This window comes from Erythrolamprus reginae, chromosome 3 (assembly GCF_031021105.1).
Source record: "Erythrolamprus reginae isolate rEryReg1 chromosome 3, rEryReg1.hap1, whole genome shotgun sequence".
Classification (NCBI taxonomy): domain Eukaryota; kingdom Metazoa; phylum Chordata; class Lepidosauria; order Squamata; family Dipsadidae; genus Erythrolamprus; species Erythrolamprus reginae.
In genome coordinates this window covers 58,616,927-58,689,015 of record NC_091952.1, presented here as the reverse complement: position 1 = coordinate 58,689,015, position 72,089 = coordinate 58,616,927, and the positions used below count along the sequence as shown (strand labels likewise).

General features: G+C 38.9%; 1 protein-coding gene across 2 annotated transcripts; it reads left to right on the top strand.

The window, feature by feature from the left end:
- The first annotated feature begins 23,744 nt into the window (after positions 1-23,744).
- On the top strand, positions 23,745-63,022 carry BLACAT1 (BLACAT1 overlapping LEMD1 locus). Of its 2 annotated transcripts, none has more exons than XM_070748899.1 (3): positions 23,745-23,771; positions 60,026-60,239; positions 62,157-63,022. In XM_070748899.1, the coding sequence occupies exon 2, from the start codon at positions 60,066-60,068 to the stop codon at positions 60,165-60,167; it is 102 nt and encodes a 33-aa protein (XP_070605000.1). In that variant the 5' UTR covers positions 23,745-23,771; positions 60,026-60,065; the 3' UTR covers positions 60,168-60,239; positions 62,157-63,022. The 2 variants fall into 2 exon arrangements, with proteins under 2 accessions (XP_070605000.1, XP_070604999.1); XM_070748898.1 differs by lacking the exon at positions 23,745-23,771 and adding an exon at positions 58,725-58,777.
- The last annotated feature ends 9,067 nt before the right edge of the window (positions 63,023-72,089 follow it).

The following is a 72,089-nucleotide window of genomic DNA, read 5'->3' as shown; positions in this document are numbered from 1 at the left end:
CTATTTTCTGTTGAGCAATCATTTCAGATCCTTTGGGATTCACTTCCCATAATTCCCTAGCTAATTACAAAAGTTGAGAGTTAAGTCCAATTCATCTGCAGCACACCAGATTAAGAAAGGCTGGTTTGGAACAAAGAAGTTTCTTGGCCATCAGCCAGCAACACCAAATGAGTCTAGAATTAGCATGTTCAAAATATTTCCTGTTTTTATAATGAAGAAATATAATATGTTTAAAGCAGTTTCTGTATCATATTATAATAATCTTTCTTATAATCTGGTACTAAGGTATAGATGGAGTCTCTGAACATGTTCTATGTAAGGGCAAATTAGCCTGACTCATCCAGACAGCTTTGAGCTGAGATGTATGGGTATATTTTTCTACCAGCAGCATGAATTGAAGTCGTCTACTGAAGTAAATAAGCAGTGGCAGAGTTGCCTGCAGCAATTTTACTGAAGACAGTGTATTAGAGAAGTGGAATCCCCCACTCTGTAATGGAAGGTCTTTGATTTTAGGGGCTTTATTATAAAACTGAGTCCTGTAGAGAAAGAAGAAAGAGTATTAGAAAATTTCAATCGTTTCAGCAAATGTGATTATTTTCCTTTAGGACTTGTGAAAGTTTAACACAGCATACAACCTTATTAAAAGCAATCCAGTGGATATTTTTTGTAACACACACACACACACACACACACACACACACACACACACTCTTTTAGTGTGACACGGAGGATAGCATCTCTTTTTATCTAATGTAGTCCAGTACAATTGTCATCAACCCCTGGAACATAAGGCAATTAAGCTATGAGATTCAGAAAGGCAAAAGATAGATTTGATTTTCCCACTCAGTCCACTCTTCAGTGAAACAAGTGCCCGCTTGTTACCATTCTGTTGCATACAGTCCAGAGATGTTCTCTTAGCTGCCACCTTCTGTACTTGCAATATTGATTGCATTCTATTTTCTATATCAGGACACACAGTGATTGTCTTAAATGGATAGTTTGTTATTGTGATTGTCATGTGCAATGCCTCATAGCCATCAATCTATTCTTGTCTAAAAGGTGAATCTGCCCCAGTTCGTCACACTGACCCAATCTACCCTTTCATATTTGAGATAAGCGAAGCTCCTTTACTATGTGATCCTACAACATTGTAGACTGCAGACACAATGTTTATTGTGGGTCACACAAAAAAAACAACCTCTGAGAAGCAATAAGAAGAATGGCCATGTATATTTTATAGGTAGCAACACTGTATTTGAAAGCACCCATTTGAGAGCTGGCTTAAATAATAAAGACTCCTGAGAAAGGGTGGGAGGGTTAATTATCAACAGCTAGTAGGTAACAGCTGGTTGAATAAAAACACAAGTTGCACTAGATCATAATTTTCTCCTCAGTGCATATACAGTATTTATATAAAACTGCATCAATAGATAGAAATTAAGATAAGTAAATATTAGCAAATATTAACATACATTAGCCGTTATTTTTAGCTTGGCATAGGAATTTAAAACAGGGACAGGAATTGCCTAAAGATAGAAGAACCCGACTACTGATCACATACTAATCAACTTGTTTTGAGATTAGCATAATCTATGAGCCAGAGATTTTTATTTGTAAACCATTGTTTTGCATGTACCCTGAGAGTTTCTGCACTGGAGACAATGCCTTGTGTGTCTAATCACACTTGGATAAATAAAAGTCAAGTCAAGTCTGGTCTAGTCTGGTCTAGTCTGGTCTGGTCTGGTCTGGTCTAGTCTAGTCTTTAATGTGATTTGGAAACCTAGTTGCATAATCATCTCCTGGAGCAAACTAAATTAATACCTGAACTTTTTGAACTCATGTGCCATTCATGTAGCACTTTAGATCAAACAAGTGATATGTTAGGACACCCCTTTACCTACAGACTAGTTTCTTCTGCATTTTTGAGGTTCTTTATTAGATATAAAAATGGTAAAAGACTATTCATGTTGATCTGGAACCTCTGCTGATTACATAGGCATGGTCCTGGGTTTTTTGGGTGGAAAGATTACAGAAGAGATTTGTCACTGTTTTCCCCTCTCTCTATTTTTTCAGTTTTCCAGGAAAAATGTCCTGGTTTTATTTTGATGATTTTCTATCCAAATATTAATGAAGAGTTAGCTTTTGGAAAATCAGCCAAGGATGGTCATTTGCAGGAAAAGAAAAGGGGAGCAATGTGAAGATGCAATTAACACCAGTTGAAGAATCCTCATCACTTGTGTTATGATGCCATGATAAATACAACCTCCTTGTGCCTTTTTATGGATGTCCGTGAAGCCAAAGTCCCTGTTACCACTGGAGTTGAGCAGCTTTTAGATACATTCTCAGTTTATATTCTCAATCTACTATCTTGATGGTGTGACTTGTTCTCTAATTTATCTCTTATATCTTTCTGAGCACTTCATGAAGTAGTAGATTAAAAATGGTATAGAGTGAGACCAGGGGTGGGTTCCTCCCAGTTCAGACCAGATCGCCTGAACTGCTAGTGACCCACTGGTGATGTGACGATGCGTCACAGATCTGGTTTGGTCAGCCACCAATTTTTTCAGAATTGTTGGCTAATGTTTTACTGTTTTGAAGGTTTTTCCTGTTCTGTTGCTTGTAAAAGGGCTCTCCCGCCTGCCCACCCTGGCTTTAAACTGACCTTTATTCATTCGCCCAAAGCAGAGCTGATCAGCTCCTCAGCTATGTTTTGGGTTGATTCCAGCTACCGAACATTTGTGGAAGCCAAATTGCACGAGGGAATATGTGTATGCGAATGGAACATGCACACGCATGCAAAAATGTCATGATGCGAACCGGAGGCAAAGGTAAGTGGAACTCATCCCTGGAGTAGACATGTCAAACATGCATTCCATGGGCTGAATCTGGCCCATGATAGGCCACGGAGTTGGCCCTGAGAGATTGAGGGACCAGCCCCTGCTGCCCACCCAGTCAGCTGTGATGCCCAGGCCATGCTCACCCTGGCCTCCAAGGGCTAACAAATGCCTGATGAGGCCAGTGATGGGATCGACTTTGACACCCTTGGTATAGACCAACAATATCTAATTATACTGCTGCAAAGGTTCAGGTTAGAAACTTTTTCTCATTCAGATTTATTTATTTATTTATTATTATTTATTATTTATTAATTAATTTTTTATTATTATTTATTTATTTGTTTATTTATTCATTCATTCATTCATTCATTCATTCATTCATTCATTCATTCATTCATTCATTCATTCATTCATTTATTTATTTATTTATTTATTTATTGGATTTGTATGCCGCCCCTCTCTGCAGACTCGGGGCGGCTAACAACAGCAATAAAACAATATATAACAAAATCCAATATTTTACTAAAACCAGTTAAGATTTAGTTGTTATAACAATTGCACTTTGCATTTCCCGTTGGTTACAACCATGAGAGACTTTTGGAACATACGTGATGGTCTTTTCCTCTTCCTCAGAAAATCACACAAATGTCCCCCTGCACAAGTATTATAGAGGTTGAACTATATTGAGTTTTCTGGTACTAAAAATAAAAACAATTTAAAATGTTTTTTAAAAAATGTTCAAGTTCTATTATTTAAAACTATTACGTAAACTGTAGAAGCAAATCATATTTTAAGGTTTACAATATACAGGACCTAAATCAAGGACCAAACAGAACAATATGTTCTAAGAAGTTAGTTTCTGTTTAAAACAGCACCCAAACTATGAAACTCCTCTCCAGTAGAAATTAATATGTCTCCATAGTATAAGCATTTTGTTATACTAGTAAAACTATTGTTTCATTGAAGATTTTGAACATATTTGATATAATCAGGTGTTTATGTTTTGTATTCCGGTGGAGTGAGCAGATGAAACCTATTAGAGTAGGTCAGCGGCTCGTAAGTTCTTGCGGGACCAGTGCGATTTTGCTGATGCACCTGTGGAGGTGGAGCAAAATCGTGCACGGAGCTGCAGGTAAAACCTCACCGAACCACAGCTGCAATTCTGCTACTTCCACAGGTGCAGCAGCAAAATCACGCTGGTCCCGCAAGAACTTACGAACATAAGAACATAAGAGCCATGCGGAATCAGGCCAAAGCCCATCGAGTCCAGCATTCTGTGTCACACAGTGGCGCACCAATTGTCCATGGGGATCTTGAGCAGAAAGAGAAGGCAAGACCCTCCCTTTCCCCTGACCCCCAACAAATGATACTCAAGGGAATCCTGCCTGCCTCAACCAACATGGATATCTGTTTCAATAACCACCGATACACTTGGCATCCATGAATCTGTCTAATCCTGCCTTGAAGCTATCAAGGCTGACAGCTGTCACGACCTCTTCTGGAAGTGAATTCCATAAACCAATGACCCTCTGGGTGAAGAAATATTTCCCTTGATTTGTCCTCACTTTCTTACCTATGAGCTTTAGGGAGTGCCCCCTTGTCCTAGTATTGTGTGATAGAGAAAATAATTTTTCTCTATCTGCCTTTTCTATCCCATGCATGATTTTATACACTTCGATCAAGTCACCCTTTAAACGCCGTCTTTCAAGGCTGAAGAGACCAAGGCATTGCAACCTGGTTTCATAAGGGAGATGCTCCATTCCCTTGATCATACATGTTGCCCTTTTTTGCACCTTTTCCAGTTCCATTATATCCTTCTTGAGGTGCAGTGACCAGAACTGTACACAGTACTCCAAGTGTGGTCTCACCATCATTACGAGCCACAGCAGTGAGCGAAATTTAGTGTTCCAGCTCGTAGCCCACCGCTGGAATAGGTCAACGGTCATGAAGGTGGTCTCTGCAAGCGATGTGGTATTCTAAGAGCATGGCAAGACACAAAAGATTATCTGATCAACCACTAGGAGAAGAGAAATTCTGACTGCAAACCTTCTCCTATCCATAATTGGAAAAGGTTTCAGGAGTAAACCTTGAGGAAAAATATGGAGCCGGAGTCCCAGAAGCAGTTTGTGACTATGTCACATTTTGATAACTCCTGCAACGTAGCTAAAATCAATTGTACTAGCCTTTGCCATTCCATTGGATTATTTCAGAGATGTGGAGCTGAGGGATCTGCTGCTTGGGTAACAGTCTATCCTCCATACTAACCTACCCAGGTTTCATGCTGTGGGGAGCCCAGAACATGATATCATGGTCTTTCGAGACCGAAGGATGCCGATACAATGCAATGCTTTGTAGTATTTTTTGAGAGTTCATATAATACTAAAACTGTAGATTTTGCATGCAGTTATTTGAGAAAAAACCTTAGTGACTCTGCTGGAATTTAATAGACAGTTGCAGGATTGCATTGTAGGGCTTCCAAAAGAGGATGGAGAAGCATGTGGTCATCTAGATTCTTTGTACTGTAACATCTATTAGCTGCAATGATCAGAGCCAACTTTCAAGGATGATGGAAACTGACAAAACCTGGAGGGTTGTAGATGCAGGATTCCTCTACCTTGGCTGCAAAATTTTGTTGTAGGACTTTAAAGCAAACCAAGATGGAATTTGAGGTCTTTACTCCAGAATAAAATATACCTAGGCTTCTGCTACCTATGGCTTTTAGCCTTTTTTTTCATGGCTACTATCTCTATAATTATTTCTCATCTATTGAGGCGATAGGGATTGATGGTAGGTAAAAGTTTCTCTTTTTTTCCTCTGCCACCAGGCACACATAGCATCTCTGCTTCTTAGGGGAATTGCTACAGGAGTATTTTAAACAGCAGTAATTGAAAAGGACAGGGAAGCTAAAGAGCACAGCAAATGTTGAAGTCAAGTGAAATGGAGCCAAATGGAACCAATCTAGTGTCATTTGGGTCCTGCATTCCAGCAGCTGCCTTGAGTAATTATTCTCTAACTAGTGTCAACGAAATGCCAGCAAGCAGATGGAATACTCTGGGAATTTCGTAGGAGATTCTACTATCCGCCCTCCCCTTTCTTGCCTTTAATTTTTTTCCCTTCTTCTTAAAAATTCATTTTAAAAGATTAACAATCTTGATGCAAAGAACATTTATTGATATGGATATGATGGTGATGGAAGTAGAATCCTCGAAGAGGGGTGGCATGGAAGTCCAAACAAACAAACAAACAAACAAACAAACAATCAATCAATCAATCAATCAATCAATCCCTGTTTAGATAAGCTTTGGCTTAGAGCTAGGAGGATTTTCCTTTGACTTAATCAATATGATTTTGAAATAATTCTAGCTGGACCAATATCTTCTTACATTCATTGTCTATCTACTGTTAGCATCTTAAGCCAAGCCAAATCAAAACATTCTAGAAAGTTTCTAGAAGCTTGGCATTCAGATGAATCAGTGATCAATAAATACATAAAGATAAATCCTATTTACACACCATTCAAAAGATATGATAAAAAGCTAAGAAAGAAACAAGAAGACAAGAACACATCCTCTTCAGCAACCAGCAACCAGATTAGCCAGGATTAACACTAGAAGAACTATCAAGCAATAAATAATATTCTAATCAAGAAACTACCAAGAAGAAAACCAAACCCCCACCCAAACTGCAAGAGTAAACCCCAGCCTCATTCTGATGATGTTACCGATAATAGTTGGGTAATGAATTACTGGCAAGCAAATACCAAAGTCAGAAAACACCACAAATTTCACAGTTCAATCCTGGGTTATATATATTTTTTCTTCTATTGGAACTATCTACTTAAATTGATTAAATTCTCATGCAAGATCTTTGCAAGAAACAGTTTACCTTTCCAACATGCAGTATGAGCTAATTGAAGCACCTCAAAGACATCTGCAACAGTTGGTCTTCATGATTGACATTAAGAATTCAAGTGTGGTACACATACAACAATGTAGCAGTGTTTCCATTTTTGGTACTTAATAGATATTAAATTAATGGTAAGCATTGTTTCAATCAGTTATTTTGTTACAGATATAAAATAGTAGTGCAATTGCTGCCCCCTTTTACATTTCTGACATGTATAACTTTTTTTGTTAGACTCTGGAGGAATCTTCTCTTCTTTCTTTTGCATGATCTGGATTAGCCCACAACAATTGTGGTTATTCATGAAATCAGTCATGAAATCACTCCTTGAAATTGTAGGTGGCTCTTCTGGCAGGCCTGGAATTGTTGAGTGAATGAAATTTTAGATTTGCTAGGAATGTGAGTGAGAGCATATATGTTGCCTGGGTTTTTATCAATGTTTTTATGCTGTTTTTATGTATCGTTTTTATTCATTGGAAGCCCCCAGAGTCCTTTGGGAGTTGGGCAGCATACAAGAATAATCTATCTATCTATCTATCTATCTATCTATCTATCTATCTATCTATCTATCTATCTATCTATCTATCTTCCCCAATGTCAAGCTGATGTAAACTCCTTAAAACCCACCTATGTCATCAGGCTTGGGGGAACTGAGACATCCCCCCCTTGCCTATGTAATTTTGTGCATGATATGACTGTGTGTATGTATTTTATCTATTGGGTTTTTTTTTCTTTTTAGACTTTTTAATGTAAAACTGTTATTTTAGATTTTAATTATTAGATTTGTTACCATGTATTGTTTTTATCACTGTTGTGAGCCGCCCCGAGTCTATGGAGAGGGGTGGCATACAAATCTAATTAATAATAATAATAATAATAATAATAATAATAATAATAAGTAGCACAAGACCACTTTGGGCCCTTGGGGCTGTTTTTCATACATATGCCAAGGTCTTCTGCAGACATGTGAAATAGGAGCGTCCCCCCCCCCCCAAAAAAATAAGTCCTACATCAAGGTAGGATGGAATGGCAGCTTTTCCTTGGAGGTGGTGGTGTCATCATGAATTGAACCTAACCAAATGGCAATTAACCAACTTTCTTACCCTGTATGACAGGCATGGCTTTTTTTTTCAGACAACAATTTCATCTTTAGTACAATTGTGTGAGTCAGTTTAGGCTGACTTAGTCAAAGTTTATCCAGAATTGTTCTATACTGAAAAATCAGGACTCTGATAGCACCAGTGGTGAAATCCATTTTTTTTTTTACTACCCGTTCTGTGGGTGTGGCATGGTGGGCATGGCAGTGGAAGGATATTGCAAAATCTCCATTCACACCCCACTCTGGGGTCAGCCAGAGGTGGTATTTGCTGGTTTTTTCTGAACTACTCAAAACTTCTACTTCTGGTTCTTCAGAACCTGTCAGAAACTGCTGGATTTCACCTCTGGATAGCAACTTTTCAGACTTATAAATTTTATTAAATGCGTAAGCTTTCATTAGCTTGGACTTCCTCAGTCATAGTTGATTAATCAAGGGCTCTTATGAAGTGGATATGCAGTTCTTTGCTAGAAATGGAATATATCTGGAGCATTTGTGGGATAGATTGACAATGGAATTTCTGCAGATCAAGTGAACTAATTTGTTTCAATACCTTCCTGCTTTTCCTGTCTTTTCAGTCTATGCCTTATTTCTTAATATATTCCCATATTAACAGTCATAATATAATACCAGTTCTAATGTGTTATAATTTGATTTGCCTGAATTGGAGGCTGTCACATTTCTGGAAAAGCTCTCACCTAACAATTTGTCTAGATAATTAGATTCCAAAATATTGTCTACGTAGACACATTTGAATATATTTTAGAAAAATCTCCCTATAGTCAGGAAATTGGGCTGTGTAGAAACTGCTACTGCTCACAGCAGAAAGGACTAGGAATACCAAGATATTCTTCATCTTTACATGAAGATATGAATTTGAGGGACCTGGTAAGAGTGTATTGACATGAGTATAAGATTAACCCCAGTTACTTCCGCTTCTTATTTTTGCATTCAATGAATTAAAAGCTATTTTGTTTGAAAAAGAGCTTCAATTTCTTATATCCCTTCCTTATTTGTAGGCAACCTAGTGGGTTGAGAAAGAATACAGTGTACATCCTTAGAGAACATGAATAAGAAATCTAGAAAAATTCTGTTAGTGCAAATTTTGGATCCAGTGTTTTGATGCAAGGCTTAGTATCCCCCCCCCTGCATTTACCCATGTGACCCCCTCACCAAAAATCACTAGAGATTGCTTGAAAATTATCCTTTGTTTCTCTTATCAGACATTCTGGAGTTTACAAAAATTATTTCCCAATGTGATGTAAGAATGAAGGCCGATTGACTTCCCCACCACAAGTGAAATAAAAAAATTCCCAAGGTCTGAAATAATGTATTGTCTTGGTATCTTTCTAAGATCCTGCTTAGATATAAAAAAGTGGTCTCAGATATTTTTTTAAAATGTTTCTTAATGATAAGTGTATGTGTTTGTGAATTTCTATACACAAGGAAAATTTAGAAATACTCACATTAATCCTTGTGAGTTAGAGATAAAAACACCCTCAAGTCAGTCTCACTTCTTGATATGTGACAGATGTGCTACTGTTTCCTTTTATTTTTTCCACACTTAAGTGCACTTAAGTTATGTGCAGTATACCAAACAATGTCGTTTGGCGGGCCCCAGGGGAAGAGCCTTTTCTGTGGCGGCCCCAGCCCTCTGGAATCAATTCCCCCCAGAGATTAGAACGGCCCCCAACCTCCTTGTCTTTCACAAATTACTCAAGACCTACCTTTATCGCCAGGCATGGGGGAACTGAGACATCCTTCCCCAGGCTTTTATATTTTATGTTTGGTATGTATGTGTTTTTATGGTTTTAAATGCTGGGGTTTTATATATGTTTTATTTTTAATATTAGATTTTTTTCACTGTTATGTTGTTTCTATTATTGTTGTGAGCCGCCTCGAGTCTTTGGAGAGGGGCGGCATACAAATCTAATTAATAGTAATAATAATAATAATAATAATAATAATAATAATAATAATAATAACAGCTGTAAGGAGGCAGGTTGGTATAGTTGCTGAGATAGAATAGAATAGTGTAGAATAGAATAGAGTAGAATAGAATAGAATGGAATTCTTTATCAGCCAAGTGTGATTGGATTTAGTCATTGGTGCATATGCTCTCAGTATACATAAAAGAAAAAGATACATTTGTTAAGAATCATGTGGTACACTTAATGATTGTTATTTTATTGCGTTTATTGTTTGTTTAGAGATGCTTTGACAGTTTCTCTAGTGAGCTCTTATCCCGCTACCCACATACTGAACTTCAACAGAATGAGATAATATGGTCCTTTCTTTCTTTCTTTCTTTCTTTCTTTCTTTCTTTCTTTCTTTCCTTCTTTCTTTCTTTGTATGCCGCCCCTCTCCAACCTTGGCAACTTTAAGACTTGTGGAGTTCTGGCTAGTTGAAGTCCACAAGTCTTAAAGTTGCCAAGATTGGAAACCCCTGCAAGTTTATCTCATCTACCAGATGTGTCAAACTAGCAGCCCACAGGCTGGATGCATCACATGCAGGCCACACCTACCTCAGCTCCGTGAATGGGAAAACATCACAAAAGATCATGTGACGGCAATGTGATGCCGCAAGTTTGATACCTGTGATCTACCTTAATTTCATGTGTCAATCTTTCTGACTGGGAATCTGGAGAACTGTAGTCCTAGAAGACCAGATTGGCTGATTTAAATGAAAGCCCAAAATCTGGACTCTTGCTTTAAATTCACATCCTAATCTCAGTGGTCTCAAAAAAAATCAATCCAAACCTATTCTTGAAGATAAAACAAGTTGACAGGCTTTAAAAGTTAATGTATTGATGCTTCACGGTTTGCAATAGCAACCCTGCCCCTGAGAGAAGAAAATAGGCATAGGGAGCCTTTAATCTTGGAGGCAAACAGCATGGTGTTAGGAGTGAAGTGTCAATCCTTGTAGATTACTAAATCACAGAATCTACTAAATAAATTAATATAGCCAGCCTGAGAAAGTTCATATTTCCACACCAAAAGGTTGAATTATCCTGGACCAGCTTTAATCTAATCCATTTATCACTATTCATAAGGATAAAGACTGAGACTAAAGATAAAGAGGCTGCCCGGAACCTTTAGAAAAAAGTGAGAGATAACAGTTCTGCAAAATAAATAGCCTTTCTCTCCTCAGATGCAACTTTGTGACTAATGTGGGTAACTACCTCCTTTTTCCCCAGTTCTTCTCAAATAGGTATTCTGTTGCAAGCCACCCCTGATAATGTATATTGTACATCATGTACATTGTTTGTGTAAATTGCACAGCCAGTATTTCCATTTGGTGACAATTGCCCTACTCTGTTGTGTAAATCATCTGCTCTTAGATGACCCACTAGTTGATTGCAGAGAGCACTTATCAAAAGGGGGATGCTTTGTTTTGAACAAATACTCTATGAAGCAGCCTTCTGACATCCTACTCTTCTCTACTTTGGAGGAGCTCAAAATCTTTAATAGCTCACTGTTGTCATTCTGGGCATTTGAACCCATTACTCATCAGGGCTCTTTTGTGCCATTCCTGCAGATCTAGGTGAATTCCCCAAAGGTATTGCATTTCCTAACTCGCAGCCTAGATTTAATTACAGCCAGTGCTGCAGGAGATGAAATGTCCAAGAGACAAAGCAGTGCTAAAAGATACAGGCACACCCTGATAGGCTGGGTCTGTTCCTTCTCTTTCTGCTTTCAGACAGCAAGAAACAGGACAGTTCACTTTGTGTTTTGAAGCCAAAGATGGCATAGATTGAGCAAAATAAACTGGCTGTAGTGCCAGTTTGGGGGAGATGTGGATTGGTAACAATAAATTATTATTATTATTATTATTATTATTATTATTATTATTATTAATTAGATTTGTATGCTGCCCCTCTCCATAGACTCGGGGCGGATCACAACAGTGATAAAAACAATACATGGTAACAAATCTAATAATTAAAATCTAAAATAACAATTTTACATTAAAAAGTCTAAAAAGAAAAAAAACCCCAATAGATAAAATACATACACACAGTCATATCATGCACAAAACTACATAGGCAAGGGGGGAATGTCTCAGTTCCCCCAAGCCTGATGACAAAGGTGGGTTTTAAGGAGTTTACGAAAGGCAAGGAGTGTGGGGGCAGTTCTAATCTCTGGGGGGGAGTTGATTCCAGAGGGTCGGAGCCACCACAGAGAAGGCTCTTCCCCTGGGTCCCGCCAGACGACATTGTTTAGTCGACGAGACCCGGAGAAGACCAACTCTGTGGGAACTAACCGGCCGCTGGGATTCGTGTGGTAGAAGGCGGTCTTGCAGATATCCTGGTCCGGGGCCATGAAGGGCTTTATAGGTCATAACCAACACTTTGAATTGTGCTAATAATGTTCATATCTCTATTAATCCCTCACAAAATGAAGATAAAGCAAACAATAAACACACAAGCAAGCCAGGAAGTCTTTCGTTGCTGCTTATTGGACTAAATGGGTAGGAATACACATCTAAGCCATGCTAAGCAGAGAAAAAAATGGCGTTTGAATACTTTTAAAAGGAGAAAAAAAACACTGGGTAAAGTTATGGAGTGGGGATTGGGAATCTCTGGCATTTGCATTTAGGGAAGAAGAACCAAAGGTCTTTGAATAGGTTCCTATTTTCTGAAGCATAATTTATTGTCAATTTATCTTCCTATACTTCAATTAAACCCCAAGGACCTGTGAGTGCATGTGAGGGTCAAAAAGGTGAAGATGATTGCCACAATGATGCAATTGACCTTCTGCCTCTTAGGTGAAGCTATCATAGTTTTGACTGTACCATAGGGCCACCATTTTGAATTTTGGAGTTACCATTTATAGACACCCCCATCAAAGTGCATCATAATGGACTTCATGGCCTTTTGGGCTTTTTCAGATCAAAATGATACTTTAGCCAGGGAGGATTCAGGTATCAGGACAGCTGTACCATGAAAACTCTCACATCTATGCCACTTCAAATAGTGATGGAAGTTGAAAGATAGCACCCAAAGAAGCGAAATGCAAATATCTAAAGCTCACTGTGCATGAGATAAAAAGCAGAAGAGAAAAGGTTTGAAGAAATTGGAATATAGTTGTTGGCATAAGATTGGTGTGTATAGATGAGAAAAGGAACAGAGGATTGTAAACACTGACATTAGAGTCCGAGAACTGAAATGTGAACTAGAGATGAGTTTCATACAAACATAGCTCATAACCATATTACATACTGGGACAAAACAGAAATGAGACATTATATTTGAATCAATGCTTTATACTGGAGATAAGCGAGATCCATATCTCAATATATGCTTAGTGTTTCAAGGCATCCTAATCTTCTTTATATTTATTCCATCAACATTTCACTTCATCTTTGTAGCTTTACCCCTGGTCTGCTCAGCCAGGTTCTTCTGGGCTAAAATAGAAGTGATGTGATGATCCCTCCTCTGCCCCCCACTATTATTCTTTGTTGAGATAGTCTTAATAAGGTTGTTTTTTCATTATCACTGATGGCATCATGTCCTACTGTTTTGTTTATAAATCTTAAAATAGAGGTTTTTTGGGGGGACCCTGCTTCGCCCACATTTGTAACACAGCTCCATTTATTTGATTGTCTCCACTTTCCAAGGATGTATTAACTGTGATCATTAATGTTGAATTGTCACGACAGAAGCACAGCTTCATTGCAAGATTTCTATGCTGGAGGGTTTTTTCCCTTCTGTGTTTCATACAGATGGGATGCTGAGGCTTTGTTTGGCCATTTGCCTGAACCTGCCTTGTAGCAAATAGTTAAACACTGTGGGGCAAACACATGTCCCCCATCCTTTATCAAAGGGTGTGATATTGTGGTCCCAAAGCGCTGAAATAGTAACACCTTCAGCGAGCATTCCAAGTTTAGAAACACATCTTTGAGGCATGCCTAATTAAAATTAGAATAAATTAACACAGAGTGGCCCAGGTCCCCAGATGCAATACATTAGGTAGGTGAGATGCATCTAATTAACACTGGGTTGTTTGTGCCCGGTTTAAGATGGATTGGATTCCCTTCTTTTCTGAGACCATGAATTATAATTTCACACTGGTTATCAAGATTCACATGAACTTGGTCAACAAATCCCAGGTGATTTGGAATGTGTTATTTTGTCAGTTGTTTGTACAAGGCTTTTGAAGAGCCAGAAGATTTGGGAGGGAAAGTCTCATGGCAAGAGATAAGAAGAGTCCATCTACTCGATCAAAGACCGAGTCCAGCATTCTGTCCCTGGAGGCGCTGAAGGCAGACTTGAGAACAACAGCCCTGTCCTATTTGTATTCTCCAGCAGCTGGCAGGGATAGACTTACTGCCTCTGTACTTGGGGTAATCCATAGCCATCCTAACATTGGATATCCTTACCAGCATTGCATCATGATATTTCTATAACCTTCAGTGAAGAAGACTGCACATTTGGTGTTATAATAATAATAAAGAAAATATGGATAATTGATCTGGCAATCCCAGGAGGTAGAGTATAAGACAAAGGATTGGAGATCATAAAATGTCAAGATCTGAAAATCAAAATTGGAAGAGTATGCCTTAAACTGGCTGCGGTGCTCCTTGTGGTTATTGGCACACTGGGTACAATACCAACAAATCTTAGAAAATCTGCACATTGACAAAATGTATATCTGTCTGCTTGCATATGCACATAAATTATGACATCCTAGGATCTTGGGATGCACTTGATGCTATGAAAACCAACACCCACCAAAGAATTCACAGTTATTTCTAATTTTTGTGTTCGTAGAAGAAGATTGAGGGCAGAAAAAGATCTCATGATCCATCTAGTCTGCCCTTATACTATTTCCTGTATTTTTATCTTAGGATGGATATATGTTTATCCCAAGCATGTTTAAATTCAGTTACTGTGGATTTACCAACCACGTCTGCTGGAAGTTTGTTCCAAGGATCTACTACTCTTTCAGTAAAATAATATTTTCTCATGTTGCTTTTGAGCTTTCCCCCAACTTAATAATAATACAAACAATGTATTAAATGTACCTGAAATATAGATATAATTCTTTATGAACTTTTGTCATAATACCAGTGGTGAAATCCTGCTGGTTCTGTCCGGATCGCGTGTGCCAGCGGTGCATGGTTTGACAAACCAGTAGCAACAGCCGTGCAAGGCCCCGCCCAAAAGCCCACCCACCCAGACATCCTTACTTCCTGGTTTTAACTTTCTGTAGCTGCAGCAGCGTGAGGCTCCACCCACCCACCTAGATATTGTTACTTCCTGGTTTTAACTTTGCCGAAGAGACGGAGTAACGACACGGACACAAGAGCTGGATTTAAACTTGGCCCATTTTTATTAATTAATAATTTGCATAATTTATTTAATTAAATTAGCATAAATTAGCATAAATTAGCATAAATCAACATGCTTAACTAATGACCCAAACAGTGGACCTGCAGGGTCAAACAAATACTTCCGGGGCGGAAATGACGTAGCAACTCAACATTCCTGGGCAACTATGGGCGTAGCTCGATGCTAGTCCAGGTGAGGGACCTCTCCCTCACCTGAGACCCTGCCATGCACTCGCATGAGGGGGGTCCCGCCGGCGCACCCCTACCCGGGGACTTCAATGTGCGGGACCCAAAGACAGGTTCCCCCCAACTGCTCAGGTAGCACCCCACCATGAGCTTGGAGAGAACCTGTCAATCATCCCCAAAGATGCCCAAGGGAGAACGCGCAGTTGCTAACCACCACCCAGATTTCCGCCCCTAACCTGCCTACCCAAATGACCAAAGGTAAGCCAATCAACCTATTCAATGCAAGCACCCCCTAACCACACATCCATCTCCCCAGTGTGGAATGGGCGAAAAAACGGCCATGCCTAATGGGCAAAGCCGCAAAAAATTCCCATTCGGCCCCCCTAGGGGCGACCCAATAGTAGCACACTGCAAGATAGTGGAGGGCGGGCGGGTGTCTGCTCCAGCTGCCGGTCCCAGCGAAAAGGCTTGGCCCAGGGCCTGCAGGCCCTTAAATAGGGCCAGCAAGCCCCGCCCCTGACCGGCAGCAACGTCAGGCCTCGTAGGCCTGATTTTCGGCCGAAATCTCATCTCGCGAGATTTCGGCCGAAAACAAGATGGCGGCCGCCATGAGGGAGTCCGGTGTCTGCCCGGTCCCTCCGGCAAAGGCTGCCAGCCGGTAAGTCGACCGGCGCTATTTTGTAGCTGCAGCAACGTGAGGCTCTGCCCACCCAGCTGGATATTGTTACTTCCTGGTTAACTCGCTGCGCATGCGCAAAGCCTTCTGCTCATGCACAAAGGGTAAAAAATCAGCTGTGAGCACGGCACGGGCATGGCACATATACTTCCGAACTGGTAAGGAAGGTAAATAGATTTCACTCCTGTATAACACAAGTATTCATTTTTTTGGTGCACATCACTTTGAACTTTGAATCTAAGCCTTGCATTGGTAAAACCGTGGAATCAAATACGCCTGTGACAAAATGTGGAAACAGAATGCGATAGATTTATTAATGCAAAATGAATACAGAATGAAAACAAACAATTATGGAAATGTATGTTTGAGCAGGAAGTCCTTGGATAAAGGTGGCTCTGTAGGGACATGGCTCAGATTTAGTTTAACCCTTTAGTCAGTTGAACACCAATTCTCATTCTCCATGCATTATCTCCCCTCAGTTGTTGCAAGAATAAAACAATAAATTGCATTTTTGTTAAACTTGATATATTTGTTTTATAACAGCAGCCACTTTGTTTTATTGTTGCTATCATTAATATGTCACCTTTCTAGGTGACTATTTTAGATATCATAGCATGAATATTCTACAGAAATACCTAACACTTGTTTATTCTCTATTTTCTATCTTGTCTGTCTATATTTTGGGGGAATTTTAGGAATTAAATGATTATATAAATTGGAGCCAGTTTAGTGGTTAAATCATCTGACTAAAAGCAGAGGGACTATGAGTTTTAGTCAGCGAAGGGCTACCAAAATTTTTACTACCACGCTGTTGGCGTGGCCCTGCATTTTCTTTCAGCATCTTTCAGTGTAAATTGGGTGCTCTGGACTGGAGCTCCATTTTCACTACCCCACTGTGTGTCGTCCCCCACCCGTACAAGCAGTAGCCCACCCCTGGTTTCAGTCCTGCCTTAAGCCTAAAGCCAACAGGAAGACCTTGAGCCAGTCATTCTCTTTCAGCCCTGGGAAGGAGGCAATAGAAACTCATTCTTGAAATCTTGCCAAGAAAATGGCAGGGACTTGTCCAAGCACTCTCCAGGAGTCATTACGGATTCAAAGATACACATATGTCAATGAATTAGACTGTGATTCTGATAATGATGAGAGACTTTAATGCCTAATTAGTGTCTAATTTCTGAGATACCTGGACCAGAACCCTATCAGAAGCTATATCCTTCAATGCAGCACCGTCTCTCCCTACCAGCAGAAAATGGGCTGCTTGCATGGAAGAATTTTTTAAAGGAGAGTGTTGTGATTCAGCTTGAGGCTGCTCAGGGACCAGCTGTGTCTCTGCTGGCTTCATGGCCGGAGGAGGATGACAGCGCAGAGGAGGGGGCTGACCAGTCAGACGGGGGAGAGGAAAATCAGGAATGGGATGAAGGAGAACAGCATGAGAGCCCCGGGGTGGGGGGGGCTCTCCCCAGCCAGTAGCTTGGAGTCATTAGGTGATGATGCACAAGCTGTCATTGACATGAGACAGTGACGTTCAGAGCAACGAAAGGAGCGGTTAAAGAGATATTTTCACCATTGAAGTAGAAACAGCTGGGTTTGGCTGTGGTCCTCATCAGCAGGGTTTAAAAGGCAGGCAAGCCCTTTAAGCCATGTGGAGTGTTATCAGCTTGGCGTGGCGTTATCCTGTCTTGTTTCTCGGCATCTCTGTTCCTGGCTTGTGGCTCAGCAGCTTTGGAAGATCCGTGGGAGGTATAGGTCTGCTATCTACAGCTTTGGTTTGGCAGCTAGAATTCTGTATTGCTGCATGGACTTTTGGCCTTCGTGAATATATCTGAAGATACAGCGTTTTCCTGTTTGTAAGGACATTTTCTGTTACCTGTGTTTTTCTTGGATTTTATAAAACTGCCTTTGCCTTTTACCATTGTGTCTGGCTTTTCTTTTTGGGTTGGTATTGGCTTCTGGAGTGACCCAGACAGAACAGAGAGGAATGTGGAGAGCAATTAGCTTTGGTACTTTCAGGCACTGGAAAACAAGTCACGCGGCTAAACACTAGTATCAAAATGTTCTTCTGTTGGAATACCAGAAAGATGGTGGTGGGAATAAGAGAGGGAGCCTCTGAGTATGGTATGAACCCAACATAGTTTCACGTTGGCCATATTGCCAAGAGTTACCTTCCCTCATCCGTGATGTTCCACACCCCCACCCACCCCATGGAAACTGTAACAAGCATCTCATCAGAAAGTCAAGAATGTGTGTAGTCATGGGAAACAATGAGCTCTCAGAGGGGACAAAGCTAAGCAAAGAATAGCCCGTCTGTCCCATCGGAGGGCCTGCTCTCCCATCTCTCAGCTCCTTGGAGACCAGACATAACTGTGGTATGAGAGCACCTGAGAGGGGCAGTTAATGACAGAAAAGCTGAGCTGGGAGAGGAGAGCGGCAGCTGTGGACTGAATTAACTGACACCTAACAAATATTTGGGGTGTCCAAGATGTTATCTTCTCTTCCCAGCTCTTGATTTTTAGAAAGTGGAAGTCCACAGCTCCAGCTGTTACCGAGAAGAATTGCTGGACGATCTGTGCATTTATGGCATGTCTTTGAGATGAAAGGCATTTTGAAACCTAAAATAATCTACAAATGTGCCATTCCAGTTTCAAAGCTTCGTTCATCATTTCTATCCTTTCTCATTTCTATCTATTAAGGGAGGAGGGGAAAATATTAGCTGGTAGATATCATTACAAAACAATGTAAAAGCTCCAAAATATCCTGATAATGTTTTTCAAATATTATTTGTTCCAGGATTTCTATATTGAAATCCCACAAGAACGTCTGATAATTTTAAAAATCTGCATATAAACTGCAAACCATTTATTTAAAATTAATAAACATCTACCAGCACAAACCCTGGCATCAATATTAGAGTAACTATATAAAATGCTCATTACAATTTATTGAAATTATTTAAAAGCTCGGTAGGAAAGCTTTACTTTGACAGCTTTCCTAAATAATATCTGAGAAAGACCTTGTAGATCTTTGGGAGTAAATATTTTTAAAGCAGAAACACTTTAATCTTATAAATGTAAGATCCAAAAAGTTTGCAATGTTTGCAACAAGATAAATGGTATGCTACATACTTTTCTAAAAGCAAAAATAATTTGAAAGTGTGGAAATCTCATAAGAGGTGACATATTTGATTCATCCTGATAGCAAAGTACAATCCCAGAATCGAAACAATCAAAATAGTACATTATATTAAATTATAATAGCAAATTGTAAAACTGCAGAGTTGTCAGTTGTCTCATATTTTTATGTTACTTTTACATTATTGAAACAATTTTACCGAGAGTTGTCAAGCAAAAATTGATCTAACATAATCATAATCTCCTGTGGGGACCCAGTAAGACTTTTGAGTATATTTTGAGATGGATGTTCAGAACATTTATTTATTTATTTGTTTGTTTATTTGTTTGTTTGCATGCATGCATGCATGTATGTATGTATGCCACCCCTCTCTGTAGACTCGGGGCGGCTCACAACAGCAATAGAACAATTCATAACAAATCTAATAATTTAAAAACATTTAAAAAACCCCATTATTAATCAGACATACATACAAACAAACAAACATACCATACATAAATTGTATAGGCCCGGGGGAGATTTCAGAGATTTCGGAGAAGGCCAATTCTGTGGGACCTAATCGGTCGCTGGGATTTGTGCGGCAGAAGGTGGTCCTGGAGATATTCTGGTCCGATGCCATGAAGGGCTTTATAGGTCATAACCAACATTCATATTATGTTGTGGGATTTTTTTTTTTTTTGTGGTCCATTCAAATTTTTTTACTACCAGTTCTGTGGGTTTGGCTTGGTTGGCTTGGCTTGGTGGGCATGGTAGGGGAAGAATACTGTCAAATATCCATTCCCACCCACTCCAGAAGAAGGCTACTGCAAAATCCCCATTTCCTCCCGATCAGCTGGGACTTGGGAGGCAGAGAATAGATGGGGGCGGGACCAGTCAGAGGTGGTATTTACCGGTTCTCTGAACTACTCCAAAGTTCCACCATCAGTTCTCCAGAACCTGCAGATCCCCATCTCTGATTCACAAGGACTTTTCTGCTCCTTTTATTTCATACACATACTTATTGGGAGGAAAGAATGGAAATCACCTTTTAAAAAAGAAAGTGCCAAGGCTGAAATTGTTTTGGGTTTAAAAAAAAAAAAATTGGACAGCAAACATTTTCCATCAGGTCCAATGCCATTCATTTTATTTTCTGCCAAATAGTTCTGCTTGAGTTTTTGTGCTGATATTTTGATTAGGGATATACAGACTCTCTGATTCATCTTGAAAATGAATCCAGATGAAATGCTCCAGATGAATGCTAGCAGAAAAGCCTTGAAGTGTTTTTAAGCATTCAGCTAAAACGCACATCAAAAGCCTAATTTCTCCAGCCTACTTTAGTTAAAGGGAAATAGTAATAACTATTTTTTTTTCAACATAAAAGTCCACAAGGGTGGTCCTCAGTTATTAATGACATTTACTGACCAAAGGATCATAGGGTTTGGAGTAGAACAATAGTGATGAGAGGCTTCAGTCAGTTATTACCAGCTATTCCATCCCTAAAGTATATTTTTCTTCCTGGATACATGTGGCAGAAATGGCAGAAAAAAGATATAAAAGTTTAGACTGAATTCTATGGAAGCTACACTATGGGATAGGATCAGATAGAACAGAATTTTATTGGCCAAGTGAGATTGGACACACAAGGTATTTGACTTTATTTATTATTAGAGTTGAAAGGGATCTTACAGGTCATCAAATTCAACCCCCTGCCTGAGCAGGAAATCCTACAGCACCCCAGACAAATGGCAGTCCAATGTCCCCTTTAAAATGTCCAAAGTTGGGGAGTCCACAACCTCCGCTGGCAGGCCGTTCCACTGGTTGATTGCTCTCACTGTCAGGAAATTCTTTCTTATCTCCAGGTTGAATCTTTCCTTGGTCAGTTTCCAACCGTTGTTCCTCGTCCGGCCCTCTGGTGCCCTGGAAAACAGTGTGTCCCCCTCCTCTCTGTGGCAACCCCTTAAGTATCTGTATACAGCTATCATGTCCCCCCTAGCCCTTCTTTTTATTAGACTATCCATGCCCAGTTCCAGCAACCTTTTCTCGTATGACCTGGTCTCTAGTCCCCTTATCAGTTTAGTTGCTCTTTTCTGGACCCTCTCTAGAGTCTCTATATCTTTTTTGAAGTGTGGTGACCAGAACTGGATGCAATACTCCAGGTGCGGTCTGACCAGGGCCTTATAGAGTGGTATTATTACCTCTCTGGTCTTGGAGTGTATCCCCCTGTTCATGCAGCTTAGGATTTGGTGTACATGCTCTCAGTGTATATAAAAGAAAATATAAGTTCATCAAGAATCATAAGGTACAACACTTAATGATAGTCTGGATATAAATTAGCAATCCAATCATATTAGGAACCAGTCAATATAAATTCTATGGATACAAGCAACAAAATTACAGTGGGAGGAGATGGGTGATGGGAATGATGAAAAGATCAATAGTAGGCAGACTTAATAAATATTTGAAAGTTTTGAGGGAATTATTTGTTTAGCAGAGTGATGAGAAAAAACAGTTATTGTGTCTAGTTCTGGTGTGTAGTGTCCAGGATGTGAGGGGTCTGTAAATATTTTCACAGCCCCCTTTTGGATATGATAACTCAAGAAGATGGAATTCCTTCTTGAGTTATCATGTTCTGAAGTTCTGGTCTTCTTTCAGTTTTATTTCCTTTTATGGCTGAGTGCTATGAGTTACTTTTGTGGAAAGAATCATATGAGAGGAAAGAAAGGAGAAGTAGTTAAATATCTTGGTTAAATATCTCATTGTACAGATCCCCTAAGTATGTTCCATATGTTAGCGTCTTCTGCAGTTTTGCAACTTTTCCAAATATGAAATAATTATTAGAAGTATTCATTTTTTAGGGCTGTCACCAGAGATGTCTATATCTGATACCCTGTAATAGTCATTTGCTGCTGGGCAAGAATGAATCAGGTCCAGTCCATTAACAAAAGCTAATCCCACTCATGTTCCATGGCCATTGCCTATTAGCCAGTCCACTTGTAGTTATGCATTAGCTATCATTCCCAGTGATGGGAATATAGCCTTTAAAAATTGCAAACAGCATGTTAACACTTGACTGGTTTTATTACCCACTTTCTCTTTTTTCAAACAACCTCAGTATTTTCTTCCCTCTGAGCGGCAACACTGGGGAAGCCCCAAAAAAAAGATTTTAAAAAAAACTTTCAATTTTAACAGACTTCCTTTGATTCGTAGTACAGGTGGATGGAAAGATTGGTCAATGACACTATTTTAAGACAAATAAATGAACATCATAGGTTGATAGGCAGATATGCTGAATTTGACCCTTGTTCTTCCATAGCATGTTTGGCATAGAAAAAATGATTTCTTTTTAATGCCTATGGGAGGAAATAGGGAGATGGAATTTTATACAAATGCCAACAATTTAGATGACCTTTCTTCTTTTTCTCGTTTTGAAAAAAAGAGCTGAAATTATTTTTTTGCATCTTTAAAAAGTAGTGCTGTGATTCAAGGATGTTTTTTTTAAAGCAATTAATATGAAGAAATCAAAATTGCAGCGATAGAAAGTGCCCAGGCAACCATAGTGCTTGGGTGGAAAGATGATAATAAATGGACCACAAAAAATTGGTGCAGGTATATGGTGGACCACATTCACTATGAAATTATGGAAATTAGATTACACAACTATAATGAAGAGAAATTAGCAGCAACAATGAGGCGGTGGGAGAAGGTTAAGAACTATATATTAACAATATCAGCAAGCGATGCAAATGTAAAAAATAAAATTCAATCACTTTATAAAGAATGAACAATGTAATCCAGAGATAAAGCAAATGAACGATACAGAATTGAATCTTCCCTGGTGAAGGGGATTTTTATTTTCTTGTTTGGTGATGGTACACTTCTATGTTTTATGTTTTTGCTTTTTGTAAAATTTTAAAAAATCAATAAAAATTATATTTTTAAAAATAAAATAAAATTAATCTAACATCTAAAACAAATGGTTCATTGGTTTCTTGTAAATCCAGGCAAGGCTGGAGAAAATGGCAGGCCAGAAAATTCCTTGAGTAGGTTTCATTGTAAGGCCTTTGCAGTTAAATATCCCGGTTATTGCTACTTTGAGGTTTCTGTATTAATTAAAACCAGGGGATTCTGGGTGCAACTTGGGAGCATGCTTCACTGACCTGAATAGGGCTTGCTTCTGAGAAAGTATCTGGGGGTTGGTTACACTACATGTAGTGTTAGCATTGCTGTCCTGGAGGTCCTGCATTTCACATTTAATTAAGGCTGTATTTTACCCTGCTGAACCATGAAGCAGTACCCATGCAAGCAGGCAGTGGAATGGTGAAAGCTAACTTTGATCTATGATCTTCATGGAAAACAGTTTGATCTATTCACAGAATTTGGCATTAATGATGCAACCCAGATACATGCCCTGCATTTTTAAAAACAGCAGTGCTTTAAAATGAGGTTAGATTTATTAATGCTACACATTGCAGCAGCTGTTCTTGACCTCATCAGATAACCTACTTCCTGTCTCCTGTTATTACTCTTCTTCTACTCTACTGTATTCTACAAAAGAAGGCTTGAGCACAATCATTGTATCCATTAGGATATAGTAGTACATTACAGAGAAATTCTGCATACGATTACTTTGAAGTAAGTCACTAATGAGTGAGTTTTATTTGTTTGTTTGTTTTGTCAAGTACGTATTTGTAATATACTGTACATAGATATAACATTGTTTGTATAGATAAGATCAGGGGTGGTCTGCTGCCCGGACCGGAGGGGGGATGCAGTGAGGTAGCGAAAATGGAGCTCCACCCCAGAGCACCCAATTTGCACTGAAAGATGTTGAAAAACAATGCATAAGCCACGCCCACAGTGTGGTAGTAAAAATTTTGGTAACCCTTCACTGCATAAGATGGGTACTAATAAGAGGGAACAATTGGACAGGGACGGTAAGCACGCTGCTGCACTTATGCATGCTCCTTACTGATCTCTTAGGAATCGGGTGAGGTCAATAGTGGACAGTCTAAGGGTAAAGTTTTGGGGGTTTGATGACAAAACCACAGAGTCAGGTAGTGAGTTCCAGGCATTAAATATGGTTTACTTTGAATTTGTATCTGTTGTGTGCTCATGTATTGTTGTAGTTGAAGCTGAAATAGTTGTTGACAATAAGGATATTGTAGCAGATAATTTTATGAGCAATGGTTAGGTCGTGTCAAAGGTGACGTAGTTCTAAACTTTCTAATCCCAGGATTCCAAGTCTGGTTGCATAAGGTATCCTGTTGCAAGTAGAGTAGTGGAGGGCTCTTCTAGTAAAGTATCTCTGGATACTTTCTAATGTATTTATGTCCAATATGTTGTGTGGGTTCCAGGCAGATGAGCCGTATTCAAGGATTGGTCTGGAGAATGTTTTGAATGCTCTGGTTAGCAGTATGATATTACTGGAGAAGAAGCTACATAAGATTAGGTTAACAACTCTTGAAGCCTTTTTGGCAGTGTTGTTGCAGTGGACTTTGGCACTTAGGTCATTTGATATGAGTATTCCAAGTTTTTTGACAGAGTGAGGGTCATTTGCAAAGTCTTGTTTATTCAGCTTGTATTTGGTGTTCTGGTTCTTTTTTTGCCAATGTGCAAGGCAATTGTTGGTTTTGATTTGGAGTTGCCAGATATTTGACCATTCTGACACAGAGTCAAGGTCTTTTTGGAGGGTAGCAGTGTTGTCGGTGGTATTGAAGAATTTTACTGTGAAGAGAATGCAGTCATTTGTAATGTGATCGCAAAGGTCATTTATATAGAGTATACAGAGCGCACTGCCTTGGGGTACATCACTGTAAACAAGACTGGGATTAGATAGGGTGCTCCCTATTTTGACTACTTGTTGTCTATTGTCTGTTTATATCCATGTAAGTCTCCATAGAATTGGAATATTGGTCCCTTATCACAGAAGTAGAGAAATTATAGTCATGCACATTCTTTGGAATTATACCTTTGACCATTTTGATAATAAATTCTACTGATAAATTATAACTAAGGAAATCCATAGTTTTTATTTTACAAGTAATTTATTAATTATGTCTATTTTGAAAGTGCCCTAATTCATTTTAATACAACTGTTTTATTTTTCGTAAGGTGGTGAGCTTTGAAATATTATTACTTTTTAACACAATTCGGTTGGAATAGGAATCACATTTGTGCAAATATTATCTTATTAATATATCTTATATGAATATCAGATCTATTGAGGTCAGCATTGGTTACTGCAAGAGTGAACAGATTTTTAGAGGCAAAGTTGCAAAGCCTGATGTCCATATGTTCTGAACTATAACTGCTCCCATTGCAACAAATGTTTTACTCTTGTATGTTTTAATATGAATGTTTATATATTTCTGAATTTGAATGATATTTCAAATCATTTATTTTACTTCTGATGTTTAAACCTTTTATCCTATTAGATAGGAAGATACAGTAACCATAAAAATAGCTAAAATATCATAGCCGCCTTCCTATTAGTTAGGAAGTGAGGATGTTGTGGGACTAATTATTGGTGTATATAAAGTGGATTCTGGAAACCATTGACTGACTTCAGAATGGGAGAATTATTATTATTATTATTATTTTGAAAAACACACTGTATCATTATTTATTTATTTAGTCAAACATATATAAAACCAGAGACAGAAATTCACATTTTTACCATTCGTATTTTAATATATCATCTTGAGTAAGTGGATTTGTCTTTTATTTTAGGAATTCTCATTTAAATAAAGTTTAGAGAAATTTGCAGGTTGCCAAATGATGACTGGAAGGAACCACGGTGAAAATACAAGAACGTGATTTCTATATATCAAGGGAATTTACATATTGAAAAAAATAGGTGTGTCTTATTGTGTATATCATATATTTTTAGAGAGGAAGAGAAGCTAGACTATATTCAAACATAATTCAATTCCAGACTACACACAGATAACCGGAAAGTTATCTTCTGGTGATCTAGTTAAGTCCATCTTCTCTTTTCCCCATACTTTTTGGGAGTTACAGTCTTTGCAATTTCAAGACATTTGGTGGGCATCAGATATTATGAAGGCTAAATTTTAAAAATCAGTAAGGCTAATCCTAGAACATCAAGCTCTGCCAGCAGTGATGGGGATTGGGGAGATAGAGGCTTAGCAGTTATTAGACATCCCAAAGATGCGAGTATTTCATTTGACCATTGAGTTCAAAGTTGTCAAATAGGAAACACAGTCTTGAGAATGTAGATGAGGAAATGAAGGGAAACTTAGTAGCTATTAGACATACCAAAGATGCAACTATTTCATTTGACCTTTGAGTTCATGGTAGTCAAATAGGAAACACAGTCTTGAGAATGTAGTTCTCAATTTTTAAAAGCTATAGATTCTGAGATTTCATAGCTACTTTATTCTAACTCTCAGTTCTTGTTTTGCATCCTCCAAAGGGCGATACGAAAAGATAAATATCCTTAAAATTATGATCCACCAATAGAAAATACACATGTATTTTAGATAAGAGATGAACTTACTTTGGTCACCCTGCAGATCAAAGCTCCTATGATATTTATTACTAGAAATTTCTGATGGCTTTAGTAGTGACTTCTCCATTTGCAATGTGGGCTCTAGGACTCTTCATAAGCCTGTTGTCCAGAGAGCTCATCTACACGGCACATAATATGCCCCTCCTAGCTTCTTGAGATAAAGGAAACCATCGTAGAGGAGCTGCAGAAGGCAGGAGTTAAAAAGCACATTCAGTACCAGAAGATCTAGGCATCCAGTCAAATATTTCTTTTGTTTGCCCCTTGTCCAGCTGCCAGTAAAGCCCTTTTGGAGAGAAAGAAAAGCATCTACTGACTTCAATGTTCTCAGGATGCTAAGCCTGGACTGAATGGATTTTGTAAGGTGCTTAGTCACAGCAAGAGAGGGGAAAAGCTCATAATAGAAGAAGGCTCTAAGGCATAGCAGAATATTGATGCTGTCACTTCAATGGTTGGGCGACTGATAAAAGGCAGGGATAAGTGTCTGAATCTCATCCCTGAAAATATCAAGGCTGAGAAGGTGCTGGGTTTGGGGCAAGGGGGAGCTAAGTGCAATCAGAGGCTCAAATGCAGAGAAGGAAGCAGCTGTGACAAGACAGGGATGGGTGAGTCCTTTCTACTATGTCTTAGCTTAGGGAAAACTTTCCAAAAAAGAGGGGGGAAGATTTCTCCCCAGGTTCTTGGCTTCAAGAGCGTAGCAGGAGGGACATGACTAATACACATCCCACTGGGGGAGTTAGATCAAAGGTACTGAAGTAGATACAAGGGGTTTCTGCTTCACAGGATCTGGTTAAATACAGCCTTTGTTACTAAGGCCCTCCAGAGGCAGGAATGGAGAAATACCTGATCTCTTCCTGTTTCTTTCTCTTCCCACTATACTGCTCTAATCAAGGGCTTTGATGCAGAATCAGCTCAAGTATGAAACACAACAGTAGCTGCTTGGCTACTTCTGGAAGGGAGGGGCAGGGGGATGGCAGCAAAGGGAGGGGTCAGGGGCTTCAAAAATGAGCCAAGTTGGGTTAGATACTACTCACATTTCTAAAGCTAGGAGTGGTAGAGTGGGAAGCAGCATCATACACAGGGCTTGCCACCAGCTGGATTCCTTTGGTGTTTACCAGGCAAGCAAAAGAATCATTACTCTTTGATAGAAGCCGGTGTGCACAGCTGCAGTGGTGCTTGCAGCTGTGCTCTTAAGGCCTGCATTCAAGCCACTCATCCTGGCATACAATTGTCTCTGAGGCCAGGAAGTTTACCTGTTGAAGGTGAGGTCACGTCTTGGATGGATTGATGTAGAGTTTTAGTGTTAAACCTAGCTTCCATCTGTTTGCAGCTCTTATTAAGAATATTGTACAGTATGCTAAGAATGAAGTAGCAATAATAGCAAGCACAGAAGAGGTTCTTGGAGGGAGCATGTTTGAGATAACTCAGGATAATTGGACTTCGATTTAATGAAGCCACACTTACTTGTGTTTCAAATTGCTTTGTAATGTTTTTGTGTGTCTTGCTATATTCTTGCTGCATGTGGTGCACAAAAAGCTAATTGTAGTTATTTTGTGCTAATTCACTTGGAATAAAATATTATAGCATTCCATAAAATCATTTTAAGAAATACTTTTTTTAAAAAAATGAACTTATATTGTAGCTTAAAATTGAGAGTAAGACGTTCTGAACTTGGTGAAACTTGTATTTTGGTAAACTCTACACAAGATTGTACTGGATGTATTATTCTAATGTGCTAATGATAAGAAAGACAAAGATTCAATATATGCTCTAAGCCAATGTGGCATTTTTGTTTGAGTCAGAGATGTAGGAAATAGAAAAACTTCTAAGCCTTGCAGATAACTAAGTAGCAAAACTAAAAACTACGGAGAGGGGTGGCATACAAATCTAATAAAATAAATAAATAAAATAAATATGTACATATTTCACTTTGGAATTCTTTGGTTAGTATTTAATGTTAAATACTAACTAAAGAATTCCAAAGTGAGATATGTACATATTTACTTTGCTACTTAGTTATTTAAAAGTCTAGATCAGTGATTCTCAAACTGTGATCCACTAACCATTGAGGTTGACTAGAACTGACCTTGTGTGCATTGCCGGTCAGTTGGGCAATGTTAACCACGGCTTGCTCATCATCCTATCCATGGTCACTGTCGCTCAGCTGGTTTGCAAAGAAGGATTGGTAGTGAAAAATTGAAGTGTATAAGAAGGAGATAATACAAGTAATAGCAGAAGTACCAAAATTCAGGAGATTGACAATAATGAACAGGAATGTCCACAAATTATATCCCAAGTAAAATCATGATCTTGCCCAGCTACTCCAAAAATGAAAAACTGAATAGGAAATATGATAATGGATTTATAAAAAATGGATTTCAGTCAGCTGGAATGTCACTTGCATGTAATCATGTAATATGGAGAGGTTTATTTTGGACCATATTTTGAGTATTTTTATTTATTTAATTAAACTTCTATGCTGCTCATCTTGCCAAGGTAACTCTAGGTGGCTTACAATCATGTAATAAAAATACCATATAAAACACTAAACAATTCACAATGACTACAAATTTAAAATGTGGTTAGAATTCAATTGATCGTGATGTAGAAGAAAGAAGCAAAGTGTGTCCAGGCAGATGGGAAAGTTTGTCTAAACAGCAATTTTGTATGAAGAATGATGGGGGATAGAAAATAATTCAGGTGGTAAATGTTAATGTTGGAATTCATTTTTAATAATTTGTAATATTAAAAGGTCTTTTACAATGGAAAAAAGAAGGCATATATAGATGCAACTATAGTCATATTAATTGCAAAAAAACCCGAAAAAACTCCCACGCTCTCAAAAACAAGTCTACAGAGAAGAAATACTTGATCAATTGGAGTAGGTTATGACATTTTCTGAATGTTTGTCCAGAATGTTTGAGGAACGCAATTCTAGATTTTTGCTATGCAGAAATACAACTTGCATATTTCAGAATAGGATTCCTTAAGGAGCAGCTGGACATGAAATGCTGTCAAATATCACCAAAAATAAAGTTTTTATCACTGGAGAGGCATGGCAACTTTTTTGATTTGTGTTGTACAGTTCTTGATACAGGTCCTAGATTTTTGTGACCTATCATTTCCTTTTCCCCTTCTTTTTGTCCAGATATAATTCAGAATCCTATCATCTTAGAATGAACAGACCATTAGGGAAAAAAGAGAAAACAACTTTTATTCTTTATAACTTTATAGTTGTAAAGTTCTTCCATGTATACAGTAGTGAAACTCTTGAGGAAAGAAGTTTGAGCTAGAATTCTTGGCCCCTGCTCAAAACAAATGGAGAAAGAAGTCTCAAAAGTAGTATAGATATATTATTTATTCATTGCAGTACTTCAATATGCAAAGCATATAGCAAACCATCTCAAAGACATTATTCTGGACAGCTTATAACTGCTAAAAACCAAACTAACCGAAACCAAACCTAAAAGAATGCAAGATAAAAATATGTTAAATCATATTAAAAATTGATACACCTCATTCAGAAATAAAAGAAGTAATGTATTTTCCAAAGTCTTCAGCTACAAAACTGCATTACTAACAAGAAAATTCATGTTGAAGAAAGTCTTCTTATATTAAGCATATGTGACTCCTTAAAAAAAGATAGAAAAGGTTCAGCAAGTAATATTAGTAAAAAAAGATAAACTTGCATATTGCAATTTAGATAGCGGTCAAATTTAGAAATAGTCCTATTACATAAAACATGGTATATCTCATTATCATATAACCTATTTTCGAGCAATTTCAAGATCTCCAGTGTTCCTCCTTTTAAATTAGACAGCCTTCCAAAACAAAGAGGCCTTCAGATATTTTTCTTGGACAGTCTTTTAAATGAAGGACTTCTGTTTTCTGTAAAATCAAATACATTTTATAAGCATATCCTTGTATCCTACATAGCACATATAAATTTGTTTATGTCACCTAAATAAAGCATAGCTCATTTTTTTAGCAATATGGAAATAGCCATCTTAATATGAAATGTTTTGCTTATTTAATGAATTGATATCCTGTTTTTTTTTCTTGGAAAGTTTAAGATGGAGTACAGCAGAAACTCCCTAATTTCAATAAAAATCCTGAAATTGAAAGACAGGCACTTCCCCAAATTCCTTCAGTGAGGTTTGTGACCACCTGAAAATTTGTAGCTGGCTCTTCCTGTTCAATACTTTAAGCTCGACTCTGCAAATATTACAGCAACATAGCTGTAATGCATACTTTTTACTGTACTTGCACAACAAACATATTTTTTAATCATTGTAAATACAGACAATAATAGCAACAAAAATGAAGTAAGTATATAATAAAGTTGGGCAAATGATTGTAATCCCATTTATGGCTGAATCCTTGGCTTGGAAAATAGCTTTCCCTGTTATTATGTTGCTTTGTGGGATTGTAGCATGTCGAAACTTTTTCAATATTAGAGCACAATTTATGCTAATGGGAGCTCTACTTTTCTATAATCTAGTGCAGGAACATTCAAAATATGTAACACACAACAAGTTGTGGTTATTTTTCAAAATACCTTTGAATTAAGCTTGATTTCTGGTGATATATAAAAGTGTTCACGTTGTTTCTTGGCAGCAGAATGGAAGAAAATTGCTATTGATTACTTTCAGAACATTTTCTGACTTATCAAAGTAGCTTACAACTTTTTTTTATTTGGCTGACAATTAGACAACTATGTAGGGATGAAATCCTTTCAAGTTCATAGAAACCAGTGCAACGATCTTCATCTTTATACTCCTTCACAATCTTGAATTTAATGGCCACAAATGTTTTATTTTGTGAATAAAACTTACAATAAAATGAGGGTATTGTAATGAGATGAAGCATGCTTTACATTTATAGACATCAATCTGGAGTGGGTTTTAGTTCACACGAACCTTTGACTGTAGAAACTGCTTACTCAGTTCTAATAACCGAGGGAAACACTGCTCAGAAGGTCAAAAGGCAAGAGAAAATAGACCATACACATAACAATGGTTTTAATTATTTACACGGCTCAAAATAGAAACTCACAATAAGTAATGAATTATTTGCAGGAGGGATAAATGAATAAGGAAAGAAGCCTAAAGTAAAAAAACACATGCAAACCCTATTATATTTAAACAAAAGATTAGGAAGTAAAGAGAAAGAAAGAAACAGAATCAGAAAGAAGAAAAGAACGTTAGATAAACTAAACTGAAGAAGAATCAATGGACTGTGGGGATGAAAATGATAAAAGAAAGAAAATCAGGTGATTGCTCGCAGAAGCAGAATGCCCACCATACATCTGCACTAGAGATTATATTGGATGATATTGAGACATGGTTGCAAGCATGGGTATCTCTGGTGGGTGCAGGAAAGAAGAGAATGGCATGGCATGAATATCGCACACTTTACATTTTCGGTCGTGGGTGAACTGGTAGGTAAATTATGTGAATACCACCTCTGAAGGGAATAAATTTCTTAGATTTCTAGAAACTAGGCTAGTAGTCCTGTAGATCCAAGTCAGTTCTCTGAATCCATACTCTAAAACAGTGATGGCAAACCTTTTTTTCCTCGGGTGCCAAAAAAACATGGGCGTGTGCTATCCCACATGCACAAGTGCCCACATCCATAATTCAGTGTGTTAGGAGGGTGAAAATAGCTTCCTCCACCACCTGGAGGCCAGAAACAGCCTGTTTTCCAACTTCTGGTGGCTTCATTAGGCTCATGTTTTGCCCTCCCCAGGCTCCAAAAGCTTCCTTGGAGCTGGGGGAAGGTAAAAACGTCCTCCTCCATCTCCCCGGAGGCTCTCTGGAAGCCAAAAGCACCCTCCCAGAGCCTCTGTGTGAGCCAAAAATCAGCTGACCAGCACACACATGTAGGTTGGAGCTGAGCGACGGCAACAGCTCGCGTGCCAGCAGATATGGCTCCGCATGCCACCTGTGGCACCCGTGCCATAGTTTCGCCATCACTGCTCTAGAATGTTGCTTTCACTGCTTGAAAAGCACATGTTTCGGCGGATTGAATACCACACCCTCAAAAGGCTAATCCAAAAAGTGGTGAATATTGGGAAGATGCCTCCCATATCATCTGTTCACCTCCTGTCTTGATAAGTTAGTAAATAAACACTGTTGTTGAGCAAGCGTGAGTCAGAGCAATATTTGCAGAGAGAGAGAGAAGGAAAGGCAGAGGGCCATCTCTTCAGCTGCGCAAACTGATGTAAATTCATTGATTTTCACTGGCATTGGGCAGATTTTGTCCACAAGTTCCATCTTGAGCACAAGGTGCAGACACATTCATTAAAGAGCAGGAAGTGTTCCCATCTGTAGGAAGGAGCACTGGGGAGATTTTGTTCTTCTCTAATTAAAGCATTTTCCTTATTCCAAAAGCCCATACTTCTTTTTGAATCCCCCCTGAGAAGCTTGTTTGAAAAGGCAGCTGAGAAGAGAGACCATCCACCTGAAGTGCAGGAGGGAGAACTATACACTCAATACAATTCTCTTTATCCCTTTTGTATGGGAGTTACAAAAAATGTTTTGTTTTGCACACCTTTTAGAGCTCTGCATGCCAGCATTCATTCGTTTCAGACTATTTTCATGAGTAATGCTTTAATCAGGGCTCACATTTCTTGCATTTGTAAATGGAATGAAAACCTACATTGACCAGAAATGTACAGTTAAGTGTTTTTCCCCCCTCCTTTCTGTCTTGCATTACATTCACAGATGACACACATCAGAAGAAAAGGTACTGTAACGTATTTATGGAAACAGTTCTTAATTGTGTGTATCTAATGTTCAAAACTTTTTAAATGGGCATGATGCACAGTGCCAAGAGATGTTTCAAATCATGCTTCTCAGGAAGGACTAGAAAATAATACATTATAGAAAGAGAATTAAATGGCTTTCCTATGACAGGCAATTACCTTTCCACTATGTGCAGGAAATTGCCAGATTCATGCTTGGCGTATGATTGCTATATGTATGAAAATGTCCTGTTTGATTCACCATGCAATGTGAATGTAGATCAGTTTGTCAATATTCACACTGAATTGGGCCCTAACATCTAATATCTGCAGTGCTGTGTAGACAATTCCCCTTGGCTTTGGGCAACTTGTCATTCAATACTTCAATATTTGGCTTTTCCAGATTCCCAGTAGATAGCTTTTTCAGGTTCAAAATCATTTGTTTTCATTTCACGACAAGAGTTTTCAAGCAACGTTTATGGGCATTGAAACGGTTGTGTTCAATAAATAATGTATTTTCTTTATCTGCAGATGCATCAGATAGAAATTTTTAAATTCATAGACTATGTTATGCTTTGAAGGTACCATTTTTACAGGGATAACCTCAGTGGATTCCAACGGCAATCTGACAGTGAAATAAGATTTCAGGGTTCTGCCCTGGTCATTTGCGCAACATGATTTTGGTCAACTTTCAGATGGCATTCAGAAGAGCAGGAAATGTGTCTTTATTTTTGGAACTTCTCTAAATTATATTTTGCCCCGTGTATTGCTGCCACCCTGTTATGCTGAGCCTTTTAATTTACGCCACAAGGACTAAAGGTTTTTGCAGGGCCTGTGGATTATGCAGAATATGACTCCGTTTGCTCAGACAATGAGTCCAAAGAAGCATAATTGTGAACTGTATGGCATTTATCCGTCCTTGTTCCAAGACATGCCTTCCTGTAGGAAACAGGATGGGGCCTCTAAAAGCTTATTTCCCAGTGAGTACAAACAGGCACAAAGTAAATTTCATTAGATTTGAGCCCAGACTGTGCTGGAAACAATCAAAGTAGGTGAATTACTAATGAGATGACCAGTCAAGAGAAAATTTCCAGGAAAACCTCTATGGCACGGATTTGGTTAAGGTGGCCGCAGTTTGGAAGATTTATTTTCATTCCTTTTCTGTTTTTCCAGCTTATCTCTCTTAAGTCCTCTGCTGTGGTCTATGGCTTTTTATTCCTATGTGATTGCTTTTTATAATTCATGTAGGGCTAAAAGCCATGGGTTACACAAAGGAATAATCCACTCTCTTGGGTACCTCCAGCCACGCTGTGTGAAATACAGATTCCTGAACTCTTTCCTTCTCCTTTTAAAAGAGAAACCATCCACATATATTTTGGATGAATGTGACAGACCCACTCAGCAAGAGAATGTACAGAAGACTAGCCTTCATTTCTTCTCTTTTTCTGAGCTGCTTCTCTTCATTTAGAGATGAAAGGAAAACTACTTCAAAGGTGCAAGGTGCAGTTTAATACATGTGAGATGTTTCCACAAAAAGAAAGGAAAAAGCACTGCCTTTCAAATATAGGTTCTAAACCTTCCCTCACCTGGTAGATCCTCATAATAAAAGCTTTAAAAAGAATGCAGTGCAATTTCCATAAAAGACCCAGTGAAATAGCTAATGAACCATGGAGAGAACAACTAGCCACAATTACAAGCTCTTCCTCATAGGTTTAAAGTATCAAGATGAGTGGAGATATTTATTTGGGAACATAGGGTTCAAAAAGTCAGGACATTGGTGCAGAATAAGATTACCTATCTGTTCTTGTAGCTGTTTCTTTGAAATTCAGGAATAAGCAGGTAATAATATTTATCTCTGCATTACACAAAAAATATCACCATGGCTCTGCCTACACAACATTCGGTTATCCATAGTTAGTGTATTCATAACCTATTCAACTCGATTTTCTGGATTTATATCATACCCTGCCTGAAACATAAGCTACCCACAAAGACAGAATTTGCAGAACATTTTTGCTAAAATGTTACTGTCTGGTATGCAGTTATATTTGCTGAGTGAACACAGCCACAAGACCCATAATGTTTAGCTTTTTCATGCCATAACAACATTGTATTTCTGGGTAGGATATCTGAGATTTCCTTCTATCAAGAGTGCCCCAGAAAGGCTGTCTGAGCAGACGCTGTTTTTCTGAGAGCCATTGCCAACTGCAAAGGTCATACCACACACCTGCTTTTCTGATTGTACTTGCTTGTAGTGGTGAATGAGTGGGGCTTGGATGGCCAGTGCATAATTAACTAGCAATAATAGGAATGGGGTGGAGGGGATAAAGAACCCATTTAACCAGCTTCTTTATTGCAAACCAAAATGTTTTCTTCTGCTGGGAAAGTAATGAGCAAAATCCCATTTGCCTTTAGCCCAGTCTGAATTGGAACAAAACCCCTATGGAATGTGCAGTCCTGTTTTCACTGTTCCATCTTACCATCAGTTGTATCCCTTAATGATCAGGGCAGCTGCACTGGGGGCCCAGCGGTCTTTGAAGGATAGACTTTTAAATGGTCAGCATTGCTAATAAGGATTGAGGAAGCTTTCTTCTCCAACACTGGCCTTTGGTACCTGCTCAGATTTGTTTCTCTCTGATTTCTGAGTACATCTGAAAGAGCCACCGGTGTTGTCTGCTGATTTATTTTATTTTTTAAAGAAAAGAACCATAGGGACAGCTGTGTAATACCTCTTAGGATCAACCAAGTTTTCACAAAGCTCACGGAACAAGCTTTTGAATTATATAGGATTCCTTTGTTGGCTAGAGTTTAAAAAAAAACAAGAGAAAGAGAGAAAAGAAAAAGAAGAATATGGTGATATATAGGAATAAACACATTGAGCTTGCTGTATTAAGTTGCAAGTCTCCAGATTGTTATGTGGCTAAGTGGGACTTGCAGGCTAATTAAAGAACTGTGCTGGAGGTTGGATGGAATTCGTAGGTTTCAACAGGAGTATGTAACCTTTTTAGGTGAACCCTTTTTATTTTTGAATGGCTGGTTGGAATGTTTCAATCATATAAGTGAGAGCAAGACAAAAAATTGGGAAGCAAGCCAGAATACAAATGTAATGTCAGTTAATTTTGAATTCTATTAATATAAAATATATAGTTAATAAAATTAGTGTCAACCCATGCTGTTCAATGTTTTGGGTGTGATTTGAAAGAGACTTCTTCAGAATATATAAGAGCATGACGCATTAGAGCAGTTATATCTGCATTTACATTCATGTCAATACACATGCTTTCATACTAAATCCAAAGGCCTGCATGGACCTGCGGCCTATGTATTTAATAATGTTCTCTTGCTATTTGTGCAACCTAAAATGTGACTATGTATGAAACAGCGCCCTCCCTTCTCTTTTTCTCTTTAGTTATCAGGAAAAATTCAGCCGCTTGTGTGGTTATAACAGCCGCACAGATTAGCAGATAAAGTCTCTCATGCAATCAAGATAAGAATTGCCAGCTATTAATAATACTCAAGAAAATATCAGTGGTAAATAAAGAAGAACTTGAGGATTGCCTCTTCACAGATACAAATTCTAGCATCTGAATGTAGTCTTAAGCAGGACTGAAGATGTTTTATAAAACAGAAAATAGAATAAATAATCTGGCAATATTTTTATGAGTAAAATCGCTATATACATTGTAGTAGGGACTGAATACTGAGGCAATAGAAGTCAAATTGAACAGATTTAATTAGTGGATAGAGGACTAGAATGCTTTTCCGCCTTATGGAGACAATTCCATCTTTGAGATCACATCGATGGTTAAATGTCTGGCTAGCATATTTTTAATTTCACATAATTGTAATGGTTCCTCAGGTAATCTAATAGACAGGGACAATTTCTCTCTTTATTTAATTAAATATTGAGCATCCAACGTCTTTTATTTATATTCCAGACACAGGAGACTGGCTTAGTCTGTCTTCAGAAACTAGACACGATTGGACCTGGTTAATCCATCCACGGGAAAATAATAGGGCATACTGGGGCTATTAGTCTAGATAAGAGAGTTGAACAGCAATCTCTATTGACAAGAAAACTGCATAAATATTTCATTCTAATTAAGTATGACTAAAGGTATACCCATTAATTGCTTTATAAAACTTCAATATGTTTTTGAAATGTATGTTAGATTCCTGTCCCTTTCAATTTGTTATATTATTGATCTGTTGGGTTTTTTTTTTTTTAGCAACACGGGAAAAGAAAGAAACTTTCAGCCATATATGTTTCTGGAAATCATTTGACTGCAAGAGAGATGCTGTTAAGAGAATGTTCATTTTCTAGGACACTAACAGAATGTTGGATAAATTAGCACTGGGGTGGGGGCTGACAGGGAGAAAAATATGGGGTCCTGAATGGATCCTACCTATGACTTTGTTAAATTCTAGCCAACTGAATCTCTCTAGATTCCCAGGTTTCTCTGCTTTCTCCCTCTTGTAATTTGAGTACTGGTTTAGTATTCTTGCACATTCTCATTCATTTGCCTCCCTCTGTTCTTGGCAATCAAATGAAATCCAAGTCCTTTTGCAGTAGTCATTTAGAACTGAATTCCATACTGTTCTGCATGGACTATATTTTTAGTAAGAAAAGTTTGGACAAAAAAACCCTCTCTCTTCCTCCTTTCGCTCTATTTCTCCCTCTTTCTCTCTTTTCCTTCCTTCCCTTCTTTCTCTCTCTCCATCCCTCTTTCTTTCTTTCTTCCTCTCTTTTTTGCTCTCTTTCTCTCTCCCTCCTTCCCTTCCTCTATGTCTTTCTCTCTCCCTTGCTCTCTCTCTCTCGCTCTCTCTCTGTCTCTCTTGCTATCTCTTTCTTGCTTTTTTCTCTCTCTCTTGCTCTCTCTCTCTCTTTCACTGTCTTGCTATATGTCTCTTTCTTTCTCTTTGCCTCTCTTGCTATCTCTCTTTCTTTCTCTCTCTTTCTCTCTCTCTGTCTCTCTTGCTATGTCTCTCTTTCTTTCTCTCTCTCTCTGTGCCTCTCTTGCTAAGTCTCTCTTTTTCTCTTGCTATGTCTCTCTTTTTTTCTCTCTCTCTGCCTCTCTTGCTATGTCTCTCTTTCTCTCTCTCTTTCTCTATCTCTCTTTCTCTGCCTCTCTTGCTGTCTCTCTTTCTTGCTCTGTCTCTCTTTCTCTGCCTCTCTTGCTATGTCTCTCTTTCTCTCTCTCTCTGCCTCTCTTATATGTCTCTCTTTCTTTCTCTCTCTCTCTCAGCTGACTGCAAGCGGGAGCCCTGATGGCGGCAGCTGGACGTGCTGCTGGACACCGTATATGCCAGGCCCACAGCGCCAGCATGTACGACGTCCAGCAGCACGTCCAACCGCCACCGTCAGGGCTCCCGCTTGCAGTCAGCTGAGAGAGAGAGAGCGAGCGAGCGCTCCCTCTCGCCGCCGCCTGGAGCTCCCTCTCGCCGCCGCCATCTCCCCGCGACTGCCTGCAGCCGCCCCCCCCGCTCCCATCGCCAGTGCCCTCCTGCCGGGCCACAAAGGACACTTGCCGTCAACGCCAGAGAAGCTCCAGCTGGGCGGGGCGCTGCCGGTACTTCCGTCCTGGGGCTCCCGCTCGCAGCTGTCCCCTGGCTCCTACTCGATGCCGCGGTTTTTGGCGCTCTCCTGCTGGGCCCCAAAGAAGGAAGGCGGGAAAAAGGTGCGAAGAATGGAGCTCTCCTTCTTCCTGCCTTCCTTCTTTGGGGCCCAGCAGGAGAGCACCGAAAACCGCGGCATCGAGCAGGAGCCAGGGGACAGCTGCGAGTGGGAGCCCCAGGACGGAAGTACCGGCAGCGCCCCGCCCAGCTGGAGCTTGGCGGCACACCTGGCCATGTCTCGCGGCACACTAGTGTGCCGCGGCACACCGGTTGGGAAACGCTGGTCTAGTGGATGGGACCTGGAGAAGGCCGACTCTGTGGGACTTAACTGGTCGCTGGGATTCATGCGTCAGGAAATGGTCCCACAAGTAATCTGGTCCGATGCCATGTAGGGCTTTATAGTTCATAGGTGTTCTGTCGGGCTCTCTGGTAGAATCCTCCCGAAAATTCACAGGTACAAATTTCAGACACACACACGTTTGAAAATTCAAAACAATGTTCTTTATAACGAAAATTCAAATACACTAAGCACTCTTTTTGTTTGGCAAAGAGCACTCCTCTCCAAACAAACTGGTAATTGGTACAAGTCCCTTGTACCAATCAGTTCTGTGATACTTAGCTTGCAGCTGTGAGGCAATTCACAGTCCTTCTTCTTTCACAAAGTGAAACACTCTTTGCTCTGGTTTAGTTTCAAAGCGGGGGGAAATCAGCACACAAAGGTCGAAGTCAGCAAGGCAGGCACGAAACACAATGAACAGATAATCCTCCACAATGGCCAAACCCACAGGCTGCTATTTATAGCAGCCTCACTAATTACCACAGCCCCACCCAATCACAGGTGGCCTCATTTTCTTTGATAATAATCTCTCAGTTGTTGCTGCCTATGCATCTCTCTCCACATGCCTGGCTGTATCATTAACTCTTGTTCCAATCCAAGGAGGAGCTAGATAATTGATCTCCTTCTGAGCTGTCTGCCACACTCCCCTCTTCCCTGTCACTCATGTCTTCTTGATCAGAGGAGCCTTCATCAGCAGATTCCACTGGGAGCAAAACAGGCCTGCGGCATGTGGATGTCTCCCCCACATCCACAGTCCTTGGGGCAGGAGTTGGGCCAGAGCTAACCACAACAATAGGCAACACTTTGAATTGAGTCCGGAAATCAATTGGCAGCCAGTGCAGATTGTGGAGTGTTGGAGAGACATGGGCATGCCTGGGCAGGCCCATGACTGCTTGCATGGCTGCGTTCTGCACAATTTGTAGTTTCCGAATACTCTTCAAAGGTAGCCCCATGTAGAAAACATTGTAGTATTCGAACCTTGAGGTGATAAGGGCATGAGTGACTGTGAGTAGAGACTCCCTATCCAGAGAGGGCCGCAACTGGGGCACCAGGTAAACCTGGGCAAACGCCCCTTTCTCCACAGACGACAGATGATGTTCCAAGGTCAGCTGTGGATTGAGGAGGACGCCCAGGTTGCAGACCCTCTATGAGGGGGTCAGAAGCTCCCCCCCCCGGGTAATGGACAGATGGATGGAAGTGTCCTTGGGAGGCAGAACCCATAGCTACTCCGTCTTGTCAGGGTTGAGCAGAACCCATCCAGACCCTAACAGCCTCCAGACACCGGCACATCACTTCCACTGCTTCACTGAGTGGACAAAGCAAATTATTAATGAAAGATAAAATGCAGAAAGGAAAGACAAAGAACTTTCACAATATAGATTGCATGAAAGAATGAGATGAATACAATCTCATATAAATATTAGATACTTGTAACTGAAAGTTTTCTGGAGGAAGATATGTCTAATTGGTAAATAGGAACATTCTGTCACAATTTGGTACAGCTTTTTATTTGCTATTAAAGGTACAAGCATCCTGTTTTTGTGCTATTTAGTCACAGCAGTGAAATACTTCTAAGCTTGCAGAATATGTTGGATGACAAATTAAATATTTTAGTCTCACATATTGTGCAAATCCAGCTCATGGGTTAGTTTATGATTCCTTGTTGGACAAGCTGAGAGATTTCATGAAATTTATTTGCCACCCATCACGTATCCAATGACAATAAGGGTGTGAAAAACCCAACCATGGTGACTACCAATGCAAATACACTGCTCAAAAAAATAAAGGGAACACTTAAACAACACAATATAACTCCAAGTAAATCAAACTTCTGTGAAATCAAACTGTCCACTTAGGAAGTAGCACTGATTGGCAATCAAATTCACATGCTGTTGTGCACATTCAACTTTGTACAGAACAAAGTATTCAATGAGAATATTACATTAATTCAGATGTAGGATGTGTTATTTGAGCGTTCCCTTTATTTTTTTGAGCAGTATACTAAACTTAGCACCAATGTAGTGTTCTGTGTGAAAAAAATACTTTTTTTTTTGCATTAATATCAGTCATGGACTACTAGAGAAAACTGATGTGTAAGTTTTTATAATTTACTGGTCAACCCACAGAAGAATCTGCATATCATGTTGAGTCACATATTGGCCAACCTCATCTTACCATCCTTGTATGAAGCTAACTGATCTGAGAGGTACATCAAGGTTTGTCTCCATTGGGCTGACACCTAATAATGGTGCAGGCTATTCACTGAGCTATTCACTAATGATAGAAATCCTCTAGATTGATGTTAAAAGCTACCTGCCTACAAATTTGTCAGAATTGTTTGTGTGCTAACCTTCATTTGGAAAGCCCTGACATTTCTTTTTACACATTTGGCAAACAGGTGTGTATAAAGCTAGGATGCTCATTACAAATTATTTATTTGTCTCTGTCTCTTTTTGGCAAGAAAGCTCTGATGGTGTTGAACCATAGAAAACCCCTTTTTCTTTCTGATAGAAAATGGCTTATTAAGTAACAGGCTACCCCACTGGTGCTGACTCAGGCAGAAACTAATGAACACCCTGGCTGGCCATTTGAAATTTATTGCACCTATTAATTACAACCATTAGATGCAGCCAGTGAAATTTTTATAATGAGGACCCTTGTGACTTTGCTTTCCTAGCAGCAAATTAACTGTGTATATGAAGGCTGAGAAGGGGAGAGAGGGTTAGAATCAATGGCATCAGCATACTTTACAGAAGCAATGTTTTAATTAGTGGTTCTCTGCAAACACTGCAGCCTGAAACTCCAGCTGAATATGCATCATTATTTCCCATTAAAGAGACAATGCTTCCCTTTACTAATTGACTTTATTTCCTTTTAGGGGTTTTCTTTTTTTTTTTTTAAAAAAAAGCAGAAATTGAATACTTTATGTCTGGGTTTGAATATATTGGGTGAGGGGCTTGTTGTTAATAAAATTCAGAGTTAATAATTAAAATAGAAGTTAAAAATAGGGATAAGACAAAAGGTGAAGTATAGCTGTCTCACATTAGCACTCTACCTTTATTTGAAGGTGCTCAAAGTAGTATCATGTTGCAATGATCTCATGCTTAATACAACCCTGTGGGGTAAACTTCAGTTGAGTGAAAATATATCTTTATTGGTCGGGGAAAATAAATTGAATCCTAAATAACATTTAATGCCCTAGTTACCAATTATTTTCATGGTAATTCTGGAACCAATTAGAGGTAAATCTGACCTCTAATTCAATACTGAATAGCCACGACCTACTAGTTCAGACCTAGGCAAAGTGCGGCCTGGGGGCCGGATGCGGCCCACCCGCTGTCTGTGACTGGCCCGCGGAGGTAGGAAGGAAGGAAGGAAGGAAGGAAGGAGAAATGGAGGAGGAAGGAAGGAGAAATGGAGGAGGAAGGAAGGAGAAATGGAGGGAGGAAGGAGAAATTCTCTTTCCATGCCCTTTTGCAAAAGTCCAATAAATGCTCATTTTTTAAATTGTTCATTGGTTTCATTGGCCTTTCCAAGAAATTAAAAGCAAACCCCCCACCCCATCTCTCAGGGGGGGAAAAGGGAGGAGGAGGAAGAAAAGGAACCCAATGCTACTTTCAGGCAAAGCCTCCACTATGTTTTCTCAATTGACAATGTAGATCAGTTGAAGAGAGGCACCTGAAATGAATATTTTGAAAGAGAAGTAAAGAACTGCCCCAAAGCAGAAATAAAAGGCAGAGAAAATCAGAGAGACAGAAGCTTCTCTCCATCTGGAGAAGGAAGGGAGGGAGGGAGGGAGGAAGGGAGAAAGGAAGGAAGGAAGGAAGGAAGGAAGGAAGGAGAAATGGAGGGAACAAGGAAGGAAGGAAGGGGTGGGCAATTAATTTATAATTATAATATAATTATAATATATAATTATAATATAATATAATATAATATAGTATAGTATAATATAATATAATATAATATAATATTATTTATTTATTCGATTTTTATGCCGCCCTTCTCCTTAGACTCAGGGCGGCTTACAACATGTTAGCAATAGCACTTTTTAACAGAGCTAAGCTATTGCCCCCACAATCCGGGTCCTCATTTTACCCACCTCGGAAGGATGGAAGGCTGAGTCAACCTTGAGCTGGTGATGAGATTTGAACCGCTGACCTTCAGATCTACAGTCAGCTTCAGTGGCCTGCAGTACAGCACTCTACCTGCTGCGCCGGCCTGGCTCATTATAATATAATTAATAATATAATATAATATAATATAATATAATATAATATATAATACTGTATAATATAATATAATATAATTAATATAATATAATATAATATAATATAATATAATATAATATATAATTATAATTTATAATTATAATATAATTAACTGAGTTCTACCCAATAATATACAATATTGGGTAGAACTCAGTTAATTATATTAATCCGGCCCTCTAAAACCATCCCAATTTCTCATGCAGCCCCATGGCAAAATTAATTGCCCAACCCTGTACTAGCTGGATGCTAAAGGCTCAGAGATTCTCATTCCAGCTGCAAAGTTCCCTAAGATTTCCAGCAAGCTACCGATAAAGGAGTATGGGTGTGACAATATTTTCAGCAAAATTATACAGCAGTCCACGATTATTTGTCTTTTCCCCTGCCTTTGCTCCTTGTTATGCTGCCCAACTGCAGATTGTGGCAGCACTAACCCATCTTGATTGAGTTTTAAAAGATAAATGGTATCACGTGTGGTTAGTATTTGAATTCTAAACCAGGATTGTAGGTTAACATCCTGGAATGGGCAATGGTAAAGCCACATTGAAATTTAAAACCAAGAAATTTAAATGGACATTTCTATGAAATCGCTATGTGTCAGGTTTGATTTCAAGGAAACTTTACCTGTCACAATAGAAGAAAAATGTACAGTTATCTAGTTACTTATATTGACAAGTGTTTGCCATGTGTTTCTTTTTTTCAAGTCACCCTCCCTAAGTTGATGGACTATTTTATTTTATTTATTTAATTTCTAAGCTGCCTATCTCACTGTTACAGCAACTCTGGAAAGCTTACAATGTTTTAAAAAAGGTTAAAACATGCTAGAATATAATCAAAATTAGTAAAATTTAATAGAAAGAATCGAACAGAAAAGCTAAAAATCAAGATGGGCAACCCGTTCAGGCACTACCACTGTAAAATCCCACTGTCAGGACTAAAGGTCAAGTGTCAGGGCCAGGTTTTTAGGCTCTTCCGGGAGACCAGGATTTAGTAGGGATTTGAAGGGGGTGATTAAAAGGATCAGTATAGTTTTCATCTGTTTCCTGTTAAAAATGGGGAAACATAGAAACATAGAAGATTGACGGCAGAAAAAGACCTCATGGTCCATCTAGTCTGCCCTTATACTATTTTCTGTATTTTATCTTAGGATGGATATATGTTTATCCCAGGCATGTTTAAATTCAGCTACTGTGGATTTACCAACCACGTCTGCTGGAAGTTTGTTCCAAGAATCTACTACTCTTTCAGTAAAATATTCCATTTGTTTTCAGCCATGATACTACATATAGTTGCAGACATTCCAATTATAGTTATATATCCAACTTTAGTGGCAGAAGTCAAAATAAGAATGCAAAAACTGTCCATCCTTTGTCGCTGGTTTAATGTGTTCTTTTTGCTCCAGCTTCTCACAAAGGGTTTTAACAAATTGGATCCCCTTCCTTTCCTCATTGCTGAGTGAATGTGTGAAAAGAGTAAAGATTTCCAATTTCAGCAGCAGGGGCTTAACTGTTAGGAAGAGCAAAAACCTGGCGAAATCGGTAATTGTTGGTCTAAGGAATTGGTCTGTCCAGCTGGTTCAGAAAGACATTTATTAGGGCTCAGGAAAAGTGACATTATTAAAGTGAGCATGCTGATTTCAGACAGCTCCCAATTCATCACTCTGACAGTGACAAACACAGCCTGAGGTTAAGCAAATGACTACAGAGAATTCTTTGGCTTTACATTTTTAATATTCACTGTGTTTTCTTGGCTGCAGAGAGTCCTATTCAAAGGATCTTCTTCCTTGAATAGAAAGGGCAAAGCAGGGCCATGAAACATGCTTGGGTTTTGCAAATCAAGTAGGGCCTCTGTCATTCCCCTCACTCTAGTTCATTTATCTTGCACCTGAATGGAAAGTGGAGGGTCAATTTTTAAAGGCTCCATGTTACAAGCTTTCCTAAATACACTAATAACTCCCTAATGGAATTGGGACTTCTGTCACTCAGACCACCCAGGTCTCCAGTCAAACGAATTGTTTCTGGTGCTTTTGAATTCTCCTCAATTCGTCCCTCCCCCATTTCTATTCCCAGGGAATCTAACACTGCAATACACAAAGTGCATTGTCTCTGCTACCATCCTCCTCTCACTGGTAACATGATGTACTGTTAATGGAGCTATCCTTGAAAATAGTTGAGAAGCAAAATTGATAACTAGTGATGGGCGAACCCAACGGTGTTCGGGTTTGGCAAGTTCAGACGAACTTCACACAAAGTTCGGCCGAACCTGAATGGTCCGTGGCACCAAAGCTCCGCCCCCGGAATCCCATCGTTTTTTATTTTAACAGATTTTTTTTTTTTTACGAAAAAAGATGCCGCAGTGGCGCCACAAGCAAAGGAAGGTCCTTTCACGTAAATTTTTTTTAAAAAAAATTTACGTGAAAAGACCTCCCTTTGCTTGCAGCGCCGCTTTTTCGTAAAAATAAAATAAAAATTTACATGAAAAGACCTCCATTTGAAGGAGCTGGGGAATCCCGCAAAGAGATTCCAGGGACAGAGCTTTGACGTCACATATACCAGCAGGTTGCCAAGGACGCCAAGGTGATCACTTCCTGGATTCCATGGAATCCAGGAAGTGATCACCTTGACGTCCTTAGCAACCTGCTGGTATACGTGATGTCAAAGCTCTGCCCCCGGAATCTCTTTGTGGGATTCCCCAGCTCTTTTTGTGCCTCCCTCCCAGCCTCCCAACCAGCTGACAGCTCCCTGGTGTTCGCCTTCCTCCACCGCCACCGGCGCCCGGCTCCTCCTCCTCTTCTTAGCAGAGGATAACCGGCAGTGGCTTTCGCAGTGTTCGGCACGAACGCCGAACCAAAGCACAATTTTTTTAAAAAATTCAGGTTCAGGTCCAGCATGCCGAACAACACAAAATTCGGTACGGACCCGAATTGTGCGGGTTCGGTTCGCCCAACACTATTGATAACACAATTTTGGCAATATGCATGGAATCAGAGGCTATCATTATGACTTTGTGGCAACTGTGGAACCTGTGATGTTTTATGAGTTTGCCTGTTTCTTTGCAGATGTTTCATTACCTGACTCTGTAACATCATCAGTACTAGCTCTGATAAATTTAGCCCTGGTGGTACAGAGTCAGTTAATTAAAACAAGCAAATAAACAGACAAGCTCTGAGAATGCCACAGATTCCACAATTCAACTCTGAGCTACATTAATTCTGTTCTACTAACTATAGTCATTATAATTGGACATCCCAATGTAATTCTAAGTTCATGTTTCTTTTGAATTTAAATGTCCTACAGCCACTGGCTTTGAAATATTGGCTTAGTTCCTTCACTGCATTATATCCTGCTTCTTCCCACAACTTTGAAATATCCATGGCTTTCCTCAATAATTTTTGCCCTGAGTTATCAATAGCTGAAGAGAGTCTAAGAGATTATTTAGGTCCTTGAGTATAATCCTTGTCCATTTATATTTATTCAGCCTCCCTTTTTACTATTGAAATTTCTTTACCATTAATAGGTTGAGATTAATAAACCAATGAAAGTTTGAATTAAGGTTTTCCTAGTCACCATTAATTACACAACAAAGATCTTTTTATCTACATACCGCTAAATCTTTCCTTGCTTGTAAACTTCAATTAGCCCAAAAATTGCATCATAGTGCAAAACATTTTGAATCATGGTACCTCAAATCCTCTAAATTAGGAGTGCCAAACTCACAACATAGCAATAGCAATAGCATTTAGACTTATATACCACTTCACAGAGCTTTACAGTCCTCTCTAAGTGGTTTACAGAATCAACATATTGCCCCCAACAATTTGGGTCCTCATTTTGCCCACCTCGGAAGGATGGAAGGCTGAGTCAACCTTGAACCAGTGGTGAGATTTCAGCAGTAAGCTGAAGGAGCCTGCAGTGCTGCCCTCTAACCACTGCACCACCCTGGCTCAACATGTGTTGGCGTCATGTGACATATCAGGACTTCCCCCCTCTTCACTAAACCAGGCGTGGGTATGGCTAGCACATGACGCATTCAGCCCATGGGCCGGGAGTTTGAGAGTCCTGCTCTAAATACATACAAAATTACTAATTACTCCTGTGTAATTGAAAATCTAAGAATCTTTATTCTAGTTTTATTAGCAAAATAAATTGTGGCTGCTGCACCACAGCCACAGTTAACCATGGTCACATGACTGTAATTTCTGATGCTCCCTGCTAGCTTCACACAAATAAACTCAATGGGGAAGCCAGCAGGAAGTCAGAAATTACTCCTATTTCTTCTGCTTTTTTGCTTTCCCATGGTCATTCAGCTTTTCTGTTTAGGTAAGGAAATATCTCTGAAAGGATCACCCAACAGATCATGGCTTGTCTAATACCTTTATAAGTTTAGGTTAACTCAACTCCTTCTTGAATGAAGGTGCATATATGTGTCCCAGCATCAAATCTGGGTCGATCACTGGGACAAGACGTTTGGTCTCCTGAACTTTTGGACTCGTGCTGGAGCCCATCTCAATTAGTGCAAGCAGATTGAGTATTGTCAGCACTTCTCCAGGAACTAGAACATGAGCTCCAGCACAAGTCCAAAGGCTTGGAAGACTAAACCTGTGGTGCCGGTGACCAATCCAGATTGGAACAACCCCTTCTATATTAATGTTATCCCCTTTTGTTTTTTAATTCTTTACTTTAATGACCAACCATTAGGGATCAAACTAAAGGCTCACCAGTGCAGAATTCTGTTTCTGTAATGGCCAACTGTATGTTTCTGGGAAGCCAACAAGCAGAAGATGAAGGAAATACCATACATCCCAGTCAAGCTCCTCAGTTTTTATGTTTTGACTATTTTTTCTTTGATTCTTTGATTCTTAAACTTGGGGTTCATATGTTCCTACAAACAGTTACGTTTGTAATAAATGTATGTTTGGCAATGTTAGAACTGCATTTGAAATTGCAACCTGTCATCTAGAATTGGCAATCAGATTAAAGGCAGATTATCATGTTTATATATACCATCTAATAACGGAGTTAGCTAGCTGGCTTGTCATAAGAATCATTAAAATAAAATCATTACTCAATTTCATTGTACACATGTTGTGCATTGACAATAAAGGTTTGATTTAAAAATATCAAACTGCAAGTATGTCACTAAAAAATTAAAAATGAATTAAAATTAAAGGCATGAAAAATAAAGTTTTAAAATTAAGACAGAATTAGATATTTGCAGGGGGAGAAAGCAAACATATAATACATGCATCAAGACATTGTACAAGTACCAGAAACTTTGTGATGGATTTCATAATGCAAATTACACAATCACATCTTTTGCATAATAACTTCATAATGAACATGTCATCATTTGAAATCATTGCTCTGGAAAAGATATTTATTTTTTCCTACTGCCTATTTAATGTATTTATATATGATAAGCAGGAACTAATCACTTAAAAAGTTCTCACTCAAGTATCCACTTACTGAGCCTCATTTAGAAATATCATCTGGAAAAACATATCTCTCAATTTCCTGATTCATACAGTAAATTACACTAAGATATTATTTTCTCAGCAATAATTTATTAAGTAAATTACTATGGTTGTCAAAAACATACTGTGATATAAATTACAATGGCTGAATTTATACAACCAGATTATGTACAATGTGCAATGTATGAGCCCAGCCAAAGTCTCTTAGTGAATATATCTGGAATTCTGACATTCAATAATAAAATAGGAGATAGAAAAACCCAACCACAGAATCTGTATGATTTGGGTAGTTTCCCAATATGGTAAAATAAAGTTTCGTACTGAAACATGGTAATACATGTAGAATGTGAATTTAGTCATGGGCATACCAGCAAGACAAATGCAAAATGGGAAGCTTTCTTAATAGAATACCAACTTCATATTTCACTTTCTCTGTCAAAGGATTTAAATATCTATATCTTTTTAAATACTTGCATCTGTTCTTAGGTATTGACTGAATGTGCATAAGATCACTGCAGCCTACTTCAGGTTTCTGACTTCCTATTATAGCAATCTATAGCCAGAATTTGAAGTCATGTGAATTATAGACTTGCTTGCCATATAAGATACAAAGGTTGTACTACTAAATGGCAGGAGGGCAATGGAGTCAGTGCAGAAGATCCCTTTTAGGACCAATACAGGAACTTTCATTTTATCCACAAGGTTGCGGTCCATCTAGCTTATTATTGACATATCTGACTTAATGACTGACATATCTTTGTGCCTTGCCAGGATTTCACATAGGATTCCTCCTTATCTGGAAGAGCGCAGATTTGAACTTGGGAACTTCTGTAAGCAACGCCTATATGATGCTGCTGTATCTTTCCATCCCATTGTAAAAATTACATATTATATAGAAGCATTGGTAGACCAGTAAACAAAACAATCCATATTTTGTTGATTTACTTACTAGTAGTTATTCTTCAATCTTCCTCTGAATGTTTGATTAGCTTTGCGTCGGATGCAGAATAACAAGGACACGAGAGCTGGGTAATAAGGGTCACTTTATTAAATATAAACATAGAAGACCTGCAGAGATCACTAAATGGGGCGGATGTTCCTATATGTAACATACTTGGGCAACTAAATGGGCATAACTCCAGCCTGGGTAGTGCGAGGCTATCTTTAGTCTACACCCAGCCATGTAAGCCACACCTCGAGCATGTGGGAAGGCTCACCCCCATGACCCGGAACCGGAAATTACATAAGTGAGCTCCAAAGGCACCCCCTCTCCACCACCCTGGTTGTGTAGGCCAGTGTTTCCCAACCTTGGCAACTTGAAGATATTTGGACTTCAACTCCCAGAATTCCCCAGCCAGCATTCGCTGGCTGGGGAATTCTGGGAGTTGAAGTCCAAATATCTTCAAGTTGCCAAGGTTGGGAAACACTGGTGTAGGCAGCATGAGTTGTGGAAAGGGGCAGCCGATCATCTTCCAAAAGATGCCCAATGGAAAACACACAGTTGCTTCTGATACCCGTTTCCGCCCATTACTGCCAAACAGTGACCGAGAAGAAATTAGTCAATTGTTACATGCCGATCTAATTAAACCCAGATATGCCACATAACCAAAATACAGTTCTCCGTCTTCCAGGGTGAAGTAGGCAAAAAAACAATCTAGACTCAAATGTGCTGCGATGGCAAAAAAATTCCTACTCAGCCCCCAGTTAGGCGACCCTTTAAGCACCCTAGATTGAGTGGAGGTTGGGTGGGTGTCTGCACTTGCTAGCAGCCAGGCCAAAGAGGGGAAGAGCTGGGCAGCTTGCAGGCCTTTAAAAAAGCCACTCACTAAGCCCAGTCACTTCCGGCCATGTGAGCCACGCTGAGCATTCTGGGAGGTCTCGCAGCTACCAGGAAGTCGGTGCCGTGTTGATCCAGCACCGATGCAAATGTCAGCCCCACGCTGAGGGTGCGTGGCCTCTCAATTTTTGTATTTAACGAGAAATAATAGCATAAGAAAATGAAGTGAAGAGCACAAGTCAGATTATATAACATCCTCAATTCAAGCAGAGGATAATGTATACATATGCACAGACATATAGTTACAAGCTTCTAGGAGTGGATATTTACTCATTTATATTGAATGTCTTATGGTTCATATTTAGCTATACTGTAATCTGCTTCTCTACAAACTCCACCCATAGGTTCCCATTTTCTATAGACTAGCCGAATCCAGTGAAATTCTGAATGTGCCTGAATCACCATATAGCTGCATGTTTAGACCTACAAATGGCCCTTTAACTTCCTTATTTCTTCAATGCCTGTGAGCCTCTGGGAATGTGTGTATACTGTAGTTCATGCATTTTGGATCTTCTCTCTCGCTTGAAAGCTTATGCTTTTAATTAAATTTGTTAGATGGAAAAGCCCTTATGCCAGAGTGACCTTTTGCGCACCAGACTAACATGACACTCCACTTACAATGCTGTATGATAGGATTCCACAATCTGACAATAGAGTCTGTGTGCATATTTTCTTCCAGACCTAACAGCAAGTTGAGCAACTGTCCTGAAAACTTTATTTAAAATCTGTGTTAAGTTTTGAAATCTTCCCTGTTTGGAACTGTGGCCTACAGTCTCACAGTCTCTTGCTGTTTTAAAACAGTACCTATTATTCCAGTGATACGGCATTCTATTGTAGTGAGTTGTGATTTCAGTGTCATGTTGTAGAAATGCGGTTCCAAAAAGTTATGATTGTGGCTGTGACCGTGTGATCAAATCTCCACTCCTTTTTTGCATAAAATGCACCTAAAAGGATGGGGCTTTGATTGCATGATCACAGCCACCATCTTGAATTTTTTTGAAACCTCTCTAAGGATGCCCCTGAATGGATAGTTATGACTGGATGGAGGGATGAAGGATGGAACAGTAAGAAATGTAATATGCTATACTGTAATCCCACACTACTTCGTGGTTCATCTTTCATGGATTCGCTACTTCACGGGTTTTCAAAGGGGGCTTAAATCCATTAAATCCATTGAAAATTTTAAATCCATTAAAAATCCATAAAATTCTTCTACAGTATTACTTTGCTCTATTAAAGAAACTGGTAGGATATCACATCTAGTTCCAGCTGAGAAACATTATAGAATGACTGTTTAATGCAAAGGGTGGGTTTTAAAAGTCCAAATACTCATTAAATACATTAAAAAAATATATTTCCTCTACTTCACGGAGATTCGTTTTTCACGGGTGGTCTTGGAATGCATCTCCCTGTGAAAAACGAGTGATTACTGTACATCAAACCCTTCTGTTGATATTTTACTACTCTGGTCCTTGATGCTGATGAAGGTATTCTCATCCTAATTGGTGGCAACAAAATTGCAGGTGGGTAAGGAATGGGTTTACCTTGTCCTGTGAGCCCATCACGGGTCCAAAGACGGGCTAACGGGTCCAAAGACGGGCTACAAGAATGGTGGAAGGTCTTAAGCATAAAACGTATCAGGAAAGACTTAATGAACTCAATCTGTATAGTCTGTAGGACAGAAGGAAAAGGGGGGACATGATCGAAACATTTAAATATGTTAAAGGGTTAAATAAGGTTCAGGAGGGAAGTGTTTTTAATAGGAAAGTGAGCACAAGAACAAGGGGACACAATCTGAAGTTAGTTGGGGGAAAGATCAAAGGCAACATGAGAAAATATTATTTTACTGAAAGAGTAGTAGATCCTTGGAACAAACTTCCAGCAGATGTGGTTGGTAAATCCACAGTAACTGAATTTAAACATGCCATATATCCATTGTAAGATAAAATACAGGAAATAGTATAAGGGCAGACTAGATGGATCATGAGGTCTTTTTCTGCCGTCAGTCTTCTATGTTTCTATCACCTGGGCTCACCTTGTGAGCCAGACCAACCTTCCAAAAGGTTCATTTGACAGATCTTTGCTCTCTTCCAGCCGTTACGTCGAGAAAACCTTTTTCTATTCACCGAATAAAAGTGGCAGAGAGAGAGATGCAGTAAGATGAGGACTGTGGGTTTCACAAACCTTGCAGACAGGAAGCCTCATTAAACAGCCTCTTGCCATTGTTCTGCGCATTTCAAAGGAAAATATCTAGACTTTATTTAAAGCAGGAGCCAGGCAGACAGGTATACAGAGAAATCTGTCAAATAAAGCTGATGGGGGAAGGGTAGTGAGAGGCTGCAGCTGCAGCCATGAATTAAAAGGGCTGGGCTTATCTGTATTGGGGCTGCTTTGTGCTGAAGGCAGACTCCTTCTCTGGAAAGACAAGGTCAGGCTGAAGCAGAGAGTAGTGTCGGCTGGTTCCCAGGTTACTGGATGGGAGGGATGCAATTGTCATTGCTTTGTGGAACGGACCGATCTAAGGTGCTGGAGGGCTCTTTAATTAATACTGAGCGGTTATGTTTGAAGCTAGAAGGTCAGTCAAATATTCCCGGTAACCTTGGAGGGCTTAATCATGCCCTCAGTACTAGCCGAGCTATTGAAAAGCAACCATCTCAAACAGGATTTTGGCTTTTGCTGCCTCGTTCTTTTCTTTTTAATCTGGCTGAGGTAATTCGCAGATGTTAGGTGGGGGCAGTTTTTGGCAGGGGTGCAAGTCAAGCCATTTAGGCTTGGCATGTTTGGTTTTGCTTCACAACCTTTGTGAGAGCCAAAGAATTATTAGGCCTCTGCTAAATGCTCTGTGACCCTAACAACCAGTTCTGGCTCTGGACTTATTTTTTTTAAAAAATAATAAAAATAGCTGAAGCTCATTAAGGAGAGGGATTGCTGAGCAACGGTTCATATTGCCTTGTGTTACACCTTGATAAGGCTGGACTTGGTGCTAACATTTCTCTGGAGACCAGCAAGAGATCCTGGATTGCCTGGAGCAAATGGAAGCATCCTTCCCAGCTTCCCAGTTTGGCTGCTGATTATTCTTTCAGTGTTGTTGATAAGCAGTGCAAGATATTTATTTTTATTTATTTCATTTATTTGTTTTATTTTTTCAAGTACATATTGGTAGCATACATACCCTGTTTCCCCGATAGTAAGACACCCCCGATTGTAAGACGTATCGGGGGTTTCAGGGGGGTCGGCTAATATAAGCCGTACCCCAAAAGTAAGACATATGTCTTACTTTCGGGGAAACACGGGGGTATTGCCGCCTCCCTCTCATCTAGCTGCGCGCCGCCTCCTGCCCACGTCCGCACCGCCCCCCTCTCCATACGTCACCGGGTCTGCCACCTCCCTCTGATCTTAATGAGCGCCGCCTCCTGCCCACTTCCGTGCCGCCCCCCCTCCATACGTCACCGCGTCTAAATGTTAATTTTATGGTTAAAACAAAAAATTCGACAATTTTTTTCCAATATAAGACATACCCCGAAAGTAAGACATAGTGGGGCTTTTGGGGATAAAAAGAAAGTAAGACACTGTCTTACTTTTGGGGAAACACGGTAGATATAATATTCGTGCCTTCTACCGCATGAATCCCAGCGACCGGTTAAGTCCCACAGAGTTGGCCTTCTCCGGGTCCCGTCGACTAAACAATGTCATTTGGCGGGACCCAGGAGAAGAGCCTTCTCTGTGGCAGCCCCGACCCTCTGGAACCAGCTCCCCCCCAGATATCAGAGTTGCCCCCACCGTCCTTGCCTTTCGCAAGCTCCTTAAAACTCACCTCTGTCGTCAGGCATGGGGGAATTTAAATTTTTTACCTTCCCCCTAGGCTTATAGAATTTATACATGGTATGCTTGTTTGTATGATTGGTCTCTTAAATTGGGATTTTTTAGATTACTTTTTAATATTAGATTTGTGACATTGTTTTCTTTATTGTTGTTAGCCGCCCCGAGTCTTCGGAGAGAGGCGGCATACAAATCTAATAAATAAACAAACAAACAAACAAACAAATAAATAAATAAATACTTTACATAAATACATAAATACATAAATACATAAATACATAAATGCATAAATGCATAAATGAATAAATAAATAAATAAATAAATACTGTTTATATTTATTTATTTATTTATTAGATTTGTTTGCCGCCCCTCTCCGTAGACTCGAGATGGGTACTAAAAAGAGGGAAACATTAAGCCAGGGACGGTAGGCATGCTCGTGCACTTATTCAGGTCCCTTACTGACCTCTTAGGAATCGGGTGAGGTCAACAGTGGATATTCTAAGGGTAAGGTTCTGGGGGTTTGGTGATGAAACTAGAGTCAGGTAGTGAATTCCAGGCATTAACTACTCGGTTGCTGAAGTCATATTTTCTGCAGTCAAGTTTGGAGTGGTTCACTTGCCGTTTGTATCTGTGGTGTGCTCTTGAAATGTTGAAACTGAAGGAGTCGTTGACAGGAAGGACATTGTAGCAGATGATTTTACAAGCTATTCTTAGGTTGTGTTTAAGGCGACGTAGTTCTAAGCTTTCTAAGCCTAGGAATTTAAGTCTGGTTGGATAGGATACTCTGTTGAGAGTAGATGACTGGAAGGTTTTTCTTGTAAAATATCTCTAGACACTTTCTAATGTATTTATGTCTGAAATGCAGTGTGGGTTCCAGATAGATGAGCTGTATTCAAGGATTGGTCTGGCAAATATTTTGTATGCTCTGGTTAGTAGTGTGATATTACCAGAGAAGAAGCTGCACAAGAACTCTTAAAGCCTTTCTGGCAATGTTGTTGCAGTGGGCTTTGGCACTTAGGTCATTTGATATGAGTATTCCAAGGTCTTTTACAGAGTGAGGGTTATCTACAAAGTCTTGTCTATTCAGCTTGTATTTGGTGTTCTGATTCTTTTTGCTAATATGTAGGACAGAGCATTTGTTGGCTGAGATTTGGAGTTGCCAGGTGTTTGACCATTCAGACATAGGTCAAGGTCTTTTGGGGGGTAGCAGTGTTATCGGTGATGTTGAAGAGTTTTACATTATCAGCGAAAAGAACGCAGTTGCTTGTAATATGATCGCTAAGATCATTTATATAGTTTGTTTGGTTTTTTGTTTCTTTTTTTGTTTCTTTCTTTCTTTCTTTCTTTTTGTATGTATGTATGTATGTATTTATTTATGTATTTATGTATGTATGTATGTATGTATGTATGTATGTATTTGCTTGCTTGTTTGTTTGTTTGTTTGTTTATTTATTTATTTATTTATTTATTTTTTAATTTATTTATTTATTAGATTTGTATGCCGCCCCTCTCCGCAGACTTGGGGCGGCTCACAGCAACGATAAAGACAATGTAAAACAAATCTAATGATTTAAAAAACACCAAAAAACCCATTATTAAGAGCAAACATACACACAAACAGTATGAAGGGTGTTGGTCCTGGTATGCTGCATGGGGGTACACCACTGTTAACAGGAACAGGATGGATTAGATAAGGCACTCCATATTTTGATCACTTGTTGTCTTCTACTGTGTACCCCTGATCATCAGACCAGCTTAGATGGTCAGAATAGGCCATAGATCAATTATGTTTTCCTACCTCTGCTGCCATTCTTCCTGGTACAGCTTTTCTGGGCCATAATAATAGTTTCTTCCTTTCTCTCCTGTCTTCTTCCTTCTTCTCCTCTCTTCTCTTCTTCTCTTCCCAAAGGTGTTTTCAAAAAGGAGTTGGATGAAGTACATATAAAACATGTACTTTATATAGCATTATCAGCCCAAATCACTGCAGGATGAAGGCATTCTTGCTGAAGTTAAAGAGCATAATCTACCACACTGTTGCTATTTGGGTTAGTTGGTAAATATATGTTTTCCCTTTACAATCTAAGCCCAAAGTCACCCAGCTAGTTTCCATGCCTGAGAGAGCCTTAGAACCTGAGTCTCCCCAATACCAGTCTATCATCTTAATCACTACAAATCTATGATTTGAGTTCCATATGTTTAGGAAACGTGGCTACTTAATATATGGAAACCAGGAGTGAGTAATAGGGTAGGCTATGTCAGGATTGTTGCTGGGATAGTGCATATGTGACTCATGTACCGGCATAGTTTGAGTTTTTGGGTGGTCCTTTTAATACAGCTTATTTCCTTTGTTTGAAGAAGGATCCCTTATCCAAGTGTCTTAAAGCAATGCTGGCTTAGGAAATTCTGAAAGTGGAAGCCCACGCAACTTAGAATTGCCAAGGTTGAAAAACATTATTATTATTATTATTATTATTATTATTATTATTATTATTATTATTATTATTTATTAGATTTGTATGCCGCCCCTCTCCCTAGACTCGGGGCGGCTCACAACAATAACAAAGACAATGTAAGAACAAATCTAATAATTTAAAAAACACTAAAAATCCCATTATTAAAAGCAAGCATACACACAAACATACCATGTATAAAGTGTATAGGCCCGGGGGAGATGTCTCAGTTCCCCCATGCCTGACGGCAGAGATGGGTCTTAAGAACTTTACGAAAGGCAAGGAGGGTGGGGGAAGTTCTGATCTCTGGGGGGAGCTGGTTCCAGAGGGTCGGGGCCACCACAGAGAAGGCTCTTCTCCTGGGTCCCGCCAAACGACATTGTTCTAGAATAGATATATTCCCTTCCCACCTTTGATTCAATGAAATGGAAATGCAAGATTTTAACAGTTCTGCTCTGAGTTATTGTGAAGTGTCCGATTATTCCAGCAAGTTTTGAGGTTATTGAGTAACTCATTCAAAAATTTCTAAAATTTTGGTGCCGAAAGGGCAGAATTTATAAAAGCAGCATATCATTATAACTGAGCGATTCAAACCGAATGTCATTGTAACTCATTCGCTTTGTATGAATGTAAGAATTGCTGTTCTGGATCTGATCAAAGACCACTGGCTATTCAATCATTAAAAATAATTTTATTCTCTCTTTTTCTTTTCTTTTGCTTTTTACTTCATAAAAGGCTTCTGCTGGAAAAGTGATATGAAAATATTTTAAGTAAAATATTGCATTGCTAATCATCACAATGGATAATTAACTCCAGAGTCCTTTAATACTAATATTTAGCACAGTGTACTTTTTTCAAATCCTTGAGGGGGTTTTATATTATATATTATTCTAGTTTCTGGAAAGGTGCTGATTGTATTCACTCTGCTTGCACTAATTAAGACTAAGTTTGGACAATATTATGTTAGTAGTTAGATAGTGATGTAGGATTCTATATTCAGAACATCATAGCCAAAATTGCTTGGATGTCTGAAAAATAAAGATAATCACTGTATTATGGAGAAAATAGACCTCATAAGGAAGATTCAAAAATATGACGAGTATTAACATTAGCCTATTATCTTCTACAATCTTTTAATCAGAATTTATTGAATAGGGAAGATTGCTTATTAAAGGTTTCTTTTCAAATACTGTTTAATTGAAGGGGAGAGTCCTGCCCCCACATCACAGATAGTAATGTACCAAGATTTTCGTATGATATTTCAAAGGTAATAAAAATATAGTCTGTGTCTAGTCTTTACTGAGTCATTGATAGACGATCTTGGAATGTTCTACAAGCCACCAGCACATTGATTTTATGTTTTTATGTTTTTAATGCTAACAATGAAATGTTCTTTGTGTTCACAGTGAGACTCAAGTGTACAACTCTAAGGCTTTAACAACAACAAATTACATTATGGCTTAGTGTATTGAGTAAAATATATCAAGTGTGGCTTGTAAAATGTGATTTATAGCATATGTTATTGTACAAATCCAGCCAACAAATCATGGTTAAACAAGATATGGGTAAGCATAATGTGTAATCTCAGTTAGCCAGGCAAATAATATAAGGGAAATGAATACTTACTGTACAGAAGTAATATGGATAACCAGAAATATGTAAAAATGGGACAAAGAAGTAGTGGTAAAGTGTAAGATGACAATTACTGAATAGAAAAAAAGAGTGGAAGTCACAATTATATATTATTTTTTTAAAAACATTCTTGCTTCTCTATTAGAAATTTATGAGGGCTTTTATAGCAGCCACAAGAAGAGAATATATGAACCACTGGACATTGACTCATTGATAACATAGCATGATATAGATGGGACTAAATAATGGAGTTTCCAATTCCTAGTATGAAATACAGAATAGAATGAACCTTTTTTTTAAAGCTACATTTTTACAATAATATAATACTTTTGAAATTAAGTTCCTGGTTGATTGGGGAGGGGGGGAATAAATAAAAAGAGAGGAAGGTGACTTCTTATGTTTGAACATCAAGTTATATAATAGCAGCTTCTCATGTTTCAGAACATATTCTTATCATTATTAGTTTGTTTTTGGTCTCCTGTGGGGACAAAACTATTTTTCCCATCCTACTTTGGTTATATAAAATTCAGAGAAAGGCGTACAACAGCCAATGAACCCTGGAAACAGATTTAGTGATGATTCATATAATAGTGATTTCTCTTAAAATATAATTTTCAAATGAATTATCTTTTTAAAAATTAACGCAAGGGTATAAGGTCCTTCATATCTATATAAGGAATAAATTATATTTAAGTAATAGCTATTTTCAAATCTCATCTCACCTAATCAATATTACTGGAAATTTCATGGAATGAATCTGGGATTCTCTGCATGGAAAACATATTCTGCCCATACTCTAGATCAGTGCTTCTCAAATAGTGGGGTGTGCTCTTTGCAATACAAAAAGGGTGCTTTGTTTCTTTTGAATTTTGTGAAAAACATTGTTTTGAATTTTCAAAACAATGTGTGTCTGAAATTTGTACCCGTGAATTTTTGGGAGGCTTCTACCAGAGAGCCCGGCAGAACAGACGGGAAATAGAAAATAATTGAGAAGCACTGCCCTAGATGCAAAAATGTTAGATGCACCAAAAAGTAATAATTCTTTTTAAAGTTTTGAATGTTTGTAGTTTCTTATCTGACTAGCAACCAGATATATTGATCCAAAGTTACAGCAGGAGATGCCTTGTCTGATAGAGGGAAAACATCCCAGTCCTTTCTCTCTTTTATCTTGCTCGGTATAGATTTCCTTTGGATGCTCCTGTCCCTCGCTTCTCCTAGGGGATGCCCCAATTCACCTTTGCTTGCTTCTGTGGGCTCCATGGCTTCTGCAAGATGAAGAGGAAACATGAAGAGACCAGTTCTGAGCAAGAAACTGCTGTTTGAAAAGAGAAGGCTTTTCTTTTCGGGGTTCACTTAAAATGTGAATTGGAAAAGCATGCTTACTGCAATAACTTGGTATGATGTTATTTCACACACCTTTCCTTTTAGGCTTTCTTTCATGGCTTTCCTTTTCCAGAAAATCTTCTTATTCACCTACAGCTTGTGTCAATGAATTAGATAGGTAGAAAAAACATTAGTTTTTTCTCCCAGATGCGAAACTGTGACTGCATATTTTTTTAAAGAGTATCATCCAGTAGTAGGTTCCTACTGGTACACCTAATTGCGTGCAGGTTTGTGGCTCTGGCGCACAAGTCTGCGTTCAAGCGAAATTTTATTTATTTATTTATTTTATTTATTTATTTGATTTGTATGCCGCCCCTCTCCGGAGACTCGGGGCAGCTAACAGCAACAACAAGACAGCGTATAACAATAATCCAATACTAAAAACAATCAAAACCCATTATAATTAAAAACCAAACATACATATAGACATACCATGCATAAAATTGTAAAGGCCTAGGGGAAAAGGGTATCTCAATTCCCCCATGCTTGGCGGCAGAGGTGGGTTTTAAGTAGCTTACGAAAGGCAAGTAGGATGGGGGCAATTCTAATCTCTGGGGGGAGTTGGTTCCAGAGGGCCGGGGCCGCCACAGAGAAGGCTCTTCCCCTGGGTCCCGCCAAGCGGCATTGTTTAGTTGACGGGACCCGGAGAAGACCCATTCTGTGGGACCTAACTGGTCGCTGGGATTCATGCAGCAGAAGGCAGTCCCTGAGATAATCTGGTCCGGTGCCATGAAGGGCTTTATAGGTCATAACCAACACTTTGAATTGTGACCGGAAACTGATCGGCAACCAATGCAGACTGCGGAGTGTTGGTGTAACATGGGCATATTTGGGAAAGCCCATGATTGCTCTCGCAGCTGCATTCTGCACAATCTGAAGTTTCAGAACACTTTTCAAAGGTAGCCCCATGTAGAGAGCATTACAGTAGTCGAGCCTCGAGGTGATGAGGGCATGAGTGACTGAGCAGTGACTCCCGGTCCAAATAGGGCCGTAACTGGTGCACCAGGCGAACCTGGGCGAACGCCCCCCTCGCCACAGCTGAAAGATGTTTCTCTAATGAGAGCTGTGGATCGAGGAGGACACCCAAGTTGCAGACCCTCTCTGAGGGGGTCAATGATTCTCCCCCCAGGATAATGGACGGACAGATGGGATTGTCCTTGGGAGGCAAGACCCACAGCCACTCCGTCTTGTCTGGGTTGAGTTTGAGTTTGTTGACACCCATCCAGGCCCCAACAGCCTCCAGGCACCGGCACATCACTTCCACTGCTTCGTTGACTGGACATGGGGTGGAGATGTATAACTGGGTATCATCGGTGTATTGATGCTACCTCACCCCAGGCCCTTGGATGATCTCACCCATTCTGCTTCCTGAACCTGTGCAGGTAGCAAAATCTTGCACGGGGATGTGCATGCGTGTGTGTTTCTGCAAGGTGTTTTGCTTCTGCATCCCTGTGTGAGATTTTGCTACCTGCACAGGTAGCAAAATTTCACTCAAATGCGCGCTCAAGCACCAGAGCCAAAAAGCTGTGCAAAATTACTGTTACTTACTGTAACTTACTGTTACGAACCCACTACTGGTATCGCCTTATAGATTTAGAAATGTCAATGAACTGATAAAGAGCCAAAGAAATAATACCTTACAACAGATAAATAAGCAAATAAATGATATGACTCTCTATGTGAGCGTGTGTGCGTAGGTGTAATTGGGCTTCACGTTCATTACAGAAAAGCTGCCCTCCCTCTTTTGAGTCTCCCATGGTGTTTGATGGATTAGCTTAGGAAGGCACACTGATAGGAAGAGATGAACCTGCTATGAATGATGGCCTTTTTTTTATCAGCATCAGGAACGGGAAGAAAAGAATGTGTGTGAAAGACATTAATCTGCTTTATTACATTTATTTTTCTCTCCTCGTTTTTCTTCTCTTACAGATTATGGAGGTGGAGGAAAAATGACTCAATACAAAAGGACAAACATTACCAAGGAACATCCAAAATATGTCTGGGGAAATGACCATTCTACAGTTTCCTTGTCTGAATTACATTGACCTCTAGAGACTCTAGATATTACATCAGCCTCTCAAAACTGGAATGTGTTATATGTATTGGACAATATAAGCCAGCTGGATAACTTTGGGCCAGTCACTCTCTTTCAGCCCAAACCACCTCATAGAGTTGTTTTTGTAGAGAAAATAGGAGGAGTATTTCACTATGTCCACTCCATCGACTTACTTACAAAGTAGTAAAGGTGGGATAAAAGTTAAATAAACAAACAAACAAGCAAAAACTCCCTTTCTGGCTGGGATTAAATTAGATTACTAGAGATGGAAGGGACTTTATAGGTCATCTAGTGCAACCCTCTGCTCAAGCAGGAATATCTGCACCATTTCAGACAAATGACAGTCCAGAGACAAATGGGACTCTGCAATGAAGCTGGTTAAGGAAAATTACTATATAGATTGTTTCGCTCTTTAGCTAGAGAAGAGTCTTTGACAAAATCAGGCTGTCTTCTTGGTTTGGTTTAAACCAAACACACAATATTGCTCAATATTATTTAGAACAATAGGGATGGAATAGATCATTTAGGCCAATGATGGCAAATCTTGTTTTGCTTGGATGCCAAAACAAACTTCTGGAAGACCCATTGGGTCGTTTTTCACTATCAACAAGCTCCAGAGGCATTCCTGAATCCTGAGGAGGGCGAAAAACAGTCTCCCCCCTACCCTCTGGAAGGCCAAAAATCAGCTAGCCAGCAGACACATGTACGCTGAACTGACATATGGCAACACTTTGCATGCCCTCAGATTTGGCTCCGTGTGCCACCTGTGACATATAGGTTCGCCATCATGGATTTAGGCCATCTAGTCTGCCTTCTCTGATATAATCAAGTATACTTGAGGTATGGTTAAGAAGAAAGGACTGCACTAGATTACAAGTGAATCCATTTAAGGCTTGTTTGACAACACAGCAGACATTCACATGTTTGTACTGGGTTATTTTATTGACAGCTGTGACAAACATTTTTATATATAAAGTCTTGTAGATGTTCCCCTCATGATCCAAACGTGTTCAACCTATTTCAGTCACTGAATGCAAACAAGAAAGATAAGGTGGTAGTTTTCATTAACATTAAAATACTACCCAATTCACCTTATGTGGAAACTAATTACATTAAATTTTAGCTGATGATTAGTTAACTGTAGGTTTGGGTTCATATTTCTCTTTAAAAATGCTGCTTTTGTATTAAATAAATAATTTTTCCTGAATCACAGAATCACAAAAACAGTTTGGATGAAAAGGAAGCAAACCCCCCCCCCCTATTTTTGCAAAGTAAAACAAGAAAGACTAGAAATAAGTCCATTTTTTTAGCAGAAATGAACAAAGAAACATGCAGTTAAGGTACTATGGGAACAGTTGTCTGTAGGGAGTAGAACAGTAGAATATGGCATAGTCCTATTTTCTCCATAGCTTGCCACACATTTCTTGTTGCAAAACCATTTTGTATCAGTAAAGTACTTTTCTTAGGACTTTATGAACTTTACAAAGCAGGTAGAAATCCCACTGAATAGAGCTACATAATATGTATTTCTATATATTTCAGTTTGGGAGTTTATAGTTGCAAACCTCTTACTGGTATTCATAAATATAACCTGAATTTTTATTTTGTTGAGACACTCCAAAATAGTTTCCTAGGAGGCACAACTTAGGTAACATTTATATTACTTGAATCTGTATATAACTTTAACTGGTGCAAAATGTGTCGGCATGAACAGTCATCTGTCCAGGTAGAATACGTGCTCCATCTCTGCTTTGGGCGTTCCATTAGTTACCAGTATTTTTCCAGGTCCAATTCAAGATGCTGGTGTTGATCTTTAAAGCCCTTTATGGTGTATGATCAGGTTTTTGGAGGTACTGCCTCTCCTGGATTTCATTTGTCTGCCCCAAAAGATCCAGCAGGGAGGGTTTCATACGAATTCCATCAGCTAAATAGCTACATGTCGCAGGTCCTGGCTGTGAACATTTTCCGAGGTGATACAACACTATGAAATCTTCTCTCTCCTGAGGTAAGTTTGGCTTCATCATTTCCGAGCTTCCAATGATCACTTAAAACCTGGCTATGCTAGAAACCCTGGGAACTCCAAAGGATGGGTGGATTTGTGAGTGGCTTTATTATTAACAGCACTTTGTGTGTTGTTTCCTTGTACATTTGTTTTTATAGTTGTTAATTTTCATAAGTGGGTTTAAGTATGTATTCACTATTTTTATCTTTATTGTACACTGCCCAAAGTCACTTTGGGTGAGATGCACCACTATAAAAATTGGATTAAAAGCTATGCTACCGGTATATAAATGTAGCTCTGCTTTGGAGTAAGAAAGCATCAAATATTAATTTGCAGGACACTAGTTAAAAGTTACAAGCTACAAGACAGGCATATTTATGATGGAGCTATCTCTGAACTGTGCTTTTAATTTTTTGTTTGTTTGTTTGTTTTGACAGAGTTGTTACTGCCAAAAAAATGAATTGCATTCTTTTAACAAGCTTGTGTAGCTGGATGGAATTATAGAAGACATGCACGAAGTATGGAAATTAAGGCAGGAAAGAAAAGCCGTTCGAATTCCTTATTGTAAACTCTTCTTGAAGATTACACAATGATAACTATATGAAATTACATGTGACCTTCTCCCTAGTATTCAATATTCTGTTTGCATGACTAATGCAGGAATTTTAAGCTGTGAACAGGAATGAAGTTAATCCAATAATTCTAGTATTGCCAACTTTGTAATTTAAAAATTAATATCTATCACATTTACTATAATTTGTACAATTATTGAATTCCAGGATTACTCTAGGTAGAAAATATCATTTAACAAAATAATTACCACAGATACATTTGGGTTTTTATTTTTAGGGGTGTTTTTTTGCTATGATGGTGATATATTAATAAGAAAAAATATTTGTGTTTAGTAATTATTTCTGGGTTAGTAATAATTTTGGGGGAGAAATGAGTTAAACTAGATTTTAAATGTTTTAATCATATGACTACTCAGGATGCTGCTCTCAAAACATAAAAATCAAGGGATCATATATTTCTTGCTTTAATTGTACTGACAAACAACACTGTTCAAAATGAAGTGCCTGGATGATCAGTTGCTATATAAAAGAATTAAAAATGCAACTTTCAGAAAAAAAGATTGACATTTACCTGAACATTTAAACTATAACAAATTTTTAATTCTCAAATTGAAAATTATCAGTTTTTGGCAATACATACATACATTAAAATTAAATTATCAGGGGTTTTTTGTAAATACAAAATAAGACAGAACCAAATCTTGCAATACTATGGAAGCCAATAAACCTTATATACGCAGTATGCAAAATTATATGCTGTAATGCTTTTACATTTCTGTTTTATGAAATTATTGATAATATAAATCTATTGAATGTATATGCAATTAGTTTGCACAATCAAATGTATGGGTAACTAAATGATACACTTATATAGAGACATTACTAATAATTTAATTAGTATTGATTTAATTGATAATTTTTCTAGTTATTTACATAAAAATATAATCCAGAGGTGGGTCCTCCTGGTTCGGACCAGATCGTGCGAACTGGTAGTGATCTGCTGGTGACATCACTGAACTGGACCAGGCTGTGCCGGTCCGTGGGTGATGCGACCTTTTTAAAAAAGAAATTGTGTGAATTTGTTACTGTTTTGGAAGGTTTTTTCTTCCAACATGTACTTCCGTTGTGATGTAAACAGTGGGGAAGGAAAATAAAACCCACACCTGATATATTCTAAATTTCACCTGAATTAATTATGATGGTGGTTAGGAATTTACCATTTAATGTTGGTTTCAATATGTGTTATATCCCCAGAAATAAATAAATGTAAATCATCCTGAATCAAACCAAAGGAGTGTGTGTTTGTGACTCTGTATGTAAGTCTGTATATGAGGGTATGGCTAGCTGATGAGGCCAGAACAAGGTCATAATAGATCTATCCTAGTCTCCCTTTCAAATTCCCCAAAACATGTGACACACACAAACACACCAGCCGTGGATTCCTCTTATCTTCATACCGATGCGCTGCACATACATCACAATGTTTTGCAACACATGCACAGAAGCAAATAATTATCAAAAATCATGCACAGGTGAGCGTCCCCTCGTGGGATGTTGCTTCTGAGCATGAGCAAAAGCCAAAGAAGCCAAAAATTGAGGAGGAAGTGGCGCTGTGCATGGACTGGCAAAGACAGCACCAGAGCAGTCATGCGCAAATTGTGCAATTGGCAGGCCACTACCGAACTACAAACACACACACACACATATAGAACATGCATGGTAAGGTAGCTGTTCTCATGGAAAGAAATGAGACACATATTGAAATGTTTGTCAATCACATGACAGCAAGCTCTTTCTATTCCACATTCCGTGCGGTAAAACTGTCCAGTGATAACATTTTTTAGGTTCTGAATGATTCACTGCAGACACAGTAAATGCAAATGTTTCCTAGTCAGGGGAGGGCATAGAGGAATAGAGAAAAAACAATCCTTTAAACCAGTGATTTTCAAATAGTGGGGCGCCCCCCCCCCCGGAGGGGCATGGAGCAATGCCAGGGGGGGTGCGACCCTGTGGAACATGCTTTTTTTTGCACTGAACAATAGAACACCGCACAGAGAAAGGCTTTCCAACAGCAGCCAAGGTTAGAGATGTAAAGTTGAGTATCATCTGCATACTGATAGTACCTCATCCTGTGATGGTGAATTATCACATCCAGCAGTTTCACATAGGTGTTAAAAGCAGTGGAGAGAGTAGTGAGCCCTGTGGCACACCATAAGTGAGTTGTTGTGGATTTGACTTTCACTCTCCACCAATACTGATCCAGACCTTCCTTGGAGTAGGGAGCCAAATAGTGCCACTGTGGGGACCAAATCCTGCAGCCGGCCCCAAAGGATACCATTGTCCAATGGTACTGAAGCCCTCTGAGAAGTCAAGGAGAGCAAGGATGGATACACTACTCCCATCTTGCTTTCATCAGAGATCATCAATAAGGGTGACATGCTGTTTCTTCAATGCTGAATTTCCTAGATATAACACAAAATCTTAGATGTTAGTAAGGGTAATGAATATCTAATATACACTACTCAAAAAAAAAATAAAGGGAACACAAACAACACAACATAATTCCAAGTAAATCAAACTTCTGTGAAATCAAACTGTCCACTTAAGAAGCAACAGTGATTGACCATCAATTTCACATGCTGTTCTGCACATTCAACTTTGTACAGAATAAAGTATTCAATGAGAATATTTCATTCATTCATTCATTCAGATCTAGGATATGTTATTTGAGTGTTCTCTTTATTTTTTTGAGCAGTATATATAAATATAGAGATACTGTGTAAATAACAAAAATAGGCAAATTAAATCTATGCGGAGGATCAGAAAGAGAAAAGGCAGTTCAATTATATGGCATAGAATTTGGTATTTTTGCTAGCAACTCATCTGTTTCTGAAATCTGCTTTCTGACAATGAGGATTGGCTAAAGCTCTGCATTAATATATCAGCTGCCTCAATCGATCAATAGTAACTCTCTTTCATTTTCACCTGCTCAGTCCTGTTATGCCTCTTTTTAAATAAATTTTAAAACCACTGGGAGCAAATTATATCAACTGGCCAGAAAGGAGTCATTAACTTACTTCAAGATACATTTCTACATCAGGGAGAAAGAAGCTTTAGCATAGCTTCCTCCAATAGCTGTCAAGATCTTGCAAATCCCAAACCAAATCTTATCAAACCATCCAGATTTGGTTTCATAAGAAAATCTAAGATGCAACGGCACATGAAAACAAGTATGCTCATTATTCAAAATATTCCTGGCATCTCATCTTGCTTAATCTAATCTGAATTTCTAGCTCGTAACAATAAAAGCAGAACAGCAGCCTCATTGGCTGAGAGAGAATAAAATGTCTCGGGTAAATGTTCCGCTTTTTCTGCTTATTCCTTTTTGCTCTCCAGTTTTCATCATGGATTTAGAAGTGGCAAAATTCCTCAGGAATCTTCTAGTCTCATTAGCCATAGAAACCAGCAGTTTTACATATTTGATGATAAATCACTTTTTTTAATGATAGATTATCAAGACAATTTAGTTTTAAACCATCTATATAAATTGTATATTATATTTCTAACAAGACAAGAGTATATATAATCTTGAAGATAGAACATCTATATAGATTATTCACATGCTATTAAATAGCCTTTCAGAGAAATGACAGGTTTTAGTACAGAGTCTTTGTAGTTTTGGAATATGTTTTCAGATAGAACAGTGGTGGCCATGTTTTCTTAATATGCAATATTTATACTTCCTTTTAAAATCAGCTGTACAAAAAGGATGAAGTGTGATAAATGAATGTCATTACAAATATAACTGTAAACAATAAAGAAAACAGTTAACAGCATATTTATTTTATGGAATTCTGATTTTATTTCCTAAGGTTTTTATAAAATAAAATACATTCACAAATATTTATGCATAAAAAGCACTTTATATTTCTCTCTCTCTTTATCAAGTGACTTGATAAAGAGAGAGAAATATAGCTGTAATGCAGAATTCTTCTCCAAACATTTTTCAAAATTCTTATAATTGGAAATTTTGCTACATTTAGCAATGGATGCAATACGTTTTTATTAAAGTTTTATACAATAAAGCCCCTCAGGGTAAAATCATTGTTATTTCAATTCTATCTGGAAATCGTGATTATTTAAATTCAAAATCCTACACTGAGGAGCCAGGATTTTGAATTTCTCTATAAATAATTATTCTTTTTATGTAGTACCCAAGATATTTTAAAAGGTTTGGTTGGTTTGTTATGATTCCAATAACATTTCAACAAGCTAACTAATTATGCATTGCATAGTATACATTATTTCAAGGTGCCCTTAAAATCATTGAAATTTTATAAGCTGGAAAAAAATGTGCTAAACAAGCTATATGGAAAATTATATATAAATGGCAACTTGATTTGGTTTTTTGTTGTTGTTGTTTTAAGATATTTCACTGCTCATCCAAGCAGCTTCCAAAGTCTGAGCAAGTTTGTTAGGCAGAATGTTATTGGAATGTACCAACTCCTCCTGCTCCAACCTAAGGATTTTGTTGGCTTGTCTCGGTTAGCTATGAAACCTTCGACAACACCGAGCAGAGAATTTTAACAGAGCGTGGATGTGTGATAAAGCCAAGACACAGACTTAGTTTAATAAGTATTATTTACATATAAACAAAATATAAACAATCCAGAATACGCATGAAGCAAATACAGAATAATAAGCACTGAGCAATTACAAGATTAGCACAAAGCAAAATACCATATAGATAATAAGCATGAAGCTTATACAAGCACGGAGCTTAGACACAACTCCCCCTTCTCTCAGGCAAAAGTAAAGGAAGTGACGGAGCAAAATAATGAGCTTTTATAGCTTCAATAAGGAAGTGACGAAACAGCCTTGAATATTAACTCTTCAAGTACAAGTTAACTCTGAGTGCACATTAACTCTTTAAGTACAAGTTTGGTACAAGCGTACAATATGCAATTTACAATGGCAATCCCTAACAACCATGTACCCTGTACTAACAGATTTATTTCCCTGATGGAGTTCGAGACCAGTCATTGCAGGATGCTAAGATGTCTGACTGCCTTTGCAGTGTTTATTACCCTTATATAGTTTTCCTTTTGAATGAAGTTTTTATTGTTTTTTTAAATTATTATTATTATTTATTAGATTTATATGCCGCCCCTCTCCGTAGACTCCACAATACATCTTATTTCATTACAAAATACACAGTTAAACATTTCTATTAGACATAAACCAATATCCTAATTTGCACCACTTATACTTTTATTACCCATCTGTTTCACATCACTGCCTCCCTCTACCTTCTTCCTCCTACTTTCCTACTTTCCTACTTTCCTACTTCCCTCTTTGTGGCAAGTGCTGCAGGCGGAACTACAATGAGATTTCCACGTTGTTTTCCCTTAGTCAAAGGCTCAAATAATGGACTAAGTAAATGTGTAGGTAAAAAAAAAATATGGGCAAACCCAGTTGAGGGTGCCTAATAATTGCTGCAAATCAACCAAAGAAATAACCATGGGTAACCTCAAGCAAGAAAGAACCAGGGCAGAATATGATTGCAACTTCTTATGCCCTGAGTAAAGGGAGATAGGGAGAGTGCAGCTGTATCTTTTCCAGGGCAATTTGTAATCCATAAATACTTGAAACGTTTTGTATTTCAAAAAGCCAATTAGATTGTATCTTTGGGGCTCCAATTAAAATATCGTCCATATATTGATATACCAAAGCCAATGGATAACATTTGCGAAAAGTGGCTAATGCTACAGCAACATAAAGCTGACTTAATGTGAGACTATTCCATGTCCCCTGTGTTAAAACTGTCCAGTGATAACATTTATTAGGTTCTGAGTGATTCACTGCAGACACAGTAAATGCAAATTTTTCCTAGTCAGGGGAGGGCGTAGAGGAATAGAGAAAAAACAATCCTTTAAACCAGTGCTTCTCAAATAGTGGGGCAGGCCCCCCCTGGGGGAGCATGGAGCAATGCCAGGGGGGCTGCGACCCTGTGGAACGTGCTTTTTTTGCTGCAGGGAATAGAGAGGTTTTGCACTGAACAATAGAACACAGCACAGAGCAGGAGGTATGAAGTGCAGATAACAAACCATTAAGAGACACAATGGAACAATATTTAACGGGGATAAAAAAAGGAGGAGCTAGATGGAGATAATGAGACAAATGTAAGTCTATCAAAAGCTAAAATGAGGAAATACGACAAAGCATATGTAGCGCGTGGCTTCACTGTGACTATGGTGGGAGACGAGGAAAGATCAGTATGTTTACTATGTCTAAAAATGTTGGCAATGAACAGCATGAAGCCAGAGAAATTAAGGAGTCATTGAAACATATTACACTCCAATCACACTGATAAGCCGCTTACGTTTTTTCAGCAAAAACAAGCCAAATATTGCAAATAATCATTCTGGTGGAGTGTTGGGGGGGGGCACAAAAACATTTACTTCTTCCTAGTGGGGGCATAACAGAAAATAATCGAGAGGCACTGCTTTAAATCAATTACCATTACTTCATGATCTTGGGGAATCAAATTAGGATTGGGTGTTCCATATTGTAAAGGTCCCATAGATTCAATACATGAATTAATGACTCTAAGATCATGAAGGAAATGCTACTTGCTACTTTTCTTTTTTATGACAAATACAGGGGTATTCCATGGGCTAGTAGAAGACACAATATGACCAGAAAGCAGCTGATCTTTAACCAGCTGGTGGAGAGCTGTCAACTTTTTGTGTGGCATGGGCCATTGATCAATCTATCCTGGCTCTTAAACAAGTCAAGTCAATGGGAGGACAATAGTCTCAGTCTTCCAAAGTGGGGGTGGCATCCAATTTTTACTAAGGAGGTCGCATTCCCAAAGGCTGACATGAATATACGATATAAAAGGGTGGACCTGAATAACCAAATTGGAGTTAGGAAAATGGGCTGAAAGAAATCGTGCACTTTGATGTGTACTTTGATGATCCCTCCAACACCCCAAACATTTAGGGCACAGTTGGCCAGGTGTTAAGCCACTACTTAGCAGAGGTCACTGAAACATCCATTCCAGTGTCCAAAATCCCCTCGAAGGGCTTACCCAGCAGCACAATGATCACGTACCAGCAAGGCATAGTGTCCTACATCATCCTACATGACCTCTATCTCTACATTTTCCCCAAACTATGAAGTTGGTACAGCAGAAGTTGGTACATTCCAATGATTCTCTGCCTAGTAAA

What these genes read in the sequence shown, in the direction of transcription:
- BLACAT1 (XM_070748899.1), top strand. Translation starts at nt 60,066, where the DNA reads ATGCCCCAATTCACCTTTGCTTGCTTCTGTGGGCTCCATGGCTTCTGC.